Source organism: Malania oleifera, chromosome 6, assembly GCF_029873635.1.
Source record: "Malania oleifera isolate guangnan ecotype guangnan chromosome 6, ASM2987363v1, whole genome shotgun sequence".
In the NCBI taxonomy this organism is placed as follows: domain Eukaryota; kingdom Viridiplantae; phylum Streptophyta; class Magnoliopsida; order Santalales; family Ximeniaceae; genus Malania; species Malania oleifera.
The window spans coordinates 6,462,346-6,534,434 of NC_080422.1; the positions used below are offsets into that span (position 1 = coordinate 6,462,346).

At 36.0% G+C, this 72,089-nt stretch overlaps 2 protein-coding genes across 7 annotated transcripts; both read right to left on the reverse strand.

Moving 5' to 3' along the window:
• Positions 1 to 18,481: 18,481 nt before the first annotated feature.
• Positions 18,482 to 19,420, reverse strand: LOC131157660 (uncharacterized). Its single transcript, XM_058111974.1, has one exon. The coding sequence runs from the start codon at positions 19,281 to 19,283 to the stop codon at positions 18,777 to 18,779; it is 507 nt and encodes a 168-aa protein (XP_057967957.1). The 5' UTR covers positions 19,284 to 19,420; the 3' UTR covers positions 18,482 to 18,776.
• A 10,906-nt stretch (positions 19,421 to 30,326) lies between these two features.
• Positions 30,327 to 56,815, reverse strand: LOC131158319 (SWR1 complex subunit 2). 6 transcript variants are annotated; one of them, XM_058113104.1, is made up of 12 exons: positions 56,628 to 56,815; positions 51,765 to 51,968; positions 51,194 to 51,263; positions 50,566 to 50,637; positions 50,369 to 50,412; positions 50,036 to 50,291; positions 48,004 to 48,079; positions 47,749 to 47,868; positions 47,499 to 47,567; positions 40,731 to 40,773; positions 39,697 to 39,762; positions 30,327 to 30,851 (listed from the first exon to the last, which is right to left on the reverse strand). In XM_058113104.1, exons 2-12 carry the CDS (start codon positions 51,833 to 51,835, stop codon positions 30,662 to 30,664), a joined length of 1,077 nt encoding a protein of 358 aa, XP_057969087.1. In that variant the 5' UTR covers positions 51,836 to 51,968; positions 56,628 to 56,815; the 3' UTR covers positions 30,327 to 30,661. The 6 variants fall into 6 exon arrangements, with proteins under 6 accessions (XP_057969087.1, XP_057969086.1, XP_057969084.1 ...); XM_058113103.1 differs by having other exon boundaries at positions 56,617 to 56,815; XM_058113101.1 differs by having other exon boundaries at positions 47,740 to 47,868; positions 56,628 to 56,810.
• Between the last annotated feature and the right edge of the window lie 15,274 nt (positions 56,816 to 72,089).

Sequence of the window (72,089 nt, forward strand, 5' to 3'; positions counted from 1 at the left end):
TTGTCACCAATATAAGACTATTAGTGACGGTTTTACTAAACTGTTACTAATATTCTTGACCTTTTCTCAGTCAACATTGCATTATTAGTGACGGTTAATAGTCCAACAGTCACTAATAAATGACTATTAGTGATACTTTTGATTCGTGACTAATACAAAAAAAAAAAAAAAAAAAAAACCGTTGCTATTAGTTTCCCGTGATAGTTTGAGCAGGAAAAGTGGTTTTTAGTGACGAAATTGAAAGCATCACTAATACTTTCGTCACTAAAATTTTTTTTTTTTTTTTTTATAGTGAGAACTGGTAAGGTTAATCATGTGCAAGATAAAAGTTAAATTTGGTTAAGTTAGCCAATTTTAAGTTACATGCTAGACCTAGACAAATTAGTCACATACAACTCATGTGTTAGTCAAGGGCAAGTTAGTCATGTTTAGGTCGCATGCTAGACCTGTAAGGACCCGAACCCGAGTGGGTTCCTAAATATAAATTTTTCAGTGGAAGTAAATAAATCTAAATTTTTTTTATTACCATAATACTAATTAACTTTATTACAAATATATATCTCAACTATTAAAATTAACATTCTTAAAATTCTAAAATACACAAACATATTCTAAAATTGTATTATGCTAAATTTTTATTCTACTCTGCTTTTTCTATTCCTGCCCATGCACTTGCTACACCAAGTTTTTGGTACTCTCTTCAGAATTATCTGAAATGTAAAATAATGATTGGGGTGAGACAACGTTGAGTAAGTAAATAAGATTATTATTAGTGTGTGGCCAAAATGAGCTTTCATAATATTATAATTTCGTAAAATTATATTTAATACTATAACTTCAAAGTTACTTTTAAAATAAATGTAAATTTAAAAATTTATGTATAAAACTTTTACTATCATCCATAGCAGTAAAATTTTATAATTATATACTATAAATGTTAAACTGAACTTTTTAACTTTAAAACTATAACTATAATACTCAATCATGTATATATATATATATACTTTGCTTTATGTGTTTCCTTCAAATCATCATTTTGGCACAAAGATGTCCATGTTCATATAAACATATAGTTTTCCTTCAAATTATCAATGGTTTCGTTCACGTAATTAAATATGTATATACATATCGTAGAGACCTGGAAAATAATAGCAATTAAATAATAAAGAGAAAGAGGGATAAATGAGAGAAAAAGGAAATTCAAAAAGGGGCAAAGCAGGGTTTGTCGACGAACACCCTTGTATGATTGGTGGACAGTGTCTTGTCGATGAAGGGATACCGAGAGTGGGAAATTTTAGACATTGGTTCGTCGACGAACTCATAACCTTGGTCGATGAACTCCCTTCTTCTGTTCGTCGACGAGTCCACGTGTCTCATCGACGAAGCCACTTGGTTAGCCATTTATAAATACACGAAAATCAGATTTTTGGCAAAAATTTAGCTGCTTCTCTCTCTATCTCTCTCTAGATTCTCGGATCCTCTACCTTCTCTCTAAGATTCCGGCTCTGTTTTTCCCCGATTCGATGATCAGAGGTTACCACAATGATCCTGGAGAAATTCTCTACATCTTAGCTGGAGTAGAATTTTAATTTGAGAAGTTCGGGTACCATCCCAAAATTAGGGTGGGTAGGTTATTTTAGGATTTATAGGGTTAGTAGGCTTTCCTGAACCCAGATCTTGTGTTAGATGAAAATATACTAAAGTTTGAGTTGATTAAACTAGGGTATTTTGATTTTAGGGTTTGGATTTCCAAACACCACAGGCATGGGTTAAGGATCCCAACGGGTGTATTCTTAGGAACTCAGGTAATGCTGATAAATAACTAGCAGTTTAGAATTTCATGGATAAAGATATATGTGAGCTTGGGGAAAAAGGCAAGTATAGTTATTATTCTGAGATTGGGTTGATTGAATTAGGAAATGTACATTATTTCAAGGGTTTGGAGTGTGGTACACTGCGTGCGTAAGAATAAAGTGGGAGTTAGGCTTCCCAATTAGTTGGGTAAGGGAAATATGCTATGCTAGTCAAATCAGAATTTCTTACCAGTAAAGTGTAGTATATGTTTATGGGTTTTCAATGAAAGAAATTATACAGTGTTACAGATTATAGTTAAATAATTTTATTTAGTGGTGTGGCATGAGAAATATTAGTATAGTACAAAATTCTACTTAGAATTTGCAGAACTACTATAGTTTATTCAGATATTACAGTTTATTCAGATATTATAGTTTATTCAAATATACAATTTTATTCAAATATTACAATTTATTCAAGTATACAGTTTACTCAGATATACATTTTTATTCAAATATAAAGTTTTCACAATACCATGATGTATAGATTACATAACCATGATATACAGATATTACAGAACCATGATATACAGATATTACAGAACCATAACATACAATTATTGCAGTTTATACAGATCAGTTTATTACAACATTATGGTTTTATAGATTTACAGAATCATGGTTATTACAGTTGTACAGAATCATGGTAAATCAATAAGATATATAACAGTATTATATAATATCAGACCCTGATGGAACATATCAGATTACATAACATGGTACCGTAGTTATTACAGTATAGAGTGCAACCACATATCTTAGATAGTGTGTGGATTATATGTGTAGTCGAACGTGCCTTGGGAGAGATTGCAGGCTCCCCGGTAGTCCGAGTTGAGGCAACCGATCTGACGATAGAGGTTTCAGTTGACTTATCCTGGTAAACTAACTAGTGGTAAGTCTCGCCTACGGGCCACACAACCCTGCCATGAGAGGTTAAATCATGACATATATATAGATTTACATAAAAACAGCAGAAATATTTATAATTACTAAAAGTATGATTAAATAGAAAGTTCAGAAACAATTGCATTTTAAGTCATTTAGGTGTGAGTTATACTGTATATTATTTTACATGTTATCTCATTTTCAGTTGTTTAACAGTATATTATTCATGTAAATTCAGCTGCCACACACTAGTAATATCATATTTCGTCTTACTGAGAGTTGTCTTATCCCAATAATTTAAATATTTCAGGTGATCCAGCTAGACGAGTAGATCAAGCTCGGAGATAGAAGGGACATTTGTACTACCCTGTCAAAAGGGTAAATGAATGCGAGAAGATGTATTTTTGTGTGTAGATACTAGATGATCTAGTGATGAAGACTGGAGTGATGTATATATATGTTTTAAGAAGATACTGCATTTTGGTATTATAATTATGGTTATGTGATTTTATGTTTTCCGCTACATAGGTGTATTATCTTATGAACAAGGTTTCCTCGGTGGCCATTTTGGGACTGAGATGCTATAATAGGTATTACAGGGGTATCAGAGTAATATAGTTTACAGCTAGGGAAAAAATGGTATGAATTTTTGGGTCGCCACAGTTGGTATCAAAGCCTAGGTTGCTAGATTCTATAGACTTTAGCATACAACGGAAAACAATAGCATAATATAGGAATATAATTTCAGTGAGCTAATGTTGGAAAGTTAGGTCGAGAATTCAGGGTCCTATTCTGTAGTTTGGAAGTAGGAACTTCTGGGTGGTTTTTGTAATTTTCCTGGGGTGACGATTTCAGGCAAATCATAGTAAACTATCATCGGTTTCTATTTCCATATAGTAGGATTAAACCTTAAATTAGTAATAGGTAGTATAAGGATATTTTATTTAGATTAATGTAAGAATAGCATTATGAGGTTTGGATTCTCAGAATAATTGGGTATTATTACAGGATGGACCCTAGAGGTAGTAGTGCTCACGCTAGCGATGATGATGGTGCAAGGCCTTCTAGCATGGGTGGCAGGGATTCAGATGCTGTTTTGCACAGTGTAACTTAGCAAGTTATGACTGAGATTGCACGGAGCTCTAGGGAGCAGGGTGGTCCATTTGCAACCCAAGGGTGTACGATAAAGAAGTTTACCAAAATGAACCCTCTAGAGTTTTCAGGAGGAGTTGATTCCGCAGTTGCTGAGAATTGGATGCAGGAGATTAAGAAAGTACTAACGGTGCTCCACTACACCGATGAACATAGGGTCCTCTATGCCACGTATAAGTTGACAGGCGATGCTGAGAGATGGTGTACGACTACTAAGTTATTGGAGGAGCAGAGACCCATACCCGTGGCTATGAACAGGAGCTGGTTCAGGGAGGAATTTTTCGATAGATATTTTCCCGTCACTATTAGAGAGGCTAAGGTGGTAGAATTTCTAAATTTAACACAAAGAAATCTCACGGTTCAGTATTATGCGACGAAGTTCATTGAGTTGTCACATTTTGCCCCTTACATAGTACCAGATGAGGCTAAGAAGGAAAGAATGTTTGAGAGGGGCTTGAAGTAGAAAATTTTTAGACAGGTGGTAGTTCTAAAGATGCAGGATTTCTCTGAGCTGGCAGACAGAGCCACAATAGCAGAGGAGAGTTTACCGAAGGATGCTGAGACACAGAGCTACAGGAAGAGGCCCACGCCTCCGGGCTTTTAGGGGGGTTCCAGCCGGGGCTCATGGAGAAGAGACCAGTATAGTGGAGGCCAAAGGCAGATGATGGGATATCGTGCGTTCCAGGGCGAGCAGATTTATCCCACCTGCCCTAGGTGTGGCTGGAGACATACGGGAGAATGTCGTTTGGGAGCGAACGTCTGTTACCAATGTGGGAGACCCGATCATATGGCACGATCATGTTAGGGACCGCCGACCCACGCACTAGCTCATAGACCATTCCAAGGAGGTTACTAGGTGCCTCGAGGGGGCCAGCAGAAAAACACAGATCCAGCAAGGGTTTATGCATTGACGCCGAGAGATGCTAAGGTTGCTGGAGACATTATTATAGGTATTCTTATTGCTTTACCTTATAAAGTTGTTGTTTTATTTGATTCAAGTGCTACCCATTCCTTTGTGTCGTTGGGATATGTTAAATTATTTGGGGTTGAGGCACAACTGTTAGATATTGAATTGTCAGTAGCCACGTTGACTGGATTAGTAGTGAGGTATAGGAGGGTACTTTAAACCTATCTAGTGGGTATTCAGGAGAAAGTATTACCAAACGATCTTGTGATATTAGACATGCAAAGGTTTGATGTGATATTGGGTATGGAATGGCTGGCAGCTAATTACGCCAGCATTGATTTCCATAAAAAAGAAGTGATTTTTAGACTCCCTAGGTGAGCAAGAATTTAGGTTCATGTGCGCACCTCACCATAGCTAGTGTTAGCTCTTCAAGTGAGGAGGTTGCTTCGAGGTGGTTTCCAGGGGTATGCTGCTTATATAAAAGAGATGTCAAAGGAAGAATTGAAATGAGTTGATATTCCAGTAGTCAGAGAATTTCCAGATGTTTTTCTAGAGGAATTACCTGGCTTACCACCAGATTGAGAGATTGAATTTATCGGGGACTTACTACCAGGGTCAGTGCCGATGTCTAAAGTGCCTTATAAAATAGCTCCAACTGAACCAAAACAATTGAAAGATTAATTGCAGGAGTTTTGGATAAAGGGTTTATCAAACCTAACGTCTCGCCTTGGGGAGCACCGATCTTGTTCATGAAGAAGAAAGACGGGACTATGAGGATGTGCATTGATTATAGAAAGATAAATAAAGTGACAGTCAAGAATAAATATCCTCTTCCCAGAATTGATGATTTATTTTATCAACTCCAGGGGACCTAAGTCTATTTCAAGATTGACCTTCGATCAGGATATCACCAGGTGAAAGTTAAATCAAGGGACGTTTCGAAAATAACTTTCTGAACTAGATATGGGCACTACGAGTTCTTGGTAATTCCATTTGGATTGACTAATGCACCAATAGTGTTTATGGACCTAATGAATCGAGTGTTCCATCAATACTTAGATCAATTTTTTGTGGTATTTATTGATGATATACTGGTCTACTTGAAGAGTTTTAAGGAGCACGAGGATCATCTGAGGCTAGTGTTATAGTTATTAAGGGAAAAGAAGCTTTACGCTAAATTCAAGAAATGTGAATTCTGGCTTAGGTAGGTCACTTTTCTCGGGCATGTGATTTTTGGGGACGGCATATCAGTGGATCCGAGTAAAATAGAAGCAGTAATGAATTGGGTGAGACCGAGGAACATACAAGAGATCAGAAGTTTCCTAGGTTTGGCGAAATACTACCTGCGTTTTGTGGATGGATTTTCCAGATTATTAGGTCCATTGACACGACTCATGAGGAAAATGTGTGACTTGAATGGACCAATGATTGTGAGCAGAGTTTCTAGAAGTTGAAGTAGCGGCTGATCACTGCACCGATATTGTCTATTCCATCAGGAGAGGATAGATTTGTTATATACAGTGACGCGTCCTAGAAGGGACTCGGGTGCGTGTTGATGCAGCATGGGAGGGTTATCGCTTACGTTTCTCAACAGCTTAAAGAGTATGAGAATAACTACCTGGTACATGATTTAGAGTTAGCTGCAGTGGTGTATGCTCTAAAGATCTGGAGGCATTATCTTTATGGTGGGAGATGTGAGATATTTACTCACCACACAAGTTTGAAGTATTTCTTCACCGAGAAAGAATTGAATATGAGGTAGAGAAGATGGTTGGAGCTTATTAAAGATTATGATTGTACTATTAGCTATCACCTAGGGAAGGCAAACGTGGTGACTGATGCTCTGAGCCGAAAATCAATGGGAGTAGCATTGTCAGCCGTGGAGATTTAGCATTCAATTCAGATGGATTTGGAGAGGCTCAGTGTGGAGCTAGTAAAGGATGATCATCAAACATTTATTGCCAGCCTAGTGTTACAACCTACTTTGCAAGAGAGGATTAAAGTTGCCCAGATGAATGACGCAGAATTGGTAGAGCTGATAGATAAAGTGCAGGACGGACAGGGAGAGAAGTTTAGTATTTATGACGATGGAGCTTTGAGGTTTCATACCAGACTGTGTGTGCCTACGATGCTGAGATTAGGAGGACTATCCTAGAGGAGGCTCACAGATCTCTTTATACAGTGCATCCTAGAGGCACTAAAATGTATCGAGACCTTCGAGAATCCTTCTGGTGAAGCGGTATGAAGAAGGAAATAGCTGAATTTGTAGAGCAGTGTTTAACGTGTCAGCAAGTAAAGGCTAAGCACCAGAGACCGGCGGGACAATTGCAACTACTCCACATCCCTGAGTGGAAGTGGGATCATTTATCCATGGATTTTGTTATTGGGTTACCACTGGTGATGCATGGACAGAATACGATTTGGGGTCGTTATTGATTGATTGACGAAGACCGCTCATTTTCTTCCGATTAAACTCAACTACTCTAAGAACAGACTGGTAGAGTTATATATTCAAGATATAGTTCGACCCCACGATGTGCCAGTATTCATAGTATCAGACCGAGACCCACGTTTTACATCACAGTTTTTGAGGAGTTTGCAGGAAACTTTGGGGTCTCAGTTATCATTCATCATAGGCTTTCATCCTCAAACTGATGGGCAAAGAGAGAGGACGATCCAGATACTTGAGGATATGCTACAAGCATATGTGTTGGATTTTAGGGGTAGTTAGACCTAGTATATGTCGCTGATTGAATTCGCATACAATAACAGCTACTAGGCCAGCATCGGGATGACACCTTACGAGGCATTATATGGTAGGAGGTGTCACTCTCCACTATACTAGGATGAAATGGGTGAGAGGTGAGTTTTGGGACCAAAATTGGTGCAGTAGGCGTATGATAAAGTCCGACTTATTAGAGACAGAATTAGTGCAGCTTAGAGTCGGCACAAAAGTTACGCAGATACCCGCCATCAGGAGTTGAAATTTGATGTGAGAGATTAGGTATTTTTAAGAGTAGCACCACTACGGGGAGCGATGAGGTTTGGGAGGAAGGGTAAGCTGAGCCCTAGGTTTATTGGCCCATTTGAGATACTTGAGAGAGTGGGTCCAGTCACTTATAGGCTAGTTTTACCACCAGCTCTATCCAAGATTCATGACGTATTCCATGTTTCCATATTGAGGAAATACGTCTCAGATCCCTCCCACGTGATCAGCTATGAGGAGATAGAGCTTAGAGATACTTTAGCATATGAGGAAACACAAGTTTAGATTCTATATAGAAAATAATAGGAGTTGCGCACCAAGTAAATTCCACTAGTAAAAGTCCTATGGAGGAATCATACAGTGAAGAAGGCCTCATGGGAGCTAGAGGAGGAGATACAACAGAAACACCCATATTTGTTTAGTAGGGACCAGCATTAAACAGGAAAAGGAACAATAATAATTTAGGTAAAGTAAATATAGTTTGGTGTATTATATGCAGAGCAGGATAATGTATGTATAAGATGTATTTTAGATTATAAAATAGGTAGTATTTTTGGTTTTAGGAAGATTTTTCTTTTATATGTATACTTGTAATCTCCCAAAACCATAATTGTGACCACGGTATTCCTCCGTCGTAAGTGAGGGTAATTAATAAAATAAGTAGCAAATTTTTCTCAGATGATGGTGTGTAGCACAAATAGCAAATTTCGAGGATGAAATTTTATAATGAAGGGAGAATGTAGAGTTTCGGAAATAATAGCAATTAAATAATAAAGAGAAAGAGGGATAAATGAGAGAAAAAGGAAATTCAAAAAGGGGCAAAGCATGGTTCGTCGATGAACGCCTTGGTTTCGTTGATGAACACCCTTGTATGATTCGTGGACAAACCTTAGGGTCTCGTCGACGAAGAGATACTAAAAGAGGGAAATTTCAGATATTGGTTCGTCGACAAACTCATAACCTTCATCGATGAACTCCTTTCTTCAGTTTTTCGAAAAGTCCACGTGTCTCGTTGATAAAGCCATGTGGCCAATCATCTATAAATACGCGAAAATCATATTTTTGGCGAAAATTCAGCTGCTTCTCTCTCTCTCTCTCTCTCTCTCTCTCTCTCTCTCTCTCTCTCTCTCTCTCTCTCTCTCTCTCTAGATTTTCGGATCCTCTACCTTCTCTCTAAGATTTCGACTCCGTTTTTCTCCTATTCGACGATCAGAGGTTACCCTGATGATCCTGGGGAAATTCTCTACATATAGCCAGAGCAGAATTTTGATTTGAGAAGTTTGAGCACCATCTCAAAATTAGGGTAAGTACGTTATTTTAGGATTTATATGGTTAGTAGGCTTTCCTGAACCCAGATCTTGTGTTAGATGAAAATATACTGAAGTTTGAGTTTATTAAAATAGGGTATTATGATTTCAGGGTTTAGGTTTCCAAACACCACAAGTATGGGTTGAGGATCCTAGCGGGTGTATTCTCAGGAACTCAGGTAACGCTGATAAATAACTAGCAGTTTAGAATTTCATGGATAAAGATATATGTGAGCCTAGGGAAAAAGGCAAGTATAGTTATTATTCTGAGATTGAGTTGATTGAATTAGGAAATGTACATCATTTCAGGGTTTTGGAGTGTGGTATGCTGCGGGCGTAAGAACAAATTAAAGTGGGAGTCAGGCTTCCCAGTTAGTTGGGTAAGGGAAATATGCTATACCAATCAAAATTTCTTACCAATAAAGTGTAGTATATGTTTATAGGTTTTCAGAGAAAGAAATTATACAGTATTACAGATTATAGTTAAATAATTTTATTTAGTGGTGTGACATGAGAAATATTAGTATAGTACAGAATTCTATTCAGATTTTATAGAACTACGATTTACATAGTTTATTCAGATATTACAGTTTATTCAGATATATAATTTTATTCAGATATTACAGTTTATTTAGATATATAGTTTTATTCAAATATTACAGTTTATTCAAATATACAGTTTTATTCAAGTATTACAGTTTACTCACAAATACAGTTTTATTCAAATATACAGTTTTCACAGAACCATGATATACAGATATTACAAAATCATAACATACAGTTATTATAATTTATATAAATCAGTTTATTATAGCGTTATGGTTTGTATAGATTTACAAAATCATGGTTATTACAGTTGTACAGAATCATGGTAAATAAATAAGATATGTAACAGTATTATATAGTGTCAGACCCTGATGGAACAGATCAGATTATAGAGCACGGTACCGTAACTATTACAGTATAGAGTGCAATCACATATCTTTGATAGTGTGTGGATTATATGTGTAGTCGATCATGCCTTGGGAGAGATTGTAGGCTCCCCAGTAGTCCGAGTTGAGGCTGCTGATCTGATGATAGAGGTTTCAGTTGACTTATCCTAGTAGGCCAATCAGTGTTAAGTCTTGCTTACGAGATGCACAACCCTGTCATGAGGGGTCAAATCATAACATACAGTCATCCAGAGAAGTTTTCACAGTTATGTATATATATAGATTTACAAAAAAAATTGCAGAAATATTTATAATTACTAAACGTATGATTAAATATAAAGTTCAGAAATAGTTGTATTTTGAGCCATATAGGTGTGAGTTATATTGTGTATTATTTTACATGTTATCTCAGTTTCAGTTGTTTAACAGTATATTATTCATGTAAACTCAGCTGTTAGGATATTTCGTCTTATTGAGAGTTGTCTCATCCCAGTAATTTAAATATTTTAGTTAATCTAGCTAGATGAGAAGATTAGGCTCGAAGACAGAAAGGACATTTGTACTGCCCAGTCAGAAGGGTAAGTAAATGCAAGGAGATGTATTATTGTGTGTAGATACTAGATGATCTAGTGGTGAATACTGGAGTGATGTATATATATGTTTTAGGAAGATACTACATTCTAGTATTGTAATTATGGTTATATGATTTTATGTTTTCTGCTGCATAAGTGTATTATCTTATGAACAGGGTTTCCTTGGTGGCCATTTTGGGACCGAGATGCTATAATAGGTATTACAGGGGTATCTGAATTTTTGGGACGCCACTCATATACTGTAAAAACCATCCTTAGGTCTGTTAATCGTAAGTCATGTTTATGCCCATGACTGGGTTGTGCGGTCCGAAAACTGGACTTAACTGGTTGGCCGGTCAAACTAAATCAATATACATCATTATTAAGTGAGATTTTCCTTATTAAGCATTGGTCTGACCCTGGTGTTGACTCACTCAAAAAATGAGCAGCTCGAAAGCTATGCCAAGTATAGGAGTTACGTCGTGTAATATTAAGCCCAAGTGTTAGAACGTCTCCTCAGGGAATGCGTTTTAATTTCAAATTTAACGTTCTTTCAATCAAAATTAAATTACACTGAACTTGGTTCAGATTCGGGATTTCAAGGGTGGTTAATTCTACTTTTAACAAATTAAATAACACGTAATTTAAAACTCTAAACTAACATGCACTAAATAAAAGAAACAAGAATAGAAACCCTACGTCTACTTAAGGAAACACTGAAACATGCATTAATTAAAAATGGCAACTTGAGCATGGAATTAAAACACAATGATGGAAACTCAATCGGACACAAATGCATACAATAAAAATTGAACTTTTAACACGAACTTGAACCTCAATCATAATTTAAACACAACCATAAACTTCAATGAAAAAGGAACATTCAAACGATAATGGAATACGGTAAAACACGAACTTTAACAAAACCGACCCTAACTAAACCGAACGATAAATAAATAAAAGAAACTAAATTAAATTCTTCAAATCTAATGGTAACATTAATTAAGAGAAACATAAACAAATAAAAATTAAACTTCACTAAAACAAATTAAAACTATTTAACACTCATTCAAACAAGTTTTTCAAAAACTCTATTAAATAACTAAATAAAAAGAAAAGAAATATTCAGTTGCAATTTTGAAAATAAAATAAAGAAAAGAAAATAAGAGAGAGAGAGAGAGAGAGAGAGAGAGTGGTGGCTCGGATCTGCGTTGGTGCTGGCAGCATGTGGCTCGGCTGGTGGGCTGTGTTGCTGTGCTCGTTGGCGGCTCCTAGCATGGCTGGCCGGAGAAGTTGCAGAGGTTGGAGGGAGTTTGGAGTGGAGCAGAGCAGAGGAAGTCGGCTGGAGCTATTGCTCTGGTTGTTGGAACAGGGCTGCCTCTGTGGCTGTGTACTGGTGTGGTGGCTTGCCGATAGAACTGGTGGCTAAAGCTCGAACAGGGGGTTGCGGCTGGAACAGATGAGAGCTCAGGTGGTTGCCGGAGGCAGTTGCAGAGAGGGACAGGGGAAGAGAAGATACAGAGAGCTAAGAAAAGAGAAAAGCAGAAAGAAAGAAAGGCTAGGAAGAGAGAAGGGACAGAAGAAACAAAAGAGAAGGGGAAGAAGAAGAAGAAGAAGAAGAAAAGGGTGAGGGGAGAATGGGGAGCCCCAGGGGCTGCCTCCGCAGGGAGAGGAAGAGAAGGGGATTTAAGGGGGAGCGGGGTTGCCCTAGACCCGGATAGGTGAAATCCGACCCAATTAAATCTGACCCAGCAACTTGACCCAACCCGGATTGTTATATTTTTTTTTCATTTTTTTTCATTCTCTATTTATCGCAAATCTGACTCTTCTGGAGCTCATTTCACACAAAACTCAAAACATGAAAGTTGTAGATGATCCTTTCCTCTTTCTTTAAAAATTTGAATTGTCTCGATCGGAGTTCGGATGGAAAAGTTATGCATGATATACAAACAGGTGTCGGTTTTGGTTCTTGGAAATTTTCCTGCAATAAAATATTACCAAAAATTCATAAATTGTACAATAAAACTCAATAATGATGATTTTGGCACTTTGTTAAAATATTGAACAAATTTGGACATTTAATTAAAAATATAAACCGTAAAACCCAGGTTAAGATGCCCAATTATGTAGTTTTGACGCGTAATCAGGTGTGCACTCAGGAGAAATCCACTATCATATAAAATTACTCTGTAAATAGTGTGTGAGCACTCTGATCCGTTTAAACTTTAAGTTATAGTACCGAGCATTTGTAATTTTTTGTATCCTCTGAGCCATAAAGGGTTTTAAAACATCTTAATATATAATTTATGCAATTAAAATAATATCATAAAGATCTCATTTTATTTTTTTTAATTATTATTATGCTTTAATCATATATACATTTTATGGGTCATTACAAGACCTTAGTAGGTTAGCCATGTGCAAGGCATGCATTAGGGTAGATCTGTAGTAACACGACTCAAAAAAATTTTTTAATTAATTATTATTAATATAATAATATTATATTATATTATATTATATATATATATAAAGTAAACTTCCTAAGGAAGTAATCTTCCTCAGGAACAACAGAGAGGCGTCCCTTTTTGTCTTCGCCATTTCTCTCTCTCTCTCTCTGTCTCACTCACTTTCTCTCTCCTCAATTTCTTCCCCAATTTTCAGCCGATTGAAGAATGGAAAATACCCTTGGGTTCCAAATTCGACCACCAACACTTTAATCGGAGTGGAGTTGTCGTAGGCACTTCTCCTGGGATAAGATAAGGGGATTAAATTATATCAGGAATTTTTATAACTTAGCCGATTAAATTATAATATAAGATTACAGAAATTATATACACGTTTTTCTGAATATTTTGACATATGGAAATTGGATTTTGGATTATTATTATTATTATTATTATTATGAATTGATTAAATTGGTGTTTGTGAGTTTAGGGATTTTATAATAATTGTTATTTTAAAGTTGAATCGATTGTATTAAAGTATTTGATTTTTGAATGATTATAATGGATTTTCTAAATAAATTAAACGAATGAAATTAATGGTTTTGGATTATTAAAGTATGATTTATTATTCACAGACAGTTTAGTAAAGTATGGTTAAATACATAAATCATGTGATATGAGATTAATATTTTATTTAAATAAAATGGTTGTGATTGTTGTGGTGTGGGTGCTCATATATATTTGTGTGATTTAATGTCCTTCATGTATATCGCAAATGAGGAGGCAAATGAGGAGTTCGTTATATTGTATGGTTATCCTTGGTGGGTGTGAGTATGTGTTGGTGAATTGAATACATTATGATTTTGGATATGTTGTGTTATTATGAGAAGTACATGTATGCAGATTCTATGGTTTGATTGATGTTAAATGTGTATGAGTACATATATGTGAATTAAAATGCATAAACAAATTACGGCGAGATAAAACTCTCCGCTTGAGAACTTACTGAGTAAGGTGAGTGTCTTAATAAGTATCAGTTGTAACATCACCCAACTAAAAGGGTAAAGTAACAAATGGCATCAAAGCAAAGGGGCGTTATAAGATCAGTTAGGGAATGAACCATATAACCTCCCTAGGAATATGGAGAAATAACCCACAAACTGTAATAAGGGCAATTCATTTTATGTAAGTAGATTTACATACGAGATGATTAAAGAGGATGAACCACTTGCCTAAAACGTAGGATGGCCACGTGAAATGTGCAATTATATTCCTCATGGGAAGTTAGCCACATAGCAATTACCTCTGTCTATAAGCACTTATAACCCAATGCGATAGAAAAGTCTCATATTTCTCTTGAATTCCATTTTTTGCTTTCACATTTTATCTATATATAGGACCAGATAAAATACCAATCAATGTTTGAAAATGTTTAGGATATAAAGGAAATATTTGTTTAACTAATCTATTCAACTTTATTATAAAAATTAAGAAAATGTTAGAGGAATGATCAGAGAAAAGTTCATTGATACTATTATATAAAAATAAAGATAACATTCAAAACTGTAATAACTATTGTGGAATTAAGATTATGAGACATACGATAAAATTATGGAAAGGATAATTAAACATAGAATAAGACTAAAAATAAGGATTTCAGAAAATAGTTTGGTTTTATGCTTAGGAGATCAATAACATTAATAGAAACCCATTAGGTTGAAGAAAGAAATCAAAATCAAGATAAGGAATGAAACTATCTTCTATTACATATTGCATACTTAAGCATATACATAACATAAAGGTGAGACATTTGAGCTGCTATAGGCAAATATCAATTAGATGCTAGAGGACCATGAGGGAATATCTACAGTCGGAGGAATAAAAGATCAAAACATAACAGTTGAGATTAAATGTGATGTCGCTTGAACAGTTACAGTAGCTGAACAGTCATACGACTAGATTAAATGCTGGAGGAAGATTTTGGGAGGGGGGAGGATACAAGCAAGGGAGATTAAATTTAAGTTTTAGGACATGAAAGGGATTTAACTTTACTTTAATTAACAAATGAAGGGCAGAATTGGTATATTCATTTTTGTCACTTCGGGGACTACGGATGTTTCCCCTGTGTGCTTTTAGAAGTACTATAATAATAATACATTTTTGTAAGTAAGAGTTGCATAAGATGAAAGTATTAGGAATACATCTATGCATCATACCATCAATATAAATGTGTCATATTATCTTTCCCTTGACGCACAAACACGTGACAGAATGATTGATCGAGATGTATTTAAGATCTTGTTTAGTCGTCGAAAATAATTTTTTACATTTTTTGAGAATTTAGAGACTTTTCAAAATTTATATAAAAAATATTAAAACAATAAAAATAAATTTTCTAAATTGCACATATTTTTAAATTTTAAAAATAAAGAGAATTTGCAAACTTATTTAAAAATAAAATAAAATAATTCTCTTAAAAAGCGTAAATAGTGGATAAATATTGTGTGTGTGTGTGTGTGTATATGATAAAGTATTTTTCCCGTGATTAAACTTTTTAAAGTGTGCCGACTGCAGATGTTATATGTTATAATAAGAGGTACATGTGATCCCCGTGAGCAAAGAGTACAGGCTGTACAGCTAGCGGTCAACTATATAATTGGTCAACTCTCCCAGCCAACCCCATGAGTGTCTTCCGGAGCTTCGACCCGTTTGCTGCCCATTGCACGCTCTTACGGACGCTATGAGCATTGAGGCAAGGAAAGGGAGTGAAGCCAAAGAAAAAAGATAATATATATATATACTGGTAAAGAAAATAAAAAATGGAATAAAAATAATAAATTAAAAACGATTAGAATGTAAAGATGTATTGAATTGGTTTATTTTCACTCATATAATTTAAAAAGTCTTGTTTTTGCAATCAAATCTTTAAAATTAGAGATGGTAAAACAAGTCAAAATTTAATGGGTGACCCATTATTTATCCGTTTAAACTATATTTTTGGGTTTGAGATGAGACGACTAGTATATAAAAGCGTCAATTGAATCCAATCCGTTTACTAAATGGGTTAGACTAATTTGGGTCGGGTATTCTTCGGGTCACCCATTTAAACTAAAAAAATAATACTTTATTTTTACTTTTGGGGTTTTAGATAAAATAATATCTTATAATTACAAGTCATATAACTAAATTTATTGAAAATTTGAAAATAAAAAAATGATACATAACACAAATGATATGTTCTATTCATAGCGATACTATTTTTAAAATTTTAAATCATTTTAAAAAAAATAAATAAATAAAGAGATGTATTGCGTTTTAAACTTTAAGTTTTTTTATTAAGATAATGATAAATAAAATAAAGTGTTATTTTTTTAAAAAAAATTAAGTTAATTTTGGTGAAACCTTAAAGAAAAAACTTTATAAAAATAAAAAAAAAATTTAATAGGTGTTAACGGGTACCTGTTCATTAAATAGGCAAGTTTGAATTTATAGGTTATTTACCCGTTAATAAACGGGGCACTTAACCCAAATCCAAACTCATTTAACCCTCATCTGTTTACGACTCATTCGAACCCGGCTCATCAATCTATTTTGTTACCCCAATTTAGAATGACTAGGTCTTTTTAAGCTCGAAAATGTATAATTTTTTTCCTTTTTATATATTTTTCTCTTATTTCTTTCTCACCAAACAAACAACAGAGAAGGTTACCATATCACTCGACCAATTCATTTATTTTTTTCCCTTTTTGGTCCAACATTGAATGCCCCATGGCCATGACCCAATGAGTCGGAATTTCTTATCGCTAATTTCCTTTGTCCTTTTTCCCCCTTTCTAAAATGTTCCATGGGACACCCTTCCACTCATTTTCCTAATTATTGATATGTTAATTTGTACGTCAATTCGGTACATCAATCTTAGCTTTGCATATATTTGAAGTTTATAAATTTAGAATTTCCGATATAAATATATTACATAATAAATGAGTATTGATGGGTCTATATCGATATTCATAAATGATGAAAGCTAATTTATATCTATGCTACGTGTCCAAAAAGTATGGAGTTGAATGACTTAAACACATGATAGAGTAACAATACCTAAGCTAATAATTATATGTTCACGATGATTTTGGTAAGGGCAAACTTGTGACGTTGGTGACCTCGCAGTCACGGGTTCGATTCTTCACTTATGGTTTGCATGGTAAATTACCAAGAGGTCCAAAGAGCTCATCGGTGGTTGGAGTTTCCACATAATAATAATAATCATAATAATAATAATAATAATAATAATATGTTCAGTATATGGATTGAAAGGAATTAGACAATGTGTAATTGAATTTACAACCCTTATCATTAATTTTTTTTTTTTTTTTTTTACGTTCCATTTTGCAAATCAAACATATATAGCTTGTTAAATTTTTCTTTTCTTTTTCTAGTGACCGAGAATATTTCTCGATACTTCCGACTCGTTGAATTGTTTGTCACGCCAACTAATAGTTAAATATCTAGGCATTCAATATTTGAAACTATTACAAAGATTGACCTGGTAAGTCATCAATCGATATTGGTTTTACTAATTTGTATGCTTAATTGCTACTAATTAAAGTCTAGTGACCTAATTTTATGCATGTTCTTAGCATTTGACCTAGTTAACCAAAAAGGAAGTTAAAACTATGATGCGTAGCATAAAAGAGAAAGTATGATATTCTTGTCCATTTTTTCTAAGTACAAATTTAAAATTTTATTGTTAAAAAGAATGGGCCGTATTTAATAAGTAAATTACAATCCATTTCCATTTTAGATATGCCAAATCTCATCCATCAAATAAATAAGAGGGTCTTCTAACCAAGTTGTAATGCACTGTAAGGAGATCGAAAGCCACGAATTGATCGATTGAGAGAAATCTCATTTGTTTTTCTTCCCGTACATATTAGGCTTAAAAATTATTTTGAGCAAGACACTTAATTACGGGTTTTGCTCGGGTCCCTTATTCCTATATTTTCTTATACCTCAAGTTATGGTGATATACATCTTTTTATCTTCACTATAAAGTTATATTTAACTTTGTTCAATTCATATGTTTGAAATAAGACCATTCATTTATAGAACTTTTTTGATATTAACCTCTAAGGAACCCGACCTAACTAATGGGTCTTCAATATTCAAATAATTAAAATTTTAACCTTAAATTTAGAGACGAAAGATTGATCACATGCAAATTTGACCACTAAATACTGCACTAAATATAATTATGATCAATAAAGGCAATCGTAAGTCAATCAGATCATCCATTAGAATTAATTAAGAAATAAAAAACTTAGTAGTTGATTAATAGAATTAAGCTCCCAATAATCAAATAAATTGAAAGAGCACTGGCTGATCAAGAACAACAAACATTAAAGTTTTCAGCAAACAAAATGGCCTTAATGGGACAACCATAAAATTCACAACCAAAGTTTGACCAGATCGATCAGTTTTTATAAATTAATTAAGAGCACTACTGTGGTTTACAAAATTAGAATGCAAAAACTCAGAAATAAACTGAGAAACAACTCCATTACTTGATCACTGTCAACATATGCTTCACCATAAATTAATTACTCACTATATATATGTATTATGTATGAACATCGGAATTGCAATTAAGCAATTAATTGTACATAAAACATGATATGATCGATCACATATGATATAATTATTTAATCATACTTGCTAATTATTTGGTACCAGATTAATTATTAAGCACAGTAGATACCGACGGCACCGGCCGCCATGAACCGATCCGACGCCGTTCTTCTAGCCAGAGAGTTCAACTCCGGCGAGAGGCCGCCGTAGTCCAAACCCGTTTCGGGAACTTCGGGAATCGTGGTGAGCGAACCCGACCCGTCGCAGAGAACGTAAAACCCATCTCGAGGTCGATGATGATGGTCTTGCACCCGGAGAAACGACGTCGTAGTGGGCTGAGGCTTTACGCGGAAAACTGACCGGAGGAGCCGGTTGACCGACCGGGAAATTTTCCAGGGTTTTTTGGGCGCGGCGGCGGGGGGCGGAGGAGGGTGGTGGTGGGAGAGATGTGGCATGGAGAGAGTGCGAGAAGAGATGGCGGAGTCGAGTTGGCGCTTGAATGATTTGAGCTCGAAGGAGTCGTAGAGTGAACTATCACAATCCCATACAGCAGTTGGATCCCCCTTATTCCCCTCTTCTTCTTCGTCATGATGATCACGCTGCAGATGGGTTTTCTCCATTTCTTTGTGAGAGAGAGAGAGAGAGAGAGAGAGAGAGAGAGAGAGAGAGAGAGAGAGAGAGAGAGAGAGAGAGAGGGGAAGAAGAAGAAGAAAGAGCGAGAGAGAGAAGGTTTGAGAAATTTTGGGAAATTATATAGAGACTTACCACTCTATGTATCTAATTTAATTTAAATATATAGAAAATGGACTCTCTCTTTATAAGTCAAATTTTAATGAATGATACACTTATTTATTACGTATTTAATATTTTAATTTTAAATTTTAAATATAGATAGAGTTTCTCTATGATTTCTCATGATATAGGAATATGAGAGAGAGTGCAATAGGAATATGTACGAAGTGGAGAGAGCTGGGGGTGAAATAGGAATGTAAAGAGGAGAGAGAAAAAAAAATTTTAAAAATTGAGGACTTTTTCCCGTATTTTAAAATTTTCACAAACCTTCTCTCAAGCTTATAAAAAAAATAAAGATTTTCCTTTAAATTTAACAAAAGTTAAAATATTTTAGAGATTTAAATGTTTCAATAATTTAGGTATTAGCAATGATTGAAAATATGACAAGAGACTCTGATGGCTTAAATGGTATGTTTGAGCATTTGAAACACAGACCAAATAGGACATGTGTGAGGTGTGAATTAGTTATTATTTATGATATGAAAATGGATAATAATAGACTTAAAATAATTTGTAAAAATGATTTAATAGCTCTTAATCTATTAAAGGAAAACACTCTCGATCAAGTGAATTAATAAAAAAAAATTTATATAACCAATCTCACCTAGTAGGACTTAAAAGTTTTTGTTGTAGTTGTTGTCTCTAAAGTATTCTAATAATTTTTTACCTTTTTATCAAATCTCAGATGAACGGACGGTGTGTATGAGAGAGAGAGAGAGAGAGAGAGAGAGAGAGAGAGAGTTGAATTAAGTTTATTGCTAGGATGCGGTGGTTAGACCCAGAATTCACGTTGGGCGGATATAGGCCATTAAAAAAGAGGCTACGTAGTGGATGCTCACATCTCCCAATCCCATTTATTAGGGTTTCCCATTTGGCCTCCACCACCTTAATTTCTTTCTTTCTTTAATTATTAATTATTGGGATTAGTTCACATCCATTAGATCAATCAGGAACCACCCCAATTTTAATTTGTCTCATTAGTTAATTTTTTCAATGTTAGTTTACACGGTGTCCATTATATGTATATTGACCTACATATGACAATCACTCAACCCCTCCCCTTCTCCTCCACGTGCCCCATTCCCTCATCGATTAAATTAGGGTTTGGTCCAAGTCAATCCATGATAAATATCCCAATTCCCATCTCTCATTATTGGGGTTTGAATTCGGAGCAAGCATTTGGATTGAGTAAAACAATCAATCTATTCGTAATTATGTGTGAAAATTCTACATTATCGGAGGTATTAGCCTTAAAGATCACGCGAGCTTAATTGTCTTGTTTTGATGATAACAATCTATTAGTGGTTCTACGTTAACTAATTTTTGCATATCAAGTCATAGCAAGTATAAATACGAATACAAAGATTAAGTAAATTAATAATAAGTTAGACGTCATAAAAAATGAGGAGAATATTAGTCTTGTTGACTACACCATCATTGTTTTAAGTGTTTTGATGATATGAACTTATATATTGTTCCTAGTGTTTTCCTATCTTTGCAGATCATGTTTAGTATAGGTACTCGTACATGAAGTACTTGATCAAAGACAAAGATCGGACCGAATTGACGTGCGAATAGGAAGATCAAAAGAACAAGTACTCGAAATGACCCAAGCACAATCGAAAGATTAATTGTTAATGCATATATGTAATAAGGGTTGTGTGAGTTAGGAACATTTCGTAACTCTTGCAGGTGTGTTTCTTGCATGATTTCTAAGCAAGAGTTGAGCAATGCACATGCATCTAGGACACATGAGTTTATAGGATTGCATTTAAGTCACAAACTCACATTCATGGTTTTTAAAGTTAATTTAAAGAGTTTGTCAAAACAATCCTAAACTCAACATGTTTTCCAAAGGGATAAGTTTTTAACATTTTGGTTTTATAAACATTTTCATACTTGATCCCATTTGTGTCAAAATGAGCTTTATGTCCTAAAGGTTTAAAGAAAGTAAAGAATATTTTATAAAGGACATATTAAGCATATAAGATATCAAAACAAGTTTTCAAATATATTTTTATTATCAAGATATCTTATATTCAAGGGAAAACTCATTTGGACAATATTAAACTTTATTAGACTTAAAATATTTCATATACTTTTGTCCAAAAATATTTTAAATGATTAAAAGGCTTTTCAATTGAGTTTAAAACCTCAGTTATGCACCAATCATCTTTCCCGATGACCCTTCGGTAATTGGGGTATAACTTTTGCTAGAAGGGTCCAAAAAGCACGAACTTGGTGTCCCTGAAAAGTTAAGAAAAAATTTCACAACTTTCATGTTGATGATTTTTTTCTTATTCAGGGCACTGGTCAACCAGAGCAGGGGAATGGTCGACCAGCAATTCCAGTAGCTAAATAATCCTCATAAACCAGGCAAATGGTTGATCAATGTAGGGCAATGATTGATCAGTGGGTGAATGGTCGGCCAGAGAAAGTGAATGGTCGACCAGTGGCCTCGTGCCTAGCACTATAACAGCTAGTTTTGTTTGGAAGTTGCTCCCAACGACTAGTTAACGACTATAAGGGCTTTTTGGCTATAGAAAAAATCATAAACTTGTTTAGCATGGTTTTGATTATTTTATTACAAGCATTTAGTGAAATATATCTTTGAATCTAAAACCAAACACTTTGCACTTGCATTGTGGTTCATTCATCTCAAGTGCTTAATCCTCTCTTACTCATTAATTATGTTTGATTCAATCCTTAGAGAGAGTAGTGTGAGAAATTGTTTGTAATTCATATTTGCTCATTGTGAGGAGCATTCTTTTGTATTTACATCATCTTGAGAAAGGTTCTTTGTGAATCAAGTTGTAAGGTTCTTTGTAAACCGAATTGGTAAAGGTTCTTTATGAGCGGTAGGGATTTGTTCCTGAGTAAAGGTTCTTTGTGAGTGTGTAGGGATTTGTTCCTGAGTGTAGGGTTGTGTACTCGAATTGTAAGTCTTACTCCGCCGAGGAAAGAGTGTTTATAGTGGATTGTAGAATCGTTGACTTGATGCTAAGGCATGGATGTAGGCTTGTGCCGAACCACTTCAAATCTCGGTGTTGATCTTCTCACCTTATACTCTTTACTTTAAGTCTTGTACATGATTTACTTTTGCTTATATTGTGATATAATTACTTGAAATCTTGCCAAGAGTTTTATTTTATAGAGAAATTTAATATACACGAAAAGAGTCATTATTTATAAATTTGTAGATTTAAATTTAGTAATATCTTATAAATCGTTGGCAATCATTTACAACCTGTTTAGGTGTCAAAAATATTTTTCTTTTTTTTTTTATATTTCTAAATAATTAAAAATGAAAATTTGTTTTCCAATTTTTCAAGATTAATCGTATAGGAAATCTAAAATCAATCAAAGGATTTTTTTTTCTTCAATTTTCATATAAAATTTTGAAAAAATAAAAAAATAAGGTAGCATTTCTGTATTTATTGGAAAAATAAAAAGCAATTATTTGCATAAATGAATTGGACCTAACACTTTTATGTTGAAAAATACTCTTTATATTAATATAAATGATATTACAAAATTGTTCTTACAAGTGAATGTAGTAATCCATCAACCCAAAATATTATTATTATTATTATTATTATGGAGACAATTAAATTGAATTAAAGAGAATTGAGGAAGGAAGTGACTTACCCATTAAGTCTTGACCATTGGGCTAGCAATTTTATATATATAAAGAAACTTTTTTCTAGTAAAATGTGCAAACTAATTTAGCATTGGCACATTAACACTTCTTAAGAAATGCATTTTAAGCTGCTTAAGAAAGGCTTTTTGAGGTTGTACTCAATTGATTTCAGACTATAGAAGAGCAAAAAAAGAAAAAAGAAAAAAGAAAATGAAAAGACCTAGTAATTCTTTAACTATAACACTCAAAAAATTTCAATACACGCCTTACTAAATTTTAATTTTTGACAGGAAATAACTTAATGAATCGAACGACATCAATCTTATAGACGTTTTTTTTTTTTTTTTTACCTAAATGACCTCTAAATAGAGATATGTCTAAATTGGTTCATTGAATAAGTGAATCAATTAAACATCGGAGCTTTTGGTAACAGTTCTGAAATTTCTTTAAATTGCTCTAATTTATAATCAGAGGTCTGTTTTAGAATCAGAGGTCAGCTTTCCAATTGTATCATTTATAGAAAATGAAAATGAACAAAAAATGCAATACTAGTACTCAAGTGATTAAAATTAAAATAATAAATTTTATTTTCATATAATAATAAATTATATTATTTTTCCTTAAAAGTATTAATTAAATATATGACAGTAAAATATTATTATATTACATTATTAGCTTATTTAATTGCTCATATATTTTATCGAATCTTTATAGAGAAGGTTAAAATTGAAAAACAATATATATTCAGATATTAGATACCAAAGAGTTAAAACAATTTAGATTTTAAATTGAGTATCGGTACAAGTTTGATTCATAACTGATTCACAAAATTAAATTTAAATTTAGTGTTAGCACTTTTAATACTTAATATCAACAAACGTCCCTCAACTAGATAAATTATAAAATGAAATTATTAAAATTTAATTGAATATTTTTGGAAATTAAATGCAAAAGACAAGCAATGCTGCATCTTACTTGAGAAATTAATAAAGATGTGGATTCTACACTGATACAATTTTTAGTAATATTATTATTGATATTTAACATTATAACTAGGTCATTAATGTTTTTAATAATATTTAAATGCTTGCACATTTCGAATTTCAAAAATATGATAAAAAGGTTAGAAAAATTCAAAAGAATTTACCTTTTTTTATGTTTGGATATCAAAAGAAAGTGGAAAAAAATAATTAGATGAAAAATTTATAAACAAAAAAAAAATTTACTTATCATTAGGATTTAATTTTTCTTAATTGTAATCATATCAGGGTAATTCTTTATTTTGATAGTATTTGATACTAAGAGGAAATATAATAAATAATAATTTTTATTATTATTTTTCTTTTCATTTTTCCTAACAAAATCTTCATCCAAACAAAGCTAAAGATGTTTTTTAATAGTGTAGTTTTTTTTTTTTTTTTTGCCCTTTCTACCTTATTATTGATTTATTTTTGGCTGAGGGAGTACATTTCTATTCTAAACTGCATTTCAACTCATAGAAGGAATACATTATCCTTTTCATTTATGTTAAGTCCATAAGACCATAGTATTAAAACTATAAAGTGCATTGTACACAAAACCCCACGAATTTGGGAGGAATGAAAACCATGCCCATTATATTTTATTAAAAGACCCAGCCGTTGCCTTTGAGAGAGAGAGAGAGAGAGAGAGAGAGAGGGACCAATTGGGTTTGACACTCAGGAAGTGACTTGCGGATTAAGTCTTGACTATATTGAAAAAAGAATTGTCGTAAATTCAAGGACAAAAGATGCATACCATTTAATAGAAAGATGCAAATCTTATGTATACATTTTTAAATTTGACAAAGTTATTTGAAAAAAAGTTATTTTTTGAAATATCAACAGTATTTCTCTTATTATTATTATTATGGTCAATAACTTACAAAGATAACACACTACCCAAAAGATAAACAACTAAATGCAATTGAAAAAAAAAAAAAAGGATAAACAATATCTAGCTTGAATATTATTTAACTTCCCAAGCAACACTTGCAATCGGGATAGAAAATTTGAGAACTGTTATGTGTAAGGGTCTTAGAGTTTTCTGACCCAAATATATGGTTTTGGTGTATGATTATTGACTTGGAGGAATGTCGGTTAACCCAAATGCAACTATGTGGTTGTCACGGGATAGTTTTAGTATGTCTCTGTGACGTTGCGGTTGGTTTAGAAAATTCTAATGGTGGTGTTTTCGAACTTAAGATGTATGATCATAGATCTTTGGTGGTTACTCGTATGTGGCCGAGAATACTTCGAAGATTGACTTTTGGGGAAATACCAGGTGTGCATCCCACTTCCCTAGGTATCCTGGTGGGTACTAAGTGAGTAATGTTAAGGAACTACTATGTGTGAGGATCCATTTGGGAATGGGACCATGCAAGTCTCTTTGGTCTGGAGTTTTGGGTGTACGTCTTTCTTAATTATTAGCTATACAATTGGGCGATATTATTCAAGACCCCTTTTGTGCAAAAAGGATAAGAGTTACCCTCAATACTGGTGGATTGTGAGTTATTTTTCTTACTGTTAAAGTTTGGGTTTCTTAATCATGACCTTAATTAGGAGGTTCAAAGGTTGTTCAGCTGTTAGAATTGACCACTAGGTTGGACACTCGAGTGTTTCCTTGAATAAGAATGAGTACAATTGGGATGGATTTGGTGTAGTCTTTCTACTGCACAAGCGTGACTTTGACACTTTAGGAGGATTTTTGCAAGAGTGATTCCTTTTGACCATTATGAACTTCATGTCTATGACAGTTTGTATAAGAGCAGATCTCTCGATCTTGGATGAAAAATGAGATTGAAACTACTAGCATTTACTCGATAGTGAATATTCGATTTGTGACATTGGGTTGGGGAAAATTAAGTTATTTTTTAGTAGGTTCTTGTTTCTCTCTCTCCCCTCTTGTCATGTAACTCATTGCGGGTAAAGAAAGGAAATTTGAGCTTTAGTCAACATCTTGCAAACATTGAGTTACTTGATGGTGCCCTATACCCTTAATAAGGGACAAGGGTCGATGGAAGGGAACTAAGATGAGATTGTCTTGTGCCCTTAAGGTGGGTATTGTTGCCACACTTTAGAAGTTGTCCTATCGTGGTTGGCATTGGAGCTTGGATGGTTTATCCATTGAGGCTTTGTGGCATCCTCGTTCCACAGGCAGAGATAATACTCTTAAATCTGGTAGAAGTGGAACGTCGAAGGAGTTTGTCCAATGGTGTCTTTATGAAACTTGAAAAGTTCATACCTATACAAAGAAGTGACATTCGTAGATCTATAGGGAGGAATGAGTTGCAAGCGCGTCTGACAAATGTCCTCGAGCCACAAGTGCAAATATGTGTTGGTCACTATGGTGACACTTACCTTGTGGGGATTGGAACAAAGGGAACCACAAATCTTGCTCATTAGGCTTCATAGGAACCTAGTTGCTCATATGAGATGTTTCGATGGACTAAATGCATTTAAAGACCACTATTGTAGAATTGTCATAAGCATGTTTGCGCAACTTACATTTGTTGCCTTCTCAATGACCCATGCCAAAAGGCATTGTGACAAGTTTTCTTATAAGACATTTGAGTCATGCTTTTAGCAGGCACATGCACCATTGTGGCTAGAGGGCCATTCTCGTTTTTTGTTATTATATAGGTTCATGCAACAAAATTGAGTTAGAGGGCTTCCTTTCAAAGAATATTTTGAGTTCAAGCCAAAGGGCAATGATATCATAATGGTAATCACGATGGATTGTGGTTAAGATTGGTTTTGTTAAAGGATAAGAGATTGGGATCCTTCAAGCTTCGGTTTGGCATTTAAGATTTGAATGTCAAAGGACATAGACGATTGGTTTTGGTGCTTAGGATTATCACTTGAGTTGTGACATAACCTTAAGACTTGGGGACTCAAGGAAGTTCTCATCTTAATCATGTGTCTAGACTTGAGCTAGTTGGTTAACTTCAAAATTGTGGTATTCTAGGTTGTGTTAGTTATCTTGTGAGTAATTTGGGTTGTGTAACCCCGAATGCTAAGATCATTTGCATTTTGGGTGTTTCCTTGGGGTGAACTCATCCTTTGGGTTGGTCATGAGACTCCTTTGGCGAAAAAACACCTTTGGAATGGTTCATTGGCTTCAAGCTTGGTTGGCTTGTTGCTCATGGTAACCTTATGGTTTTGAGATCAATTGTTTGATGAAAAGACTCTAGGGTACGGGTTCTCTTTGGAGTTGTGTTTTGTAAAACTTTGGGGTGGAGACTCATATTGGCATCATTGTGTTGATTTCAATATTGGATTATTACTTGTTTTGTTGAGTACCAAGTGTTTGGGATGGTCATATTTGAGAGAACCTACGGGAGGTGACCTCTCCTTGGAATGGTTCATTGGCTTCAAGCTTGGTTGGCTTGTTGGTCATGGTAACCTTATGGTTTTGAGATCAATTGTTTGATGAAAAGACTCTAGGGTAGGGGTTCTCTTTGGAGTTGTGTTTTGTAAAACTTGGGGTGGAGACTCTGGCATCATTGTGTTGATTTCAATATTGGATTATTACTTGTTTTGTTGAGTACCAAGTGTTTGGGATGGTCATATTTGGGAGAACCTTCGAGAGGTGATCTCTCCTTGGAATGGCAAGGTTGGTATAGAACCTTGAGATGGCATTGGCCATCAAAATATGGTAATGTATAGAGTATCAAAATTAGGTTATGATTAAACCTGGATCAGATACGATTTTGTGTTATTTGATCTATGGCTAAATTGAGATGAGTCTTAGCTAGTTTGGTTTTGGGAAGTAGTTAACTGTCGTGTACTTACGTGGTCAATACTCTTCAAAACTTTAGTAAGAGTTCGGTCTTGAGAGACAAGGTTGTAAGTACGGATCTATATCAAGGATTGAGAATTTGTGTTTTGAGAGTGGTGCTATTTCTAGAATTGTTGGTATGCGGGTTAGCGGTTAACTTATAGTTGAGTTGTGACCTTTGACATGAGAAGACTTGGGTTGGAGCAGAGACCTGAGTGTGGTTATCAGAGGAAGTTGCATTCAAGTTTGAATTTGAGTTTTGGGTGGAAGACCTTGCTTCTCTGGGTTGTGTGCTCTAAGCGACTTCAAATTAAAATTAGATCAAGTCTACCATGGGATTAGAGGCAAGATTTGCTAATGTGAAGAGTTTCTATTTGTGGTTGGTTGAAGCCTCTTTTGTTGGGGTTTAGCGAGTATTTCTGAAACTTGGTTAATTTATTTTCATCAATGAGGATGTTAATAGATTAAGTGGGGGAAAAATATTAGGGTCTTAGAGTTCTAGGACCCTAACACATGGTTTTGGTATATGATTACTGACCTAGAGATATGGTCAATTAACTTGCATGCAACTATGTTGTTGTCACGAGATGTTTTTGGTGTGTCTCTATGATGTTGTGGTTGGTTGTGCTAGTTCTAATGTTGGTCTTCTTGAACTTAAGATGTATGATTATTAGATCCTTAATAGGTACTCATATGTGACCAAGAATACTTCGAAGATTGACTTTTGGAGAAACACCGGCTATGTGTCCTAGCTATCTCAATATCCTGATGGGTACTAAGTGAGCAACCTTGAGGAGCACTCAAGGACAAGCTATTGACATCCTCCAGGGGTGTCTTGGGCTTTCGTGTGAGATTAGGAGCCTAATAGATGATCCATTTGGAAATGGGATCAAGCGGGTCTCTTTGGCCCAAAGTTTGAGTGAACATTCTTCTTAGCCATTGACTATACCGTTGGGCGGTGTCATTCAAGAGCCAAATTGTATTGAACAAATGAGAGTTACCCTAAGTACTAATGGAATGTTAGATATTTCCCTCATCTTTCAAGTCAGGTTCTTTAGTAAAGAACTGAAGTGGTTAAGGGTTGTTGAGCCATGAAACTTGATCATTGGGTTAAACACTATAGTATTTCCTTGGATAAAGATGAGTACAACTAGTTTGGACTTAGTGTAGTCTTACTATTGTATAGGCGTAACTATTTGCCAATTTAGGATTAGGAGAATTTTGGCAAGGGTGATTCCTTTTGACAATTGTTAACTCCATGCGTGATTATTTGAAACAATTGCAAATAAGATATTTAATACCACAAAAGTATGTAGGCCACATTATACCAACTTTCTACTTAAATTTTCTTAAAGATGAGACTTTTTAAAGCCGCCTCTAACATTTTTAACTATGCTTCATGAACCCTAAATTCAAGCAACATTTATGCATCCTCTTCGAGTTTATCTCACATAAAAATGCAACACATTTGTTTTAATAATAAAGTACAATTGGAAACTACTCATAGAAAAATACCTTTTTGGAAAAAAAAAATGTTTATCTAGAAATAATATTTTTATAAGTAATATAATATTACTTGTTATAAGTACTTTTTCAGATAAATAATTCCTTTAGATAATTTTTTTTTTTCAAAAAGTAATTATTTTTGAAAATAAATAATTTAAAAAATATTTTATTAAAAGAAATACTTATTTAAGAATAAACCAAACACTAATTACTGATACAGAGGACTTAAAATATATTTTTTAAAATATATATATATTAATTTTTTAAGACATTCTAAATTAAAGTAAATTTAACCATAATTGGTATGTGGGGAATGCCTTGATGCTTAAAAAAAGACTTCAGTAAGAGTTTGGTCTTGAAAAGAAGATGCGTGTTTGTAGAAAGACGAACTGAGTATTCTTTATTGTGTCCATAAAATTTCAAAAATATAGTGAAGGGGGCGACGGTTGTGGTCCTAATGGTGACAACAAAGCGGCATGGCAATCGCTCAAACACAGAAAGGAAACACATTTCTGTAGCCAATCTGAGATTCTTGGACATGAAATCAAAGTTATAATCCAAAACTAAATTAACATAAGATGATGCATCAAGCAAAAATTATATATATACTAACTGCTACTTGCCGCGAGGAACCTTTCACTTCCCAGTCCCACCTCATCAAATCATTCCATTATTTTTTAGCAGCCTTTTTTTTTTCTTTGTGCCTTCTGCACCTAGAGAGAGAGAGAGGTATGAACAAGAACAAACAATTCCTTTGTGTGCTGTATAAATAACATTACATACAATTTCTAGCAACACATTTTACATCAGTGAAAGCATGTAGATTCCAGGGGTACCCTTTTTTGTTTTTGTTTTTGTTTTTTTTTTTTTTTCAAGTGCATAGAATTGATGGTTTTTTTTTTCAAGTGAAGGATGATTGGAGCCAATCTGAGCAAATCAAGAAGGTATACCAAACCAAAGCACGTACACGTGTCATGTCCCTCGTTCAGACATTCAAAAAACCTACAAAATGTTGTAGTTAAGAGATCCTATATTCTGAAATATTTTAAGTTAAAATGTCAGGCTAGCCAGTAATGCTAGCTCCTATATTCCTTTACACCCCCCATCTCCCCAACAAGAGTTACTCGCAGAGGTCAGGAGATAAGCCACAAGCCCATTCTCCACCTCTGAAGTTTCAAACCAACCCAACCAGACATTCCTAGTGTAAATACAGAAACACCGTAGAAGATATCAAAGGAAACCAGGATTACCCAGCCATGGCATTTAGTCTGAATCTTCATCTTCTAGAGCTGGAGTTCTGCGGAACCGGGCAAAGAATTGGGTATGTGGTGCTTCGGTTCTATTAGTAATTACAGATCTCTTCCGCCTAGACAAAAATCCTTGCCCAGAGATTGAATCAAATAGAATCCCCATGTCTTTTTCCCGTTCAACCCTTCTATTTTCATTCAAAGAACTGCAAAATAGAAAATTCAAGGAGAAATGAACCAAAATCAATATGGATTGCAGAATAAGTAGATTGGATATTAGAGTAAAAGGGTTAATGCAAAGCAAACTACCTGATTACAAGCAAGTGGGATCTAAGCAAAAACATGAAAACAATACTATAAGAATTACCATGTTCATGACTTCAGACGCTAATGTCAATCTTAGTTTCAAACTTTCAATAACACCACATCCTTTGAACCTATTCACAAATTCGTCCTAGACATTGCAATTGATGTTACATTCTACTGTCAAAGCCATGGTAAACTATGAAAATATTTTGTCCTACTACATACACAAGCTACTTTCAGGTTTCTTAGAGTTTTGTGACCTTGACACACGGTATCATTAAATGTTTCTCACTTGGAGAAAAGATCGGTTAACCTAGATACAACTATATGGTTATCATGGGATGGTTCTGGTATATATCATTGTGATGTTATGGTTAGTCCGAATAGTACTGATGGTGGTATTTTCGAGCTTAAGATCATTAAATCCTTGGCAGTTACTCATGCCTAAAAGGAATTTAAAGACATGACTTTTGAGGGAATACTAGGTGAACAGCCTACCTCCCCTAGTATCCTATTAGATATTAAGTGAGCACCTTGAGGTCTTAACATCCTCGAGGGGTGTCTTGGGCTGTCAAGCCGTACAACTTGACCACAAGGTTAGACATTTGAGTGTTTACTTATAGAAGGATGAGTACAACTAAGCCAGACTTATTGTAGTCTTGCCGTCGCATGGGCATGACTCCTTAACACTTTGGCAAATCTGGGCAAAGGTGATTCCTTTTGCCCTTTGAGATTTCCATGTCCGTGTCAATTGGTATCAAAGTGGATCTATCGATCTTGAAAGAAAATGAGATTGACACTGTTGGCATCAACTCAATTGTGGGAATTCGATTTGTGACATTAAATGCGGAGAGAAATAAGTTATCTTTGAGTTGGTTCTTTTCTCACACTTCCCTTTTGTCATGTGACCTATTGCGGTTAATGAGGTAAAAGTTGGCCTTCAATTGACTATCTTGTGAACCTCAGAAGAGTTGATTGTGCACTGTACCCTTGATAAGGGATGAGGGTTGACTGCGGAGAACAAATATGAGAATACCTTGTGCCCTTGAGGCAAGTATTGTAGCCACACTTTGAGAGTTATCCTATTATGGTTGGCATTAAAGCTTAGATATTTAGACGTTCAGACTTTGTGGTGTCCTCATTCCACAGGCAGTGGTGATACTCTTGGATCTGATGAAAGTAGATGGTCGGAGGAGTTTGCCAAGGGAATCTTTCATGAAACTTGGAAAGTTTGTACCCATAAAAAGATTGGTTAATTCTTGGATCTAAAGGGAAGAATGAGTTGTGAGCACCCTGGACAGATAACCCTCGAGCAATAAGTGCGGCACTATATCGGTCACAATGGTGACATTTACCTAATGGGGAATGGACTCGAAGGGAACCACGAAAGTTACTCATTCGACTTCACTGAAACCCAAAAGTGCTCTTATGATTTAAGTTCTAGCGTGAACGTGATTGGAGACCACAAATGGGGAATTGACGGGAGTGCACTTCCGTCATCGGCCTTTCGACCCAATCGTGAAACATGCCAAAGGACATTAGGATGAGTTTTTTTAGAGGACATTTGAGCCATGCTGCCAGCGAGCACATCTATCATATTGGCTAGAGGGCCTATTCTGTTTATTGTTGTGCAAGTTCATGCATCACAACCGAATTAGAGGGCTGCCTTTCAGATGAAAGCTTGAGTTTGAGCTAAAGGGCAGTGGTATAAAAATGTAACCATGATATACTGTGGCTGAGATTGATTTGTCAGAGGACGAGTGATTTGGAATCCTACGCTTTAGTTTGGGTTGAGTTCGGATGTCAAGGACACAAAAACTTGGCAACGACATTGAAGATTTGTCGCTTGAGGTATGACTTGAGATTGAACCTTGAGGACTCAGAGGAAGTTCTTGTGGTTATCATGTGGTTGGATTTGAGTCAGATGATTAACTTTGGAATTGTGGGATTCATAAGTATGTTGGATATACAGTGAAGAACTGGATTGTAAACCCTAGGTGTTGAATCATTCGTGTTTTGGGGAGATTCCTTTGGTGATGTTTACTTGGTTGGAATCTAAAAAGCAGGTTGAGGGTCAAACTTGGAGAACCTCCAAGATGGGATCTATATTCTTGGAAGTGTAAGGTTGATTCAAAACCTTCACAGGTTTGAGAAACAAAGAAGTCCTTGATTTGATTCATGGTTAGAAAAGGGATTCATAACTTGACCCTCACACTACAAGAAGGGAGTTATATCGTCTGTCAGAAGATGGTATCAGTACAAAGTATCAGGATTGGGTCATAAGAGGAATCGTGACCACTACGAGACTTTTATATTGGTTGCTCCTTGGATTGAATTGAGATGAGTTCCGGCTGGTTTCAGATTGAGTTTGGCTTTGGGAGGTGATTTGCCTCAATGAATGTGTGGCGAATGCTCTTCTGCCATCGAGTAAGAGTTTGAGTTTGAGAGACAAGGTTGTAATACGGATCTGCATCAAGGTTTTGTGAGCTTGAGTTTTGAGAAGGGTGTTACCATCTTCAAAATTGTTGGTATGCTGGCTGGCTGTCAGCTTATGGTTGAGCTACAGTCTTGGACATGAGAAGTCCTGAGTTGGTTCGATGATCAAATTGTTGTTACAAGAGGAAGCTACTTTCGGTTTTGGATCTAAGTTTGAGTTGAAGACCTTGTGTTCAAAGATGTGTGCCATAGGTATGGCATCTTCGGGTTAGATTGGGTCTATAGAGGCATTTGAGACAAGTTTGGCTATTGCAATGAGCTTTGGGTTGTGGTTGGTTCTTAAGCCTCCTATTTTGTGGAGCGAATGTTGCTAGAAATCAGATCGTGTATGTTCATCAATAAGGACGCTGATAAGATGAAGTGAGGGAAAATGTCAAGGTCTTGGCACATGGTTTTAGTATATGATACTGACTTGGAGGGAAGGTTAGTTAACCTGGATGTGATTATGTGATTGTCATGGGGATGGTTCCCGTATGTCATTGTGATCTTGTGGTTGGTCCCAATAACACTGAAAATAGTGTTCTTGAATCTAAGATGTGATCATTAGATCCTCGATGGTTACTTGTACTTAAATGGGAATACTTTGGAGACATGACTTTTGGGACAATACCAAATGAACGGCCTACCTTCCCCAATATCCTATTGGGTCCTAAGCAAACATCTTAAGTAGTGCTCAGGGACGGGCCCTTGACATCCTCAAGAGGAGTCTTGGGCTTCCGTGTGGGATACGGAGCCCCATGGATGATCCATTTGAGAAAGAGAATGCACTGTACTCTCAGCTCAAAGATCTGGGTGCTCACTTTTCTTCACTCTTGATGTACTGTCGAGATGAGAGATACCCTCAGTGCTAGTGGAATGTGAGTTTAACTCCCTTATTATTCGAGTCAAGGTTCCTAATGATGACCTTAGTTGGATCCATGGTCTTAAATTTCCACGAAATTGTCGAAATTTCCGATTTCCATCACCCTTGAAATTGAAATGGTAGTCGATTTCCGTCTTGCATAATTTCTGTCAAAATCTCAACGAATCATCTGCAATTTATCGAAACCTCGAAATTTTAGCGAAACTTGTTGAAATTTTAACTATGCAATGAAATTTTGTCGAAATTCAAACGAGAGATTCAAGAGTGAAGTAAAATTTCTATTTTAATTTATTTTATTGAAACAAAAGGTTATCATAAGTGCTTTTGAAATTATATGAAAAAATAAACTTATTGTAATATTTTATTTAACCATTCATGTCTAAATTATCAATATTTGTATAATAAATAATTTTTAATGATTTATGAATTTCATTTGCATTAACTGAATATGTTTAATGTACATTATCTTACAAGCATGTTTGATACACATACTATTTTACGACTTTTCCACTTCATACAAAACATAGATGTATTTAATTTGTAATATATTAGTCTTAAAACTTATATTATTATGTTTGTTAACCATTTCTAAAGTTTTACAAATAATTTCATGCTTTACTACTAGTTTCTGTTATTTTTTCAAATCGAAATCGAAATTGACATCGAAATCAAAATTTCCGTCAAAATTTCCGTACTTTTGGAGCTTCGAAATTTGAGTCGAAATCGAAATTTAAGACCTTGGTTGGATCAAGGACTGTCGAGTTGTGAGACTTGACCACGGGTTTAGACATTTGAGTGTTTCCTTGGATAAGTATGGATGGACTGGACTTGTTGTATTCTTGCCACCATACAAGTGTGACTCCTTCACACATTGGCAGATCTCGACAAGGGTGATTCCTTTTGGATTTTGAGATTTCCATGTCCATGACACTGCATTATACAACCATAAAATTCTGCCACACAATAATCAAATATGTTGTAGATCTGAAATAAATTGAAGATTGATGAAGAAAATAGGGTTTAAGATGGAAAAGCCAAGAGAAGATGAAAAGAAGAAGAGAAAACGGAGCAGCAGTTTCCAAGAGCATATGTACAGCTCCAGCCCCAGGTCTGCCCTCTTACATATTAATAATAGAAACAATTATTTTAAGGATAAAACACCCCCACTTACACAACCTTATTACTAAAAACAATCTCTTCTTGTAACACTCCCTCTCAAGCTGGCCTAACCCCAGTTTGTTACTGTTGAAGAATAGGGAAAATTGGAAGACCTAATAACAGTTATTGGTCTTTCCCTCTATTTATGATACATGCCCAAGTGCATAACAATGACCATATTACCCTAACTAATGTACTAACTCAAGCTTACTTACACAACAGTAATACTAAATAACTACAGTAACTAGTAACACTCCCCCACAAGCTAAAGCATTGATTTGACTCGAGCATCCCCCCAGGTCTTAGTGAATAAATGAGCAAGTTAGAGGTCAGACTTTAGATGAGTCGTAGTAATGAGCTTTTGCACAAGTTTCTCTCAGACAAAGAGACGATCAACTTCAATGCGTTGCATCCACTCATGTAAGATTGGATTGGACTTGGAGGCAACATGAATAGCAGCTTGATTATCGCACATCAAGTCATCAACTCCATAGCTCATGGATATGGAAAACAAGTTCTCCTTGCATATTCATTAGCCAAATAAGCTTACATGCGGTGTGGGCTACGACCCAATACTTAGACTCAGCACTTAACTGAGCCACCATAGTTTGTTTCTTACTTTTTCAAGATACTATGTCACCACCAACAAAAACAATAAGTTGTCGATCTTCTATCAAAAGGTGACCCAGTTCGATCTACATCTGCATATCCCTGAGCATAAGTGTGACACTAATCTTGATATAAGAGGCCTCTCCTAGATGCACCTTTAAGAATCTCAAGATACAAATGACTACATCCCAATGAAGTTCTTGAAGAATCAAGAAATTGACTCACAATACTACCTGTGAAAGATCAAGTCGAGGGACTGTGATGTAGTTCAACTTTCCAATGAGTCTCCAATATCTTCGAAGGTCGGCCAACAAATCACCCACATGTGGCACAAACTTGCTATTAGGATCCATAGGTGTTTAGACAGGTCTCATCTAAAAGGTCTATGACATACTCCATTTGTGATAAAACGGTCCTTGACTCCTTATATGAGATCTAGATTCTTCTCTCCCCAAGAACTATTTCAATGGCCCTAAATCCTTGTTTGAAACTTAGTTTATCAAAGATGCTTCTAGCGCTAGATATCTTCATTGTCATGACCAGAACCTAGCATCATATCACCCACATACACAATAAGAAAAACCCTACCAGAAGCAGTATGACGATAAAACATAGTGATCTACCACACTGTTCGAGACCAAACTCAAGTACCACAACACTAAATCAACTAAACCATGTTCAGGGAGATTACTTGAGATCATACAAGGATTCTTGAGCTGGCACACTAATTATGGCTCCACTTGAGCAACAAACCCAAGTGATGGATCCATATAGACCTTGTGAAAACTGAAGATCAACATGTACAGAGGCATTCTTCACATCTAACTCATGCAAAGTCCAATGACACGCAGTGGCTAAGGAAATGAACAAACATATTAGGCATAATCCTACTAGTAGTATGATGATAAAACACAGATTGATCTACCATGCACTATTGATGACCAAACTCAAGTACTATGGCATTGAATTGATCAAACCATGTTTAGGAGACTAGTTGAGGCCATTCATGGATTTCTTGAGCCGGCACACTAATTGTGGCTCCCTATGAGCAACAAAACCTGAGTGGTTGCTCCATATAGACATCCTAGTGAAGATAACCATGTATGAAGGCATTCTTTAGTTCTAATTTATGCAAAGGCCAATGACACATGGTGGTTAAGGAAAACAACCGGAGTGTATCCCTTAGCAACAAGGCAAGCCTTCAAATGAGCCATAGATTTTCTTGGTATACAACCAGCGACAACCACCCACAAACTTATTGAGAGGAAGAGGTACTAATTCCAAAGCATCATTATCCTGTAATGCACATATCTCTTCAACCATTGCAGTCCTCCACCTAGAATGGGATAGGACTTTAGAAACAGATTTGGAAGAGTAACAGAAGACAGAGTACTAACAAAACAATAATAGAGGTTGCCAAGAAATCATTGCAAAATAAAATTAGAGATTGGATGCTACGTACAAGTGCCTTTACCTTTCCAAACAGCAATAGGAAGATCAATACCCTGCGAAATAGGACCCTAAGACAAGGGAACTAGAGGCATAAAAATAGAAGTTAAGAGGAGGCTCACCTCCCTTGAGTTGCCGATGTGTGTACATCTATAAGTTAGGATGACCCAAGCAAAGAGAAGGACTCAAACTGGATGAAGATGCAAGAGAACTCGGTAGAGATAATACGTTAGGGTTTGGATGGTTGTAGAGGAAGGGAAGGACTCAAGGAATTAGAATAGTATAGTATACGCTTGAAGAAGGTTACAAAGCAATTTTAAGTAGGGCTATGACATCAATATCCTTTTTGAGCATAAAAGCATCCCAAAAGAATACACTTGGTAGCATGGGGAACCAACTTACCCATTTTTTTACTTACTAATGGACAAAGGACACAAAGCCAAATATACAAGGAAGTGAGAAAAAAGGATACTTTGGGAAGATATCTAAATATGGATTCTACCATCAAGGATAGAAGACAGCATTTTATTGATAAGAGAGCACTTAGTGAGCACGACATCACTCCAAAAAATTTTGTGGTGGAAGATGGGCACAAGATGAGTGATAGATAATACTAGAGTTAGTCACAACAACAACAAAAACAAGAAGTTGCCAAAAAAGCGAATCGTAAGGTGAATGAGTGATATAACATTGAAGGATAAATTGAGGAATGAACATATTTGCAATAAGTTAAGCTTATTATTAGTAGAAGATAAGGGAGGGGCGACTTAAATGGTATCTGAAATGCAAGCCAAATAGTGCACTAGTGAGGAGGGGTGAGCTAGTTATTGTTACTAGTCCTAAAAGGGAAAGGAGCAGACCTAAAATAACATGAAATGACATAGTGAGGAAAGATTTCATAGCGTTAAGTTGTCCAAGGAAAAATGCCCTTGATCATTTGAATTGGCGAAAAAGATTCACGTGTACAACCCCACCTAGTGGGACTTAAAGCTTAGTTTTTTTTGTTGTTGTCGAGTTACTCATATAGGTAGTAAAGTGGATAATGAAGTACTCTTTAGTATCATAACTTCAAAGCATCATATACATCAAATTGAGTCCTTACTTGGGAATAAAAGGCACCAAAGATATTGAGCAACTCACAAATGATCTCTCATTAAATCCAACCAAATCATCCTGGACTCATCGACAAATTTAATTAAGTATTATAACCCTAACTTTGACGTGACACAATTAGGACCTCAAACATCGAAACGGACTGACAAGAAAGGGCCAACCGCTTGTTTATCGACTTTGGAAGCAAAGGGAATGCGATGGTGCTTCTACTCACACTTAAGATTAAACATAGAAATCAAAGTAGGAACTGGCTGTTTTAACTTGTCCAATGAACAATGACCAAGACAATAGTGGATTTGAAGTGGGGTCGCAACAACACGAAATAGGAGGAGAGAGCGACTCAAAGTAGTAAGGCCTTTTTCTTACTACTTGGGGTAGCTACAACTAAGGGAGTGTAGCTACAAATATGGAGTTCTAAGAATTTATTCTATTTTATTAATTGGCCAATCTACTATTTGCATTTGCCTTTTTGCTTGCAAGTTGATAGAAATACGTCAAATTAGAGTATAGGAATTTTGATGTAAGGCATGAATGTATGGTCTCTGCTTCGCTGCACATTGTTATAATGTGATAGGCAATATAGAATAGAGATTACGCACATTGATTATAAGATGATAGTTATTATTAGAAGATTGTAGGTGTCTGGGCATATCAAGTTTGATATGATAGTTTTGCATACAACTTTTAATATTGAAACTGATGGTTTATATGTATGAAAATATTAATATGTGCTTCTATCAACCTAGCATTTTTTTGTAAATATTGGCGCACCAATATGTGCTCCTGGTGACGCTCCAGCTGGGATTTGGGATTTTATGCAATTGTACGTGAGTTTCTTTTTAGTGTTAGTGAACTGCCTCCATCATAATAAGTGAAGATCACATGCTACATGACATGATTTCTTACGATTGAGTGTCTTCTAAACACCTTTATTCTACTCCTGATTCCAACCAAGTATTGATGAGATTCATGAGAATACTAATGTTGATGAATAACAAATTTCCTATATAGATAAAAAAAATATGAAAAAGGCTACAAAAAGAAAATTGAAACATTACCGCTCCCGAATAATTCTAAAAGCTTCTTTTGTTGCATAAGGTAGCCCAGTCTTTGGATCACGATACCTACGACATTAAATAAGAATTCAAACAATTGTCAATAAAACACAATTCATCAAAATTTAGACAATGAAATTTTTATAAAAAAAAAATCTATTAGCCACATAACTATGATGAAGGGATGCAACAATAAAGGGTCCAAGTGCTTAAAGAAATAGAGACAGGAATTCCAAGGTTCAATATCGTCTTCTTGACAGCTTGTCCCATACACATTGTCCCATCCTAGACAACCATAGAAGGGATCTAGATTCTAGACACACTCAAATCACTATTGTAATATCATGTACTCATCTCTTTATTTTTATGTTTGGGCAACCTATTCTGAACACAAAGGCAAGGTAAGAATATCCTACACCCACACAGGATGCCAAAGAGGCATCATCAATCACCGTGATCCACACAAAAAGAAAATCATGCAAGCACATGCATTTGTACACAAGAACAACTTTTGAATATGTTTTCATGCTATATTGCCCATTCTTCCAAAAAAAAAAATCCATAAGAGTGTAATTATCACTTTGTCCTAATTTGAGAGAATAACTCATAACTATTCCATATTTCTATGTATACCGAGAGCCATGCAACATAGCATCAACATACTGCTAGATCAAACTCTCACATATTTACCTTAATTTAGTTAGAAAATGATAAATCCACTATGTTTATTCTAGGGACATCCAAAGCTGCTTTGTTCACCTATGTTAATCATTGACAGGAGTCACGATGTACTAGCAAGCATCTGTTTCATGACAAAAGCATGCTTCAATTTACAAGGGGCAAAATTTTTGAGAGAGATGGATCTGTTCTTCAAACAAACTGGCCACTTTCCATTAACAGACTCACTAATAAAGAAACTCGAGTGGTGCATCAAAATTAAGAATCGTGTTTGAATTAATTAGGTGCATATAAGGACTCATACTCTGACTTCCGCATATTCTATTAAAAACCAACCGCCATAAAAAATAAGCCCTTACTTGGCAGGCAATCCAGTAACTGCACACAAAGCTTTCCCTGGATCTGAAATAAAAGATCAATAAAAAGATCAAAATGACAAATAAATCAATGAATAACGTCAACTGAATTGAAGAATATGTCATCCAAATGCGTTTCTAAATTTGAAAAACTGTAACCTATGGCAGTCTTTTCTTACCTGACGTACGGTTAAGTTTGGTTTGCGGAATGTCTATTTATAGAATGTGATGGAATAAAATAAGAAAATAAAAATTGTATAGGAATATAATAGTTTAACAAAAAAATTCATACAAAAGTTTGTATTATTCCGTTCAACACAGAACAGGATAGGAATAGACTTTTCCATAGTGAAATTTGGGAATATTTGCCTATTCCATGTTATGGATTAATAATATTTTTTGCATTCTCATTTTTGGTATGACAACACAGTTTCTTTTATAAACTATCAAAATTAGTATGACCATTCTATTCCAATGAATAGACATCCTCCAAACCAAACCTAACCTGAATCTTTTTAAGCATGGAGCCTTGACTCTTGAGACATTCAAAAGGCAGACTTTCTAAATTAATGGAAGGCGAATTCAAAAAGCATGCTTTGATAATGTAAAAACAAGATATATCTCAATTTTGACAAGCAATTATCACTCTCCAATCTAAATAATTCATTTTGCTGGAGAACTAGGTTTGAAAGGAAACATGTATGAATGCTTTTTGGATGTGCAGGAATTTCAATACATATATTGCTACATAAAAGCAGGAATTTTTGCATCAGTAATTCAATTCTTGTTTCTGATTTTGTCTTTAAACTTTCTCTATTATACCACCATTATCCTTCATAATATATGCACATATATGTAATACTGACATGCACCGACACATATATACAAGTGTTATCGAATCATATAATTACATTTAATTACAGATTACCAGCTTAGGAGATTGGATAATTATATATGAACATTATATAATTATTGTCCACAAAAAGATGCATACATAAAGTTGCATACATGTAACATAAGTACATGCACATACATAATAAAGACCAAGTCCTTGTATCTGCCCCATCTGACATCCCCCCATTTGGGATCTTAAGTAATATCTAGCTTCTCCCCTGTTATATACATTATACTTTCATGACAACAATGATTAAGTCTTGGTATAAGCTTGATCTTGCCAAGTGGCCAATTTTGTCCACTGTAAATTTAGTCTTCAGTTATTTGAAGACTAAAACCTCCACATTCTACCTCTTCCTAAGTAATGCAAACTGTGGGAGTTTTGCGACAATTTATGAACTTACCTACCATATAATTGTTCATTTTACTCCAATCTCTCAAGTCATTTCTGCTGCCCCCAATCTTGTCCTCCAATCTTTTGTTAAGGGTACAGCTATAGCCCAGGATGCTACTTTCTTATCCTTGCTTCTGCACCTGCCTTTTATAGGTGCTGGTCCCACCTGGTCTCCACCATATAATTCAACAAATATATATGTCTTCGGAAGTCATTTGATCATGTCTTAATTCCTTGAAGAAGTCACATAGGTTGCATTTCTAAATAAAAAGTATTTCTTCTTTATCATACGGAGCCACTTGATAGACAGTATAGAACTAGCCTACCCCATGGGATAGGGGTGAGCATAACTCGGGGAAACCCGAATTAACTGACCGAAATTAGTCGGTTCTGTTTGGTTAAGAACACAGGATCGGTCGGTTCAGTTATGGTTTTATGAATTTTGGTTAATCGGTTAATCGGTTCGATTAAGAGGAATGTTAATTCGGTTAACCGAAATAACCGATTTAATAATTAATTAAAATTTAAATACAAATTAGTATATGTTAATATGTTAATTAGTATATATTAATTTGTTAATATGTTAATTAGTATTTGGTAAACAATCTACAAATATATTATATTTTTATTAATTAATTTCAAATTAATTCGGTTAAATTGATTAACCAAATTACCTGAAAAGGTAATTCGGTCGGGTTCAATTCGGTGAGGCCCCTCTATTCGGTTGGTTCGGTTAACAATTCTCATTAACTGAAAATTTTGGTTAATTCGGTTAATTAACCAAATTTGGCCGAACCGACCGCTTGCTCACCCCTACCATGGGATGATCCTCATTCCTCACCTTACTTTTAGGGGTTGACTTAGCTGCAGAAGTGTGCTAAGGTATGAGCACACTTACGACGAACAACTTATAAGACTAGTTGCTTGTTTAGCAAGGAAATCATGGTTCAAAAAAGAAAAAACCCCAAGTGAACCTGGAGTCGCTACCCTATTGTGGCTTTCATACCCCAGTCCCTACATCTTCCAGTTCTCCATATCTCAAGATTTTGTTGATGAAGATTGTTCAGATTCAAGAAGCACACGGAATAAAGCTAGACTATTTGACTATTTGACCGAAAATAGCCACTTCCCAGCTTGACAACCTAGAGGCTTGGGTGGGAAGACCACCTTCCCCACCTCAACTCTCTCTATGCTCTCTATTTTTTTATCTTTTTTCTTTTTCCTTAATCTCGCTCTTTCCATTTTTTACATATGCACATTTTTGGCCAACACCTTTGTTGCTGCTTGTGTTTTGTTATTCCACACCGATGCTCTCTTATTGAACAGTTCATTTTCTTGTATATGGTTCACTAATTGCCACCCAACCACATCTACTTTGGGGGAGCTCATAATTTTATGGGGGAGTCATTATCCCTAGAATCATTTCTCTTGGAATTTAGTCATCATCAGAAAATGAAAGATAATCACACTTGATCTTGGTTTTGATAATTTAAAAGTTCCCCTAGATGATTCTAAACTTTCTCACACTATTATGTCAGGCTCACACTATTATGTTAGGCTTAATTAGTTATATTGTTGATTTATTTTGTAATACATGATTTGGTGTAACATGATAGCTTCTATAGCTAATATACCAAACTTGGTAGTATTGGCATAACAAATTGCATGTGTATTGAAAATTGGTTGGCATTTATTTAGCCATATGATGTTAATATTTTATTAGCTTACGCTTAGAATAAAATACTCAATACAATTTAAAACTAATTCTGTCTGATTCTAGATTTAAAAAGACCTGAATATGTGAATATCACCAATGATGCAACATAAGCTTCAAGGCCTGGATGGGAAGGATTGGTATTTTTAGAAATTTTAGGCAATCTTGTAGCTTATTATTTAAGAATTTTTCTTATTTTTGCATCATTTTTATAGTACAGTTTTATAAGCTAATAATCTAGTAGATGATTTAAGATTTTTATGATTTAAAGATTATTCACGTGTTGTTTTAATTATTAGGGATTTTTTTTCCTTTTTTTTTTTTCTCTTATTCTCCTCTCTAATTTTAATAGGGTAAAGAATTCATTTTTTTGTCTCTTTTAAATATGACAATATTCAAGTACTTTTATTGATCTAAAAATGGTGAAATTCAACTTTTTGGGTTTGCTTCATTGGTGCAAAAGCCAGTGCATTATGTTTGGAATCTTTAGAGCATGCGCATGTTTATTTGTTGAATTGGACTCCAAAATGATGTCTTACTAGTTGAATAACCTTTGACTAAATCATAATTTAAAAATTCTGACTTAAATTGTATTGGTCAAGAACCCAAGATTATATCTATTAGCCTTAATGTTTCCAAAATTGTTCAATTTTTATATTTTTTATTTTTATAATTTTTCAGCAAAGCATTTTAAATTAAGGGACTTACTAATTGCTAGAAAAAAGAGGCAAACATCAACAGAATTTTTTTGAAGGCCCTAATTATAGACAATTGTGGAAGCCTGCACCGCCTCTTTGTAGTCTCTGGAAACAGAATTGAGCTTGCACACTTTGCCTTTCTTTGACTTGTCCTTGTAAGGTTTCATTGTATTGTAATTTTAGACTCATATGTGAGATGTATCGTATTCCAGAACACATTTGTTTCCCTCCCTCCCTCACATTTTTTAATTGCATTGTCATTGTCACATTGTTCTAATTAGTCTAAGAAAGAATTTTATATATTGGTTATAAACTGAATTCACACCCCCTTCCTCTCTCGGGTTGCTATTTGGGCCAACAAGATGGTCCCAAATAATATAAGCAGACAGAACCTCAAACCACAACCACAAAATATCTGTTAGATACTAAACTTTTCCCCATATTTATCTCCAATTGACACATGTCTTCAAAAGCAAATAGATTGCATCTGAAATTCAATTTTTCATCTTCCATTGCATCACGAAAAAGTGACGGTATTGTCCCAAATAAGAGGTGATGAAGTTCTAGAACTTCAATCCTTGAATTCCCCCCACTCTAAACTCTAGAATCTGCCTTGCTTCCTCAGCTTTTCTGAGCACCTTGCTTAACATTTCCATCACCAAAAAAAGCAACAAAACAGGAAAGGGATCCACTTGCCTCAATCCTTCATTAGAGGGGAAGAAACCAAGAGGGTATCCATTCACCAAAACAAAACCTTAACTGTTGAGACACACCACCATATCCAGCATTCGACTTCAATCAAAAAACCATTCTCTCATAAACATACATTGAAAAACCCCAGCAAGCATTAAGCTTTCTCTATATCTAACTTATTTATCACCCTAGTGTGCCTTCATTGAGCCTTGCATCCACTGCATTGTTAGCAAGAAAATCCACATTCAAAATCTGTCTACCCACAATAAACACATGTTGCTTCACTTGCTTGGTTCTAAAAAGTAACACCCTCCTGAGTCACCTTCTTCAATCTGTTAGCAGGCACCTTGGGCAATACCTTCTGGGCACTACCGACAACACTTATTGGTCTATAGTCCTTGAGGCACTTAAGTCCATGAAGGTTGTGTTTAAGCTATTCACAAGCTTTCCAACCCAGCCCAATTGATTTCAACACTCTCCAACTTCCTTTGACCCATCAGAAAAAGATTGCCTTGCTCATCAACCTAATCCTCTATAACTTTCTTTGCCCTTTTTCCTATGTGGCCCATTGCCCCCCCTCATATCATTTTTCATGGCCCAGCTTTCTCAAAAATTTGAATTCAAATTCGCTAAATGCCAACTCTCAGAAGATTTTCCACCAGTCCCCCAAAATACCCCGCCCTCAATGTGTCCCAAATCCCAATTCTTCCCTCGCCTTGGAAATCTGTTCTCCTCCATACCTTCTTCCCAGCAAGAGACTTCATGCACCTTAAGCCCAAACACACTGTTCTCCTCTCCAGCAGTGCAGGCGCTGCTTCCAACCAAACTGGTATAAGGTACCTCCAACTCCCCCCGAATCAACCTTCAACCAGATGGGCCTTCACTCGACCTGATGAATATCCAGCCTATTATAAGCTACTTCATCCAGCTACAGAAATATTTCACATAAGCCACCAATTTTATGAGAAACCTTCACATCTCAAAGAAGAAGAAGAAGAAGAAGAAGAAGAAGAAGAAGAAAGCCCAGGTTTGAACCCCTCTTTATAAGTTGCTACAATCAGATTCAACCAATCAAGGATGAGGTCTACTCTGCCAAACCACCATTTCTGCTTCAACACAGCCTCTGCCTCCTTTCTAGACTGAAACACAAACAAAAACAACCCATTTATTTTATTTTTTTCAAAAAAGTCTCCCTAGCCCCTTTTTCTCCCAAAGGCCCAACTCTTGCCCACCCATTGTTGAATCCCACTCCTATTAGGAATTAAACCAACTCCAGAGTCCAGAGTAACAGCCTACTAATGCCTTTCAATCCCTTCAAGCCTCAAACTCGACATCTTCATATTCAACAAGATTGATCTCCCATCAGTCTTGCAATTGGAAATTGAAGCTTTGGTCAAAAAGCCATCTCTGCCCGCAACAGCTGTTTCGAATATTTCAAGTCCTTTGCCGCACCTCCAAAATGTTTCTTTCCCAACCTAACTCTCCACAATCACTGCAAAGAGTCTCCAGCCTTCCTAATCATTTGCTTCAAGAACTCTAATCCTAAAAGATCTCCCTCGAATCCCTTGCCTATTGACCATTACTCATTAGATCAAGGGAAGCACCCCACCAATTTGATTGTTCGATTGTTCCCTGAAAAATAAAGTAGCATTTCCTTCCTCACATCTTCCACTGACCAGCTTCAAACCATAATCTGCACTCAGGCACTCTTCCGCAACAAGGTGAGCTTCATTCCTCATCATCTTCAAGTGGTTCGCCCTTTCTCTTTCTTGCCCTATGATGAAAACCTCAACCCCACCTTCAGTTGAACTAAATTAAGAAAAAACTATTTTTTTAAAAAATTCTTGAGTTCCAACTGTAAAAAATCCTCTTTTTTTTCTTCTCCTTCCTATAAAGTACATAGCACCAATACTGCTGTCTCTAGCCATGCACTGCCCTTTGGCATGGATACTAGCATTTTTTGGGATTGTATTATTATGGTTAATGAAAGTATGTAAACTTAGGGACATCTTTCCTTTTAGAACAACTTATTAATTTTCCTTTTAACTTTTAATTTGCCTCTGTCAATGAGCCTTGACCCAATCGTAAAGACATTACGCCCAATCCTGAAGGTCAAATGTTCAAGCTATGCAAACAGCCTCTGTGGAGAGGAAGCTGCACACACCGTGTCTCAGATCTTCATATTTTCTTATTTTGTTTGCCTCTCTCTATAAACTGTTGCAATATAATTATGGAAATAAGAACGTTCCTTGAACATGTTGCCAAGACAACTAGCATATAAACTATTAAATCAACCAGTGGAAATTTTTCAGGAGAAGAATACACAAAGCTTCCACCAGCAACATATAAACATCATGAGCACAAAAAGCTAAACTTACAAGGAGAGGATGTCGTACTAATCTGTGACTGAAATGACAGCCCTTTACTGAATTCAATATACGAGTAACCTGCAGAAAATGATCAGATCGACTTGATATGTCTCCGGTGAATAAAAAAAAACCAAGTTAAGCCACTTCCAAAACAGTTGGTGGCACTTTAAAGAGGCATCAAGCATTAACAAGTAAAGTTATGATTCCTGAACAAACTCAGATCACTAGCATGTAACAAGGGAAAGCTTACCAAGCTTACCATTTTTTGAAAAATATCGTGTCTGCGGACCACTGTAGACTGCTTTGTGCACAATTGCTCTTTTCTTAACTTCTTCCTCTCTTGCTAACACACGCTCTAAATTCCTCAAGTTTATTATTTCTGCAGTGTGAAAATTCATGCAGCCAAGTTGAGATTATCCAACAGGCTTAAGCATGCTTGAATATTCAAAAACAAAAATCTAGAAACAATTCCTGCAACCCATGATCGTCTAAACTCGAATTTCACAGCATAAACCTGTTTGAGCTGCTTCCAAAAGCATCTCTTCTTGGGTCATCCTCTTCTCCTCACCTTCCTTCTTCCTTTTTATTGGCTGGAAATACATGTAAATATCAAATATTCAGTTCAACATATCTCACTGACATCTTGTAAAGTAATTGTTTGGTTATGTTTCTAGAATATGACTTAGCCCGAGTAATAGTTTCAACTGAAAGTTAAAAAAAAATAACCTGGCAGAGTCATGTAAAATTCATAAAGTGTTCCAGTAAAACAAGTCAACTATTAGAAAAGTGGGGAGCTCTGCACATCTTTATATATATGCTTCTCGCTTCACAGTCGCACCAATTCCATAACAGAAGTGCATCCTATGATCTGATTCTTTCATCAAAGATGCATAAAAAATCTGATTCTTTTCTTCCCTTTCTTTTTTTTTGGCAGTGCATGTCACTTTATTCTGAGCTGAGGCTCTGCTTCCAATAGCAATAACACAGCTCAAATAATTATCTTACCTTTTCAAATGCAACATATTGCTTCAACTTACCCGACCAAGGTGACAAGAGTCATCAAGATCATTGAGCCTGTGATGTAGCTAAGACCTAAAACAAAAATTCAAATTTTTTGCATGTATCCAACCCAAACCCCAAGTAATAAGTACACACCATGAAGTGAATGAGATATAATCAAACCTAAGAAAAGGAATCATGAATAATTAAAACACTCAAGACAATAACATCATCAATAGTAGGCACGTTTAGAATGAATCACATTGAATAGCATCCAAACCATGGTTTTAAATCACAGTAGCGGGTAGCGTAACGTAACAGTAATGGGTGTAACGGGAAGCGGGAGTAGCGGATGTACACATAATGGGAAGCGGGCGTAACGGCCGTGAATTTTTTTGAAGCACGCACAGCCTTGTGCATATTAGCATACTTGCATGTTTTAAGCTTTTAGCCTTCTTAGAAAGAGTTTTAGTGTATTTTGGATCTTTTAGTTCAAGTAATTAAGTTATTTGGTAGGGGCAACAAGTTCACATTTGTTTTAAACAACCATTGATAGAAAAATTACGTGTGTGTGCGTATTTATACTTCTCATTGTTCTTATCTATGATAAATTTTTATGTGTGCTAAATTAATTAATAAAACAAAATACATTAGACACTACATTAATCTATTAGACACATAAGACATACGAATAATACAAGTATAAAATAGCTAGAAAAGAAAGAAGGTTGAAGTTGAAAAATATAAAACATAAATATTACATTACTAATATTATCAAAATAAAATATTTTCCTAACAAGTTAGTATTTTCAAATTGTTAATTAATGCATCTATTGTGAGTATTTAAAGAAATAGTAAATTTTGTATCATTGTCATCCTCTTTATAATCTTTTCCCCCTCTTGCCACTTGGTATATTGAGAATGATATATGAAAGAGAGGGATAAAGTGAGAAGAAAAAGTAAAAAATAAAATAATTTTTTGGTGTAATAGTCCTGTAGCGGTTACGTAGCGGCCATAGCGGCCTTTACGTAATGGTCGCGGTCCATAACGGCTGCTATGGCCGTGATTTTCCTTTCTACCGATTTCGCGGTGTGTAACGGTATCGGTAACCCAAAAAACCGTTACGTAACAGCGTTACGTAACGGTCGCGGCCTTTATTTAAAACCATGATCCAAACCCTAATTCACCATTGGCATCAACCAAATAAAGAGCAATTACTTGTCACCAAAAAGTGAGGATGCAAAAGGTCTGCTTGTGCATAACCAATCCCAACCTTACGAACAAACGTGAAACTGCATAGGAACTGAAGAACTAAAGATTAAGGAGAGAATTTCTAAAAATTAGTAAATATAATGCACAGAAGATCATTCCAAACTGTCATATATCAAAGAGGTGGAAAGCAGCTAATGATTGACACAACAGAAATAATGTTCATTAATCCCCCCCCCCCCCCCCCCCCCCCCCCCCCCAAAAAAAAAAAATAAATAAATAAATTCACATCATCAAGAACAAAATCTTGAACCACAACTTGAAGCACGTCCAGTACCTTCATTGTTGCCTGCAAAGCTGCACGTATTGCATCTCTTTCAGCTTGCCGAACAATGACAGAAGTCCTTGTAGATTTCCTCACAATTCTCTCACCTTCTAAATCATCAGGAACATTTTGATGCTCAGGAAGGGTACCCTGTTCAGAAGTTCTTTCATCCTGGGGTTCTGTTTCTAATTTTGAAAGCACCTTCTTTTTCTTCTCCTTCTTTGTCACAGATTTTCCTGGAAATATTAATCGTTTCTTCGTCTTTATCCTATGAAAGAAGCAGTTATTTGACCAATTATAATTAGGAATTATATGTCACTCAGCTCATTTTCTCAATAGACCAACCTGTCATCCACATCATTTTCTACTTCTTCATCTGTCTCAGGTTCCTGGCACCAAAAGAAGTGAGGTAAATTAGATGGTGTGAAAGTTCAAATGGTTGTGTACATTAAAATGAACAACAGAGCAACAAAGATGATTACACATTTTAAGTTAAAGATTAAAGAGATGCAAATCATAACGATAAACTATAAAGTACTCACATCTTCATCAAAGTCACTATCGAACTCATCGGCAGCCTCTGCTTCTTCCTCGTAAATTTCATCATTCTCTTCCTAAGTAAACATTAATATAGAGTATAAACAAATGTAAACATGGTGGGAAATACTCTCTGCAAAATTGTATTTTTTATTCCAAAAAAAAAAAAAAAGAGAAAATTAGGAATGGTTTATTACTTTATTCTGTGAAATGGTATGACCTTGCGACATTGGTAAAGAAATGTAAATAGAAGAACTAGAAACATTATCATGTATCCTGTTAATGCTTAATAACCAGGCATGAATTATGCCTAAAAAATTAAAGATGACTGTACGATTGTCCAATGCAGCAGAAATGAGTCATGATATAGAATTTAAGAAAATGATTATACCAAAGTGTTAACTAAAATATCATAATCAAATCTAATCACAGTCCCTTTATCTTGAATTTAAAAATTTTTTTTTAAAAATAAAAAAAAAAAGTGAAAACAACAACCTTGGTCCTAAATGTCCCACCTTGCAATGCAGAGAACCAGTTTTTATATTTTTAATCAGAATTTTTTCCCCACAATCAGGAGAGTTTAATGAAAAACTAATGATCAAATCATTCAACTTAATGCTTTCAAACAACTACCTCTTTAAGAGCATCCTGATTCCAAAACAGCTCATCTTCTTCTACTTCATCATTGAGCAACTTGGTCATCCTTGTAAAAGAATCAATTTGATCATTCAGTGTCAAAAACTCTTGAGTGTTTAAAATGATATTTAAATTTTATCTTTTTATTTTTATTTTTTTTCATTTTTTATCAAATCAGAAGGAAAGCTTAAGCGCAACGGTAAGGCTGTCGCAGTATGACCTGGAGGTCACAAGTTTGAGGCGTGGAAACAGCCTCTTGCAAAAATGCAAGGTAAGCTTGGGTACTACAGACCCATTGTGATCTGCCCCTTCCCTAGACCCCGCATACGCAGGAGCTTTGTGCACCGGGCTCCCCTTTTTTTTTTTTTTTCAATCAAACCATAAAACCAGTCTTTCACAGCATAGAGGGAAGACTATACATCAAGTCCTCCAGACCCCTGAAGGCATGGGAGCCTTGTGCACTGATGTTACAATTTATTTTTTTCTATGGACTAAGGAGTCCTCTGATGGACAGGATTCACAGAAAAGTAAAACAAACAAATATTTAGTAAATATTTCAAGTTCTCACCTTTTCCCTCTAGTTGCTCGAGAACCGCGCTCGAGAAAAACAGGGTCCTCTTTTTTGCAAGTCTCCATCATGTCAATCTTGCTTCAAGCTGCCTCCACAGCTAGCACTCTTTACTTCAAAATTGGAGAGAATTGGAGAGCAACGACAAAAGGCTTATTTGGTGATATCCTTGTCCTCTCTGTAAGACTGTCACAAAAGAAATACCTACAAAAATAATGTAACATCAGTAAAGAAAATCATGTAACTATCAGGCAGTCAGTTAACAATGAAAGAATAATCACCAGTGTTCTCATACCGAACTGAAATCAAAATAACCTAACTTTCTATTATTCTCCAGCGAACCAACCAACCAAAATTTGGTAACCGAATCAATCAGTTAAAATTGGTTAATTTGGTTTATACTGAATACTGTTTACACCTAGTGTGGGTGGCATAATGAAAAAAGCACAAGAGGTAAGGGTTTTCAAAGAGCAAACTGCTCGAGATGTTTGGCCGACACGTTGGGGTTCCTCTGGTGGTTAGCAGCAATGAAAATTTGAGTGAAATGGTCTTGGGGGGTCCTGCTCCAAATGGGATGGGTGGTGTAGTAGGAAGGTATCTGGAAGGTGGTGTTTGGAAAATGGGGACATGGCTGGAATTTGAACTTGTCTAGAACTGCTTTCCACTTTTTTGTATTTTTCTTTTTTTTTTTTTTCACTAAAATTTCAAGGCAGAGAAAATGGTTGAAGGGAACAGAAGAAGCAGTAGCAGCAGGAGGACAGAACCAAAACAAAGACGGAGAAAGAAAAAGAAGAAGAAAAAAAAAGGAAAAAGAAGAAGAAGAAGCAGGGAAGAAAAGAAGAGAAGAGGAAGGAGAACTATAGAATTGAAGAAGAAAGAGAGACATATAACTAGCAACGCAGAATTACATAGAGGTTGCTGGATAGAGTAGAGCAGATAGAAGGAGAAGAAATAAGGGAGGAGGAAGAACAAGAATAATTGGAAGGAAAATGGAGGGATTAAAATGAAATAAGGAGGATTGAGTTTGCGCTCTGATAGCAAATGATGCAGGGGCAGCATCAAGGATCTGCAGCCATAGAGAGATTAGAAGAAATAGAAGAGAGGAAACAAGGGGAAATGAGAGAAGATATTAGGGGTAAAACTCACGTTCAAGTCCAATTCAAATTCAACATACCTGCCTGCAACATGGATTTCACACACTGCATGTAAGAAAGCTTATGAACACATGAAATTACTCACATACCCCTAAAACTACATGCATTGCAAACATACCCCTAGAATACACAAATACTACAAACGAGCCCCCAAATACACATAACACTCTACTAATTAAACTAAACACATAATAAACAATTAACTTAACCCAACAATTCCTTGACTTCTCTTCTTAATTATTCTCCAGCAAGTATCTTCCCAAGGTCTTGCTTCTTGTCCAACATAACCCATCCAATCCTTCCAACAGGGATGGATCCCCTACAACATAACAAGAATCAGAAACATATCCATATTGTTTTCTAATCTCATCCAACAATAAAACCCCATCACAGTCAAACTGACTAAGATCGTCACTCATTATCATCATTGGAGTGCTCTCTCTTCTCTTCGTATAACTTCCTCATTTCAGCACCCACTAGAGCAGCCTTTGGACGAGCGTAACCTTGGGACCCTTAGGTTTATCTAACTGAAGACTTGACACATCAGGTTTCCTCCCCAAATCACCATCTTCACTCTTATCCTTGGTGACACCAACCTCGTCCCTCTGTAGAACTAGAATCATCAACCACTTTGGCACTTTCCATTTTATCATCTCGGTCACCAATAGACATTTTCAAAGCCAAGCTAATGGCATCCTAGGTTTGCTGTGCAGCTAGATCTATTCTATGGTGTCTATGAGGGCTGGAGAGAGGCTTTGGACTTTGTTAACAGATGTGTGGGGATCCATCTTCCCTGTATTATGCTTTTGTGAGTTGATGCTAAGGAATTGGACCTACCCATTAATAAGAACCATCAAGGGATCAGCATATCTACCCTTTCCTTTATAATAGGCCAAATGCGGCAAGCTATCCTTAACATCCAAAATAGAGCCTTATGGGCCTGTTCAATTAAGTGGCCCAACTTAATTAAAAGGGAGGCTCCTGCTTTTTTAGTTTTCTGGCCTAGATCCAACACAAGGAATAACTGACCTACCCCAAATTTCTTAGCCACCTCTTCCTCAAGCCTGGCCCTAGCTGCCTCAACTAGAACCACAGCATCCTCTGGAACTCTAGCCTCCTTATCAATATGAGCAAGCGCAACTGCCTTAGCAGTATGATCAAATGTCTCTGATCAAGCATTCAACTACAGCTTGCCCCCACACCAATGGTATGAATTCTCTTTCCCATACACCACATCCTGCTTTCGTGGTTGGATTCTACTCACACATCCTTCTCTTTCACCTACTTCCCTTCCATCACCACCTGACTCCACAATCTGGGAGCTTAAGGAGTTGCATCACCTCCACCTCCAGATTGAAGATAAAATTCCTTAGCTAATTCACAGAAAAATCTGTCAAAACTTTTTCAATCAACCCCTTTTGCGCCATTAGGAAAAAACACCGAAAAATTCTTCCCTTCCCACACCCAGTCCTAACATCAGATTCTTCCCAACCGTCATCCACCTAATCATAATCCAATATTGCAGGTTTTCCATTAGAAATTACAAAACCCCTTTACAATCGAATGCAGTTTGATAAAGCATCAGCAAACCAAATAACTACCTATTCAAGAGTTTTACCCACCTAATGCGAGAAATGTTATTCTCAAACACAAAGATAAAATGAATCTCTCCCAGCTTGTCCAATGTCATGTCAAAGGTCGATCTGGATCAATCACTTTAACATCACCTGCTACCTTCGAAACCATAGAGAAGTATGTGCGTGTGTGTGTGTGTGTGTGTGAGTGTGTGCGTGTGTGTGTGCGTGCAAGAGGGAGACAGAGAGAGAAGTCGTCTGTTAATTCCTCCTTTATCCACCTTTTGTTCCTAATCATGTTCCCATAGTAGTTACTATCCAGAATTCACTTTTATGAATTAAATCATTCATTTTATAAATAATTTTTTATTAAAACTAAAATAAAATCATCATGTGAATTAAAAATACAATTAAAATAAAATATCTATAAATTTTCTAAAGTTTTAAAAAACAATAAGAATCATTCAAAAAATATTTTTACCATTTTTCTTGTCATGTACAATAGGGTTGTTCTTCGAGCACTAAGAAAAAGTGATTTCTGAAATATTATAATTGAGTAAAATACATAAATTCATTTCTATTTTTATTACAATGTCTTTTTTGTTTAGTATTCTTTCCATTTTCATTATTTTAATCATTTTTTTTAATTGTTATTTGATTCAAGGGCAGAAAAGAGCATTTGTTCAATTAGCTTTTTAACTTGTTTTAGTTTTGAAACTATTAAACCAAACGAAGTACTAGTTTTCAATAATAGTTTCTACTTTTTTTTATAGCTGAATAAGAAATTTCATTAATAGATTAGGAATATACAAAAAGGAGATTAAGACATCTCCCTCGAAAAAATCAAGAGCAAATTATAGTTTCCGCTTTTGATTTTCTTCTTGATACTTTCCCCCCATTTTGACAGCTGTTTGGCTAAGGCTTAGCTAAGTTTTGCTGCTCTATCCGTTTTGCTGCTTTATCTTTTCTTGTATTTTCCTCATAATCTTAACCTATTATTTCTTACCTTTTTTCAAAAAAAAAAAAAAAATCAAAGGATACACACATGCACACACACATACACATACATATTTTCAGTTTTTTTTTTCTTGATAGAAAAAGAAGCTTTATTAAACCAATATAGAAACAGATACAATAACAGAGAACCAGAAGTCCTCACACTGGGCACAGGAAAAAAGAAAAAATGCATCAATGTAATAAAGCCACCCAATCTCAGATGACATCCTGAAAGCAACAGTCCTTAAAACAACCTGCAGTATAAACCCAAAGTGAAGCCAAATAACACACCCTGTCCTAAATAAGCCTCATTGATAACCTCTTTCTAGAAAAAAATTCTAACATTTCTCTGCAGCCAAATTCCCCAAACCAGAACACATAAAAGAAACAACCAAGAATTACATGAAAAATTCTAGCTCCACAAACCTCTTACCATCCTCACCCTTCCAAAACTTAAAAGAAACAATCAAGAACTCCACCGATTTTGGACAAACCCACTCTTCACCCAGAACTCCAAAAAGTGAATTAGAAGAACAGCGAAGAAATAAATCAGCCTATTTTCAGACACAAATACATGTGTATGTGTGTGTTCATTTATGCAGCACAGATTACAGAATTTTAGGTAAAGTGGCATTGAATTGTGAACTATGAAGCCAGCCTAACCCATCTAAGCATCTAACCTTGACCAATGCCGAAAACCAGCACATTATTTTTTAAGTCTGATGTCTAAAGGCTTATTTTCAATCCTAGTAACTTACACCACCATCCCTTTCCTAGCAAAACAAATTTCATTCACCAAAGTTTACACACACATCAATCATTAGAATTTTCATCTAGAATCAATGTAACTATTAATTCCAGTATTGTTACCACAGCCTACAATCACTGTGACTAAAGGAATAGTGACTGGCTGAGAAACAAAAGAATTTATAATAATATATAAACCGCCTAGTTGAGCAACAACAACATATCAATAGGAAAAAAAAAGCAACCAGAAGTGAGAGATGCAGATATTCAAGTAGAATTGGAGAGAAAATGCGTAGGTTCAACTGGAACTGGAATGAAGTCCTAGAGAAAGAAATTAAGTTTAGAAAAAGATAGAAATTGAACCCTAGAGATAGTATGTACGTGGAACGAACTTGCCGGTGGGATCTGTGGCCACCGTCGACGCCGGAAGCTGCGGAGGTTCTCGCTCGCGAGGATGGGCTTGAAGATTGGAGAGCGTGATGCAAGAGAGGAGACAGATAGTGAGAGAGAGAAATTCGGCTTTGAGGTATCGGTAGGATAATTTGTATCGGATGAGAATATTACAATTCGTATCCGATTCATTTAACTTGTTATTCTCGTTTCTATATAGTTTTTTTAACTATCTAATAAACAATATATTTTATAATAATATATTAAATATTTAATAATTAATCATAAAATTATAATTCTTTTTATTTTTCAAAGCATAAATGTAAAGACTTTTATTTTGACCACCAAAAAATAGAGTATTTGGACTTGAGTTTAAATGTAGGTATAGGGTCAACCTAAAGACAAATATAGGTAGTGTAAAAGTTGAGAGTATGGGATTAGGTTTTGACCAATAGAGTTTATTCTATTTGATTTGATGTCTAATAAGCATGAGCATATCGAATTATCAGTAAATTTAAACATTAGTTATTAATGGAAAAGTGGATATTCATCGAATAAAATTCTAAATCCGTCAATAAGCTCATTTAGAGACAGATAAAAAAAGTTCAAATCATATTTGACTTATTTAATGAGCAGATCAATTATGAGTCAATTTAAGCAGGCCAAACTCGGTTCGGATTAACAGATTTTTATCTATTTTGTCAGTCCCGAATGAGAGTTGGGAGAAACATCTTGAATGGAACTATAAGGCATTTTTGTCATTGGGAAAAATAGCTAGCTTAAAAAGGTCCCTCGCTCTGCAGCTCAACGCTCCATATATATTAAATAAAAAATTGTTATAAGTTATAAGTAATATTAATTAATATTTTTAGTAATAATTATTTTAGTTATGTTTAGTTAATGTTTAAATATTTTTATTAAATAAAATAATATAAATATTATTTTTAGTTGTCTATAATCTTGTTATTAATGCATATTTATAGCATATAACAATTATATTAATTTATGATAAAAATTATTATTAAATAAATTTATTTTTTTAATTTATTTAATATTAGTTTAGATAAATAGATTGTTCTTCTTTATTGTAAAATTTTTAATAATTAATGCGTTATAATACATAGTAAAAAAATATATATGATTATTTTTAATATATGTTAAATAGAAACACTAAAATTTTATAAATAAAATTTAATTGATAATAATATTAATTTCTATAATTAAAATTTTAAAATTTTATAATATTATTATGTTTTTTATTAACAATATTCTTGTTATTGATGTTAACATATGATTATTACATTAATTTATGTTAAAAATAATATTAGTTACTAAATTAAATTTTTAATTTGTTTAATATTAATAATTCATTCCAAAATTGAATTATATTTCACTAATAAGTAATATGTTATAATACAGAATGGAATAATATATTATCATTTTTAATATATTTTAAACTAAAAATTAATATTTTTGACTAACAATTTTAATTAATTATTATTTTTAATTAACATTTAAATATTTTTATTAAGTAAAAATAATATAGTATAATTCTTAACCAACAATAGTATTGTTCTTTATGTATATCTATAATATATTATTATCATATTAATTTATATTAAACTAATATTATTAATTAAATTAATATTTTTAATTTATGATATGAATTGAAATTAATAGATGGTTCTTTTTCTTCATTTAAGAATTAAATTATGCTTTATTAATAATTAATATGTTATAATACGTAATAAAACAATATATGATTATCTTCTAATATATTTTTAAATTATAAAATAGCCACTAAAATTTTTTATATTTACAAAACTGACCTTATCTATGAACACTGTCACTTATAAGTAACTAAAAAACTATATTTCATTACTTTCTCAAAATTCACTTCAAAAGTTCTTAAAAATAGTCTTGAAAAAATGTTTTTTACAATAAGTAATTGTCAAAGTACAAATTAAATATAGCTTTTTATAAGTGTTCCCAAACGGAGATAAATTTTTAAAATATAAAGTGATCGTTTTCTCCCAAGTGAAGTTTCATTACTCAAGTTGAGTTCAAACATTCCACTTCATTGACTCAATTAAACTCAAATATAGCAAAAATGGAATCAAATTTTTAAACAATATTTTGCAATTTGATAAACTTTTTAAGTAATCAATCCACACTTGTTTTAAATAACTTTGTTGGGTCAAGATACCCCAAGAAGTTGTTCTTTTAATTTACTACTTGTTTCCAAAAAGGTAGTGGATGACGCTCTGACTCCTTTTATTTTGGAGAGGACTAGTTCTATTTTGGTTAGGTTTGCCTTTTCACTTTTTTTATTTATGTTTTTGCCTTGTTTCATTGGTTGCTTTTGTTTGTTGGTGGGCTAAGCCGTGACTCCAATGATTCATTTCTTAAGCCGAAAAGGAATGTTTTTATACTTTTGCTATTGACAAGGATCAAGTATTTGAGGCTTGTGATATATTAAGTTTGTATAATGTCCACCCTTTTTGGACCGTTGCACCTTTAGTGAACTACTCTCATGGACATAAATAGGGACAAAGAGATAATAAAGGAAAATCCATTTATACTAGTTACTTATATCACACTTGTAGAGACCCGAAGAATAATAGTATTTAACTAATCAAGAGGGAAAGAAATGGAAACAGTAATAGAAGGAGGCAGTCGACTTCGTCGACGAGAGTTCTTCAAGACCTCGTCAACGAGGTCCCATCTCGTCGACGAGAAGATGTCGAGAAGGATTTTTGAGAAGTCTGAAATTTGTCGATGAAAGTGCAGGTTCGTTGACGAGCTTTCTACAGGACTCGTCAACGAGGTGACGTGACTCGTCGACAAATCCCGCAGTATAAATAGTGCTTAAACTCAGTTTTTACGCAAAATTTTAGCGCAGACTCTCTCTCTCTCTCTCTCTCTCTCTCTCTCTCTCTCCTATGGCCTCTCTCTCTTCTCTCTTCGATTTCGGTCCCGTCAGTCGTCAGGTCGACAATCTGAGGCCACCATAACGCTCCTGGCGGAATTCTCTTCAGGTCTGCTGGAGTGGATCGTCGGTGGGACGAAGTTGGAATTCATCACAAAACCAGGGTAAGGCCTTTATTCGGAATTTGGGTTTCCAGCAGTTGTAAGAAAATGTAATAAACGTAGAAATAGTGATGTTTTGTTTCGGGGATATATGATTTTCAGGGTGTTGAGTGGAGAACCCTGCGAGTGTAGGACTCGTCTCAGTAGGGGGATTTTAGCAGAAATCAGGTAAGGGAAATATGCTATGCTAGGTTATTTAAGTATGATTTCAGTATAAAATTATATATATATATATATATATATATTCTACCAGAGTATTATTCACAGCAGAGATTTATACAGTTTGTCAAATATGATTAATATGTTTTAAAGTTATTGTGTGGCTTGAGAATATAGATATAGTACAGAAATATGTTCTACAGTATCTTTCTGAGTTATGTTTTACAGAATATACAAACAGTGAGTATGTTTTATAGTAATTACAGAATACCATGATTATATAGTTGATACAGATACAGTTTACAGTACCATGACATATAGTTTTACAGTTTATTCTAGAAAATACAGTTGATACAGATACAGTTCATCATAACGTCATGGTTTATACAGTTATTACAGAATTATGGTAAAACAGATAGTTGTATATAGAGATGTATTATATAGTATCAAACCCTATTGGACCATACAGTTTACAGAGCACGATACTGTAGCTACATACAGTTTATAGAGTGCAACCACCTATTCAGATAATACGTGGTATAAAGGTCGATCGCATAGAGCCCACGAGTGGACAGGCTCCCCATCAGATATGGCTAGAGGAGGGCTGATCGGACCTATGGAGTATAGTGATTTATTCCTGGTTGGCCAGCCAGAGTAGATCCAACCTATGGGCCGCACAACCTTGTGATGAGGGGTTAAATCATGACACACAACTATCCACAGGGAAGTTTTCAGTCATTACTATGTTTATACAGATTTACAGAGACAGAAAATATATATAGTTATTAAAAGTATTTTGAGTAGAAACCTAAAGTACAGAAATGTTAAAAAATAGATAAAAGATGATAGTTTATATTACTGGTATTGTATTTACAGATTCAGTGATACATGATTATATAATAATAGATTTTCATAGTATTGTAACTCATCTATCACACACTAGCAATAGCATATTTCGTCTTACTGAGCGTTGGCTCATCCCAATTAATTTAACATTTTTCAGGTGATCCAGGTAGGCGAGCATACCAGACTCGCAGATAGAGGTGCCTCAGTATTGCCCTGATATTAGAGTGAGTATCTTTGGGAGTATTTTTGTATAATCTTAGCTAGTTGAGGGTATTCTGAGGAAACAGTCATATATGGTTATGTTCATTTGATTTCCGCTTCTTACTGCTTAGGTTGATAGTTGTGTTTAATTTAGTTTGGCATCATAGTATTGTAAATATTATAGTATAAAATAAAATAAAATAAAAACTCATGTTAAATAGCAGGACGTTACAATTTGGTATCAGAGCCTAGGTTGCTAGGTTCTGTAAACTTTAAAGTGCAATACAAGTAATACCAGAGTATAGGAAAAGGATTTGAGGTTTGTTCGATTATCTGGATACAAAATTTCCGTGGTGGCTTCTGTGTTTTTCCTGGAGTGACGATTTCAGGAAAACCATAATAAACTATTGTCGGGTCATGTGTCTTGGTGACAAAACTTGATATTGGGTAAGGTCAGGGAAGGTAATTAATTTTGAATTGGTATAAGATAGGTCTGTATAGGAGATAAGGTGCTTAAGTGTGTTTCTTGTTTTCAGGATGGATCTAGGAAGCAGCGGCACGAATGCTGGGGAGGATAGGCCAGGACCTTCCAGTATAGGTAGAGAAGATATAGATGTTGTGTTGCGCAGTGTCACTCCACGGGTAATGGCTAAGATGGCCAGGAGCTCTGGGGAGCATGGTTGTTTAATCAAGCAGTTTACGTAGATGAAGTCCCCATCCTTTGTTGGAGAAAATGACCCGATTGCAGCTGAAAATTGGGTCCAGGATATCGAAGAGACACTAGCTGTGCTTCCTTGTACGGATGAGCAGAATGTAGTATTTACAGCTTTTAAGTTGATAGGGGAGGCGAAGCGTTGGTGGAGATCAGCGCGATTGATAGAGGAGCAGAGGCCGGTTTTAGTGCTAGTGACATGGGACAGATTCAAGGAGCTGTTCTTCGAGCAATATTTCCCTGCTATCGTTCGGAGCACGAAGGCAGCAGAGTTTATGCATCTGGTACAGGGGCAGATGACCGTATCCCAGTACGCGGTTCGGTTTATCAAGTTATCACGTTTTGCTTCGCATCTAGCACCTGATGAAAAGAAAAAGGCAAGGAAGTTTGAGGAGGTATTGAGGGAGAATTTGTTTGAGCAGGTGATTGGCTTCAGAGCTCAGACCTTTACGGAGATTGTAGACAGAGATGTGACCATTAAGAGTGGTATTCAAAGGGGTATAGCGGCTCAGAGTTAGAGGAAGAGGCCTGCGCCTCAGGGCTTTCAGGCTGGCTCCAGTAGGGGTCCATGGAGAGGAGGTCGCGATAGGGGAGATAAGAGGCAAATGGAAGGACCTTGGGGGAATCAGGGTGTGTCGATCGTCTCGATATGTCAATCGTGCGGGAGACGTCATCCGGGGGAGTGCCGGGTGGGGAGCGATGTATGCTATCGTTGTGGGAGACCCGGTCACATGGCACGTGCATGCCTAGGTCCGCCAGACCAAGTCCTAGCTCCCAGGCCCTATCGGGGAGGATATCAGGTAGAGGAATGTGGCCCCGACAAGGGTTTACGTGTTGACGCTGGGTGATGTTGAGGCTGCGGCGAATGTGGTGATAGGTACTTTTACTGTTTTATCATATTTCGTTATTGTTTTATTTAATTCAGATGCTACTCATTCCTTTTTCTCTACATCATACGTTAAATTATCTAGAAGTGAGACTTAGATATTAGATAGAGAACTGTCAGTAGCTACACCGTCAGGGTTAGTGTTGAGGTGTAAAAGGGTGCTAAGAGGTTATCTTATAGAAATTCAGGGGAGAGTGCTACCAGCGGACCTGATTGTGTTTGAGATGTGCAGGTTTGATATAATACTGGGTATGGATTGGTTGGCTGCCAATCACGCCAGCATTGATTGTCGTCAGAAATAGATAATTTTTAGACCCCCTGATACGCAGGAATTCAAATTCGTTGGTTCACGGGTATGTGCTCCAACACAGTTGGTGTCAGCCATACAAGCAGGTAGATTACTCCTGGATGGAGGTCAAGGGTTTATAACAGTTGTAAAAGAAGTATCTAAGAATGAATCGAAGCTTGACAGTACCCCAGTAGTACGAGAATTTTCAGATGTTTTTCCAGAAGAGCTACCAGGGTTGCCTCCCGAACGCAAGGTGGATTTTCCGATAGATTTACCTCCAGGTACGGCACTGATTTCTAAGGTTCCTTATCATATGGCTCCAGCTGAGTTGGGAAAATTGAAGAATCAGTTGCAAGACTTGCTGAATAGGGGATTTATACGACCCAATGTATCACCATGGGGAGCTCCAGTGTTATTCGTAAAGAAGAAGGACGGGTCTATGAGGATGTGTATTGATTACAGAGAAATAAACAAGGTTACTATTAAGAATAAATATCCTCTACCCCGTATAGATAATTTGTTTGATCAGTTCCAGGGTACACGGGTATATTCTAAGATCGACCTCAGATCCGGGTATCATCAAGTGAGAGTAAAAGCAGAGGATGTAACAAATACAGCTTTCAGGACCAGGTGTGGGCACTACGAATTCCTCGTTATGCCGTTTGGTTTGACGAATGCCCCAGCCATGTTCATGGGTTTGATGAATAGAGTTTTTCACAAGTATCTAGATCAGTTTGTAGTAGTTTTCATTGATGATATATTGGTGTACTCGAGGAGTTTTGAGGATCATGAGGTGTATTTGAGGCAGGTGTTGCAGACACTTAGGGAGGAGAAGTTTTATGCCAAGTTTAGTAAATATGAGTTCTGGCTTGAGAAGGTTGCATTTTTACGTCAATTGATCTCCGAAGACGGTATAGCTGTGGATCCCAGCAAGATTGATGTGGTGGTAAATTGGGTCAGGCCAAAGAATGTGCAGGAAGTCAAGAGTTTCTTAGGACTGGCAGGTTATTACCTACTATTCGTTGAGGGGTTTTCAGCTTTATTACGACCTCTCACGCATTTGACCAGGAAGAATGCTAGATTTGTGTGAGATGAAGAGTGCGAGCAGAGCTTCCAGGAATTAAAGCAACGGCTTGTCACTGCACCAGTTCTGACGATCCCATCAGGAGGTGATGGTTATGTTATCTACGGTAACGCGTCTTTGAAAAGGCTCGGTTGTGTATTGATGCAGCATGGTAGGGTGGTAGCATATGCGTCCAGGCAATTGAAAGAGTATGAAAAGAACAATCCCACTCACGATTTGGAATTGGATGCGGTTGTACACGCACTAAAGATTTGGAGACATTACTTATATGGTGAGAGGTGTGAGATATTCTCTCACCATAAGAGCTTAAAGTATTTCTTCACACAAAAAGAGTTGAACATGCGGTAGAGGAGGTGGTTGGAACTTATCAAGGATTACGACTGTACCATCAGTTACCACCCAGGTAAAGCAAATGTGGTAGCTGATTCTTTGAGCCGTAAATCAGGAGGCACAGCACAGCTAGCAGCGGTAATTCAGCATCCAATTCAGATGGACTTGGAAAGACTTGGTGTGGAGTTAGTGGAAGATGATCCTCAGGCGCTTATTGCCAGTTTGGTTGTACAGCCTACACTTTATGAGAGAATTAAAGTTGCTCAGAGGAATGATCCAGAATTGGCAGAAGTGATAGCCAGAATACAGGATGGTTAGGGAGAGGAATTCAGTATTGCCGATGATGGGGCTCTAAGATTTCGCACCAGATTGTGTGTGCCTACAAATGACAGTATTAGGAGGATGATTCTAGAAGAGGCACACTGTAGCAACCCTCAATTTCTTAACATAATATGTAACATAATAATGGAAAAGTCAACCTGAACCCGTGGGTAACGGGGACACCTGTCGATCACAGCGGAAACCAAAACAACAGCATACATAAAATTAAAATCATTCATCCATCAAGCATAATACCAGAGTTCACTGCAACATCATACAACTGTGTTTATATACATTCTCATAAACATCAAAATAACTCTAGGATCAGACACAAAATAATTCTGACCCTAGTATAAAATCTTACCCTCCTATCAGGGTAATATCCCTAACTCAACGGCGGTCTTGACCCGTCGGTCCCTCTAGGTTTCCTGAAAAATATATATTAAGGTCAGGGGTGAGACACTTCTCAGTAAGGGAAATAAACTAAATACAGTTGTGTGACAACATGAATATTTAATGCAACTATACATATACAGTACATTTCATATTTTCGTAAACGTTCATCATATCATACTAAATAATAGCATACTTTCATATCTTCTAATAAATTATATCGTATATGAAACATATATTATACAGATAATACTGAAAACATACTCAGGATGAATAGCTAGCTAATGTCATGTATTATCCCCCATGACGGGTTGTGCAGCCCGAAGGCTGGACCTGACAATGGCTAGCCGACCACTGCCGAATCAAATATATCTGTAAGTATGATGGGCCCGCCACACCCTGGTCCAGACTACCAAGTGGACGTTCACACTCTACTGAAAGTCACATCGATTATCCATCTCCCACCCCCTTGTGGAGTGGTTAGCACTAATCTGATCATAAACATCTAATCTATAAGCTACGGTACCGAGCCCCTGAACTGAACTAAACTAACATCCTGGTTGTGATAACATATAATACATGATCATATATAACATCATTACGGCCTTGTGCCGAAAATATAGCAATTACGGCCTCGTGCTGAATATAACATAATTACGGCCTCGTGCCAAACATAACATAAATTTCGGCCTCGTGTCGAACATAACATAAATTATGGCCTCGTGCCAAACATAGCATAAATTATGGCCTCATGCCGAACATAGCAAGAATTACGGCCTCGTGCCGGAATCATTTCAGGAATATACATTCTGAAAATAAATCATTTATCAAATATTCATCAAAATCATCACAACATAACTTGTCTTTTCATGATACCTAAATACATGCTTTGCTTGTATAATCTTTCATATCATAATACAATTCTCGTAAAATAATATCCATGCCACACATGTGCTGTTAAAAGTCATACTTCATATTCTAAAATCGTGATTTTTTTGACATCTCATACATACATATACATTTTAATCATCATAGTAGTATTTTCCCAATCGTACATTTCATTCGTAATAAACAAATATAACATATGCTTTTTTGAAAACATATTTACTCATAATTAATAATAATTTGCATGGAAAAATAACTGCTTTAGTTTATTCCTTTACCTGGATACTGAGAAAGCCCCTAAAATATCTTAGCCTGACCCCCATAGGATTTCTTGATCAATACCCTGAAACTGAAAATTTCCAGTATTAAACCTCAGTATTTTCAATGGTACATCATTTCCTATAACTATTGCAAGACCAAATTCGACTTAAAAAGTCTTACCTCAACTCAGGGATGATTTCCAACTTCGTTTTTCCAACGATTCGCTCCGACAAACTTGTAGAAAACTTCGCCAAGAGCATCGTGGTGACCTCGGATTGTCGATCCAGCATAAATATGACCTTAAAATGATGAGAGAGAGAGAGAGAGAGAGAGAAAGCATTGAAGAGGAGAGAGAGGGAATGAAGATAGCTTAATAATGAAGTTAAAAATCGGATTTTTACATATATATATACAGCTGGATTCATCAACGAGCCACGTCATCCGTCGACAAATCCTTCATTAATTTCGTCAAAGAAATTCAGTCAGCCCAAAAACACCTCTCGGTATTTCTTCGTCGACGAAATTCAGTCCTCGTCGACGAAGCCGACTTCCTCCTTCTATTACCTTTCCTCTTTATGATTTAAATCCCATTAGAATTCGGGTTGTCATACACACAGATCTCTATACACTGTCCATCCTGGCAGTGCAAAAATGTATAGGGATCTGCGGAAGTATTTTTGGTGGAGTGGCATGAAGAGGGAAATAGCAGATTTTGTGCTGCAATGTTTGACGTGCCAGTAGGTTAAGGCTGAGCACCAGAGGCCGGCTGGTCAATTGCAGCCACTTTTCATTCCTGAATGGAAGTGGGACCACGTATCCATGGATTTTGTTATGGGGCTGCCGCCGATGCCACATGGTTAGAATACCATCTGGGTAATAGTTGATAAGTTGACGAAGACAGTGCACTTTTTGCTTATTAAGGTTAGCTACTCTATGAACAGGTTAGTAGAGATTTACATACAAGAAATTGTTCGACCCCATAGAGTGCCAGTATCCATAGTCTCGGACCGTGATCCACGTTTCACATCGCGGTTCTAAAGGAGTTTACAGGAGGCACTAGGGACTCAGCTAGCATTCAGCACCGCTTTCCATCCTCAGACTAACGGTCAGACAGAGAGGACCATTCAGGTACTTGAGGATATGTTGCGAGCGTGTGTTTTTGATTTTAGGGGTAGCTGGACTCAATATATGCCATCGGTGGAATTTTCTTACAACAACAGCTATCAGGCAAGCATAGGTGTGGCTTCTTATGAGGCACTTTATGGTAGGAAGTGTCGTTCCCCTTTATACTGGAGTGAACTAGGTGAGAGGCGAGTTTTGGGACCAGAGATAGTTCAGCAGGCGTACGATAAAGTTCGACTCATTCGAGATCGAATCAGTGCAGCACAAAGTCAACAGAAAAGTTACGCAGATACTCGTCGCCGGAAATTGGAGTTTGGAGTAGGTGATCATGTATTTCTGAAAATCACACCATTGAAGGGGATCATGAGATTTGGGAAAAAAGGTAAATTGGGCCCTAGGTTCATTGGCCCATTTGAGATACTCGAGAAGATTGGGTCAGTTGCCTATCGATTGGCTTTACCGCTATCTCTATTCAAGATTCATGACGTATTTCATGTTTCTATATTAAGAAAATACGTCTCAAATCCTTTCCATATCATCAGCCATGCTGAACTGGAAGTCAGTGAGGCTTTAGCGTATGAAGAAGCTCCAATACAAATTTTAGATAGAAAAAAATAGGAATTGCGCAATAAGAAGATACAGTTGGTAAAAGTCTTATGGAGGAATCACGCGATAGAAAAAGCCTCGTGGGAGCTCGAAGATGAGATCAGGCAGAAATATCTCCACTTGTTCAATGAATACAGCAGTGATGTATGATTAAAGTAATAGTAATTTTATTTTGTTTAACATAATGGAATTGTAATGTAGTGTATAGGATAGGTAGTATTTTGGTTTTAGGGGAATTTTCTTTTATACTTGTAATCTCCCAGAACTACCCATGTAACCACGGTATTCCTCCACCATAGGGCAGGTAATAAAATAAGTAGACTATTTGCCTTTATGGGATGATAGAAGGTAATATAGATAGTAAATTTCGAGGACGAAATTTTATAAGGAGGGGAGAATGTAGTGACCTGAAGAATAATAGTATTTAAATAATAAAGAGGGAGAGAAATGGAAATAGTAATAGAAGGAGGCAGTCGACGACATTGCATTTTGGAGGTAAAATTTTCAAGAAATTTCCCAGGCCTCGTAGACGAACACAGGGGTTTCGTCGACAAGAGTTCTTTAGGACCTCGTTGACGAGGTCCCGTCTCGTCGACGAGAAGATACCGAGAAGGATTTTTGAGAAATCTGAAATTCACCGACGAACTTTCTACAGGACTCGTTGACGAGGTGATGTGGCTCGTCGATGAATCTCGCAGTATAAATAGTGCTTAAACTAAGTTTTTTATGCAGAATTTTAGCGCAGACTCTTTCTCTCTCCTCTCTCTTATGACCTCTCTCTCTTCTCTCTTTGATTTCGGCCCCGTCAGTCGCCGGATCGACGATCTGAGGCCACCACAACGCTCATGGCAGAATTCTCTTCATGTCTGCTAGAGCGGATCGTCGGTGGGACGAAGTTGGGATTCATCCCAAAACCAGGGTAAGACCTTTTATTCAGAATTTGGGTTTTCAGCAGTTGTAAGAAATGTAATAGATGTAGAAATAGTGATGTTTTATTTAGGAATATATGATTTTCAGGGCGTTGAGTGGAGAACCCTACGCGTATAGGACCCGTCTTAGTAAGGGGATTTTAACAGATATCAGGTAAGGGAAATATGTTATGCTAGGTTATTTGAGTATGATTTCAGTATAAAATTATATATATATATATATATATATATATATATATATTTATTCTACTAGAGTATTATTTGACTCACTCGAAAAATGAGCAGCTCGAAAGTTATCCCAAGTATAGGAGTTACGTCGTGTAATATTAAGCCCAAGGGCTAGATCGTCTCCTCAGGGAATGCGTTTTAATCTCAGATTTTACGTTCGCCCAATCGAAAAATAAAAGCTACTAAACTCAGTTCAGATTCAAGATTTCAAGATCGTTCATTTCACTTTTTATGAATTAAATGACATGTAAATCAAATTCCTAAAACTAACATGCATTGAACTAAAGAACACTAATAGAAATCCTAATTTACTCAAGGAAACGTAACACGCGTTAGTTTAAAGATGGCCACCTAAAACATGGAATTAAAAGCACCCAATGGAAACTAAACCCAACACACACACGGGTAATAAAAATCAAATCTTTAACTGAATAAGAGTTCTAACCAAAACTAATCTAAATTCTTCAAATTTAACAATAACATCAATTAAAAGCCAAATAGATAAATAAAAATTAAACGTCACTAAAATAAATTAAACTCACTTAACACTCATTCATATAATCTTTTCAAAACTCTAAATAATAACCAAATAAAGAAGGAAAAAAAAAACAATATCCTACTGTAATTTAAAATAAAAGAAAGAAAAGAGCAGAGGAAAGAAGAGAGAGAGAGAGAGAGAGAGAGAGAGAGAGAGAGAGAGAGAGAGAGAGAGGCGGGCATGGCAGCAGATGCAGCTGCTATGTGTGGCCGAGAGCTGTGTGTTGCTGTGTGTGGCCGAGAGTCGTGATAGCACTGTTTGTAGAATCTGCAGCTGGAATGGGCGGAGAATGGAGTTGCAGAGCTACTGGTTGGAGTGTTCGGGATCTGGTTGCTGTACTCGAGCTGCTCTGTCCTGCTGTGGAGCTGGGCTGCTGAGGATGGTGCTCCCGGCCGGAGTGGTGGACTCGACTTGCTGCTGTGGGGATGGCGCACGGCTGTGTAGCAAGGAAGAGGAGAGGCTGGGGCTGGTGTTGCTGGAGGTACAGCAGCAAGGGGACAAGGGGAAGATAGAGGAAAAGGGTAAGAAGAGAGGGAGAAAGTAAGGTAGGAAAGAAGAGAAGAAGGAGGAGCAGAGAAGAAGAGAATGATAGAAGAAAAGGAAAACAGAGCTGAAACGAGAAGTATAGATAGAGCGAGAGAGAGAGAGAGAGAGAGAGAGAGAGAGGAGAGAGAGGAGAGTGAAGAGGCTTACGACGAGATGTGACAGGCTTTTTACAGAGGTCTGAGAGGAGGAGGCGGCGAATGAGAGAGAGAGTGATAAGATTGAGTGGACAAAATTAGTCTTGAAGCACCTCGGGCGGAATGCGGACCTGCTTAGAAGCGGACGAGTGAAGAGTGAGAATTGGATGAGGATCGTATTTAGGAAGACCACACTGGGGACTGATGATGGAGAGTCATCTTTTCTTGGACGTGGAGGATATTTGATTCCTCGAACGGAACGCCTAGAAGGGAGTAGATGTAAGAGGTTTTGAGTGCTGGCATGTGGAGGGGGGTAGGCATGAGGTTTATGCGACCGATTAGATCCTGCTTCGAAGAGACAACCCCGCCGTCGACGCGACGGAGGCCGGATGACGCTGACTAGAAGAGAGTCCATGAGGACGAAGATGAGGTGAGATTGTTGAGACGCAGTCAGAGGAACGATGCTTGCGAAGTGAATGCGGAGAGACTAACGACCCTCGCTCGTGCGGATTTGAAGGGCGAGAGCCGTCTGAGAGCTGAAGTGGGCAACTGAATCAACACCGGCGTGCCTCGGAGAAGTTGTTCGTGATGCGACTTTTTATGGTTGACAGAAGGAATCGCGAGAGAGAGCTATCTCCGATTGAGTAGAGATATCCCGCGAACTGTTTTGAGGCGTTTAAGCGAGGGTGGCAATGCCAGAACGTGGTACGAAAGCAGCCTCCAGCCGAGTGATATGTGATTTGCTGGATTTAGCAATAGAGGGTTGAATATTTCCGACCGGATATGGCGTTTGCGATACCTGAGCGTGACGGGAAGGACGCGTGATTTGTGGGAGCGAAGGAAAACTGACTCCACTGCACTATTCTTTAGTGTGACTGCGATATCCGCCCGGTTTGTCAGCCGAGCTATGGTGGGAGGATGATCAGGAGAAGTCCGGGTGACGAGGTCGACTGGGGTCGATGCCGAAGAGACCTTGAGGAGTTTTGATTATGTGAGAGAAGAGGAGATAAGTAATGGTGAAGCGAGATGGTGCCGGGGCACACTCAGAACAGGGGAAAAAGAAAGAATAAATAGGGGAGGAGGCTTGCCCTAACCCACGACCCAGATAGGAGACCCGACCCGAATTGTTATATTTTTTTATTTTTTTCATTCTCTGTTCATCGCAAATCTGACTCTTCTGGAGGCCGTTTCTCGTAAAACTCAAAACACAAAAGTTGTAGATAATCCTTTCTTTTTTCTTTAGAAATTTGAATTGTCTTGATCGGAGTTTAGACGGAAAAGTTATGCATGAAATACGAACAGGTATTGGTTTTGGTTTCCGAGATTTTTTCTGCAACAAAAAATTACCAAAACTTTATAAATTGTGCAATAAAACTCAAGAATGTTAATTTTGGCACTTTATTAAAATATTGGATAAATTTTGACATTTAATTAAAAATAAAAGCCATAAAGACCAGGTTAAAATGCCCAATTACGCAGTTTTCATGCGTAATCATTATTCACAGCAGAGATTTATACAGTTTGTCAAATATGATTAATATGTTTTAAAGTTATTGTGTGGCTTGAGAATATAGATATAGTACAGAAATATGTTCTACGGTATCTTTCTGAGTTATGTTTTACAGAATATACAAACAGTGAGTATGTTTTATAGTAATTACAGAATACCATGATTATATAGTTGATACAGATACAGTTTACAGTACCATGACATATAGTTTTACAGTTTATTCCAGAAAATACAGTTCATACAGATACAGTTCATCGTAACGTCATGGTTTATACAGTTATTACAGAATCATGGTAAAATAGATAGTTGTATATAGAGATGTATTATATAGTATCAGACCTTGTTGGACCATACAGTTTACAGAGCACGGTACCGTAGTTACATACAGTTTATA

Excerpts from the sequence above, each read along its gene's own strand:
- LOC131157660 (XM_058111974.1), bottom strand. The coding sequence starts at position 19,283 with ATGGAGAAAACCCATCTGCAGCGTGATCATCATGACGAAGAAGAAGAG.
- LOC131158319 (XM_058113101.1), bottom strand. The coding sequence starts at position 51,835 with ATGATGGAGACTTGCAAAAAAGAGGACCCTGTTTTTCTCGAGCGCGGT. Across the intron at positions 40,774-47,498 it reads TAGTACGACATCCTCTCCTT|ATCCAGGGAAAGCTTTGTGT; the intron begins GTAAGTTTAGCT and ends CTTTTATTTCAG. Across the intron at positions 39,763-40,730 it reads GTTACTGGATTGCCTGCCAA|GTATCGTGATCCAAAGACTG; the intron begins GTAAGGGCTTAT and ends TTAATGTCGTAG.